Source organism: Bidens hawaiensis, unplaced genomic scaffold (genome assembly GCF_021521415.1).
Source record: "Bidens hawaiensis isolate Kalapana, Puna unplaced genomic scaffold, B.hawaiensis_p1.1 tig00029631_1, whole genome shotgun sequence".
In the NCBI taxonomy this organism is placed as follows: domain Eukaryota; kingdom Viridiplantae; phylum Streptophyta; class Magnoliopsida; order Asterales; family Asteraceae; genus Bidens; species Bidens hawaiensis.
Genome location: NW_027494911.1, coordinates 79,393 through 140,340, shown reverse-complemented (window position 1 = coordinate 140,340; position 60,948 = coordinate 79,393). Strand labels below are relative to the sequence as shown.

The window sequence follows — 60,948 nt, the reverse complement described above, 5'->3', positions numbered from 1 at the left end:
GTCGGTACTCGTCAATATGAAGTCCCCAAATCATACGTTGTTGAAAGACACATGCATGTTACGTGTTAAAACTGAACAGTTCAGAACTAGAATATACCACTTCCATGTCAAAATCTATCTTGAACATAAATGCATCTGATTTGACCTCTAAAAACATACAGTAGTACTTTAGGAAAGTTAAATCAACATCCACTTTAATTTCTATCTCATTCTCATCTTATAACATTAATATATTATCACAGAAGCCTCATTTGTCTGCATGCAACACCATTAATTAAGTTGTTGTAAGAATAAGAAAATGGCGGCCGGCGTACGTACGTTAATTAGATTAGTTTCTTCATTAAATCCCTCTGTTTGTCTTCTCCTTACACTCACCATCGTTCATTATAAATTATTAACCTTAATCTCCCTAGCTATACCTTCTCATTAACACCTCTCATATTCAAACTTTAGTTTGTGGGATATAATCTTTAATCTTTTGAATATAATCACCATGTCTGGTTTTGTATCTTCATTCGAACACGAACACGATGATCAAATACGAGGTTTTACTTCGTGTTTAACTCTCTTTGGTGTTCATAACTTCTCAACTCTTTTGAACTCAAATAATGACTCACCGCCATCTGTTTATTATCAGCTTCTTAATCTCTCAATTCAAAACCTTAGATTTTCGGGTCCATCGGTACCAAAACCGGGTGTTATCGTGTTCCCAGAAACAAAAGAACAGCTGGCGAATACGGTTATTAGTGCAAGACGGTGGGCCCTAGAAATCAGGGTCCGGTCTGGCGGTCACAGCTACGAAGGGACATCTTTTGTAGCCACTGACGGATGTCCCTTTGTAGTGATAGACTTGACCAGACTTGACCGTGTTTCAGTGGATGTGGACTCGGGTACCGCGTGGGTTGAAGGCGGTGCAACACTTGGTCAGACCTACCACGCGATAGCCGAGTCTAGTAGTGTCCATGGTTTCTCAGCCGGGTCATGCCCGAGTGTCGGGGTGGGCGGTCACATCTCGGGTGGGGGGTTCGGGTTATTATCACGGAAGCATGGCTTGGCAGCCGATAATGTAGTCGACGCGGTTTTAGTTACTGCTGACGGGGAGTTACTAAACCGAGCCGCAATGGGGGAGGATGTTTTTTGGGCTATACGAGGTGGTGGTGGTGGGGTATGGGGAATCGTGTACGCTTGGAATTTAAAATTATCAAGCATACCAGACACGGTCACTTGTTTTATCGTGTCTAGATCAGGCACGAAAGAACAGGTGGCTGATATAGTAAACAAATGGCAACACGTTGCGCCTACATTGCCTAGCGACTTTTATATATCGTCTTTCGTCGGTGCTGGTTTACCTGAACGGAAAAACAAGCCCGGTTTATCCGCGACATTCAAAGGGCTCTATTTGGGACCGAAAGCAAAGGCGTTCCCGATCATGAATCAAAACTTCCCCGAGCTTAAAATAACCGAAAACAACTGTAAAGAAATGAGTTGGATAGAGTCGGTTCTTTTTTTCTCGGGTCTCGGAGACCAAAGCTCGGTTTCCGACTTGAAAAACCGATTATTACAAGATAAACTCTACTATAAGGCCAAATCCGATTACGTTCAAAAACTGATGCCGACACTCGGTTTAAACACCATGCTTGACATACTTGAAAAGCAACCGAAAGGGTACGTTATTTTGGATCCATACGGTGGAATAATGGGATCTATAAATAGTGATTCGATTCCCTTTCCTCACAGGAAAGGGAATCTTTTCGGCATTCAGTATTTAATAGAATGGAAAGATACCGATAATGATAAAGTTGATGATTTTATAGCTTGGATACGCGACTTTCATGGGTCCATGGCACCTTACGTGTCACAGAACCCACGAGCCGCGTATGTTAATTACATAGATGTTGATCTGGGAGTGATGGATTGGGTCAAAACTAGGGTTGACTCAAATGATAATGTGGTCGAGATGGGTCGGGAATGGGGTGAGATGTACTTCGGTAACAACTACGATCGGTTGATGAAAGCAAAGACAAAGATTGATCCGTTTAACGTTTTCAGACATCAACAAAGTATTCCTCCAATGTCTCTGAAGTACGAGAATCAAAATGGAAGTAGGTTGAGCGAGTAATATACGAAGTTGTATGAATCAAATTGTTTATTCGTCTTTTAATGTGTAAAAATGTGTGAAAGTAATTAACAATATACGTTACAGTTTCAGTTTTCGGTACAGATTCAACATTATGTATTTACTATCTATCAATTTGACCCGAATCAAATGCTATTATGTGCTACATTGACATAATTTACATCACTTTATGAAGCGGTTTTTACAATGTAATCAAACAATACGCGTGTAATCTTTACATGCTCATGGCTTTTGATGAGACATCTTCTTCACCTTCCAACAGTTGACTTTCTGGTTCCTGCAAAACATGAACAATAAAGCAGGTCAAACCTTACACTTGTTGACTCGGGTCACAACAGTCTCCAGAGACAATTTTGGTATGAAAATTTTCTAAATGGTACACTGGTTATAGAAAACATTAATCAATGTTAAATATTTGTGTTAAAAGGTTAAAATTTAAATCAATTTGAAGATGAAACTGACTTGTTCGATCTCGAAAAGTCAAAGTTCTTACCTCTTGTTCCTCACACTTGGTCTTTGCAAGATAATCATCTAATGCACCATCACCACGGAGAATCTTTCCCCCGCATCCCGGTTTAGCAACTGACCCAACCGACTCCTCATCGATCACCACTGCTTCTACTCGATCATTTCCCGTCTTAATATCTGGAATCTGGACCCAAAATATCATGGAGGGCAAAAAGGTCATTTTGACTTGTTATTTTCCGTAAACTTGAAATGTTCTAGCTTTCATGAGATTGTACAAAAGGTTAAAAAATATAGTTTTTTACAATTTTCATGAAACTGAACGAGTGTTAAGCAATGTACCTCGTACATAGAGTCGGTTAGAAGCGTTTCGAGTATGGCTCTTAACCCTCGAGCACCCGTGTTCTTAACCATTGCTTTTTGAGCAATTAACCTTAAGGCCTTTTCTGTGAAATGTAGTTTCACCTGTGAAAAGAAAAAAATTACAACCCCCCTGACCTGATAGAATACTTACATTGTTCATCTGAAATAGCTTCTTATACTGCTTACCGAGAGCGTACTTTGGTTCCATGAGGATCTACACAGAAGTAAATGAAACAACTAATTAATTAATACTTCAAAAAACAAAATTTTAGTGACAAACTTACTTGAACAAGTTGATCCTCAGTAAGAGCCGATAAACTAAGTAAAATAGGAAACCGTCCTATAAACTCAGGAATAAGTCCATATGCAATAAGATCACTACTTTCAACCTGAAGTTGAACCGAAATAATCAGTTTGTATTGGATCTCTAACGGGTCACACGAGTAAGATGAGAAAAAACGAGATTAAAAGGGAATGGGCTGAAAGTCGCCAAAGTGTGTTATTATGCACAATATCTCCTAAATCACATTTATAAATAATGTACTTTTTTATAATCATATTCGACGTTAACTAGAAATAATTACACGAATGGTCCCTGCACTTTGTCCATATTATAGTTTTGGTCCCTGACTTGGAGAAATTACAGTTTTAGACCACATTCTAAAGATTATTCCACAGGGACTATCCATGTAAATAATTCCACCAACTATTTCTGAAAAGATTGTTGGGCCATCAAGAAGGTACAAGTGCGGAAGATGGAGGTAGCAGAAATGAGAATGCTACGTTGGATGTGTGGGCACACAAGGCTAGACCGAATAAGAAACGTTGTGTTTCGCGAGAGATTAGGGGTGGCGAACATAGCAGACAAGATAAGAGATGGGAGATTGAGATGGTTTGGACATGTAAAGAGAAGACAGACGACAAATCCTGTTAGATCCGTAGAAAACATTACTATAGAGGGGAGGAGGGGTAGAGGACGACCGAAATTGACTTGGGATGAGAGGATTAGGCATGATTTGATAGACCTAAACCTCTCCGAGGACATCGTTGATGATAGGAATTCGTGGAGAAGTAGAATTAAAGTTAAGGATTTTTAGAGAGAATTGAATACCTTAGGGCTTAAACTTAACTTATTTAGGTCACATACCATAATGGTATTTTCCTTACATATATTATTATTATTATTATTATTATTATTATTATTATAATTATTATTAGCTTTTATATAGCTGTTAAAATGTGATCTTATTATTAATATTATTATAATTAGTAGTAGTTTTTATATAACTGTTAAACTTTGATTTCCTTTATTTTGCTTCATACACATGTACTTAGAGCCGAGGGTCTCTCTGGAAGCCACCTCTTTATTCCTTTGGATAAAGGTACGGTGTGCCTACATCCCACCCTCCCCAGACCCTACTTATAGCTTTGCTGTCGGTGGGATTTTACTGGGCATGATTGATTGATTGATTTCTGAAAAGAAAGAACAAGGGCAAAGAGGGTGTTGGCCTTTCAGGTCAACCAAAAAAGGCCCGAACCATTTTAATCCGTACCAATAACAGAAATGTAAACACTTGATATTCAAATAATAATGATATTTATTTACGGATTCAAGTAAAGATGATGTCACTGCAGCATTAGTCACTCTATCACTTCTCATATTAGCACGAACGGGTGCTCCAAAACCGATTGAAGAATCTTGTCGTCTGATATAAACATAAATTTCACACAAAACAATTTATAAAATGGAATTCACTTTTGAGTTTTGAGCCCAATTAATTATAAAAATAATATACGAAATAAACCAGTAATCACCTCTCGGATATGGTTTTATCCAAATCGATAAATGCTCCACCACAAATGAAAAGAATGTCTTTTGTATCTATCTGCAAGTTCATTATGGTTAATAACTTCTACATCAAGCTGATAATTTTGATCCATTTACTTGTAATTTATAAATGGTCGATATGGGTTGTGTTTTATATCAAACAGGTCAAATAATGAAATAAAAAAGGGATAATTTCATACATCCCGCTTCAAAACTTGGTATAATATCAAGTTTAGTTAACAAAAAATCATTATACCAGATATACCTATTTTCATATTTATGATATATATACCCTTTCCTTAAAACTTGCATTAGGAAATCAGAGTTTGGAGTGTAAGGGGGAAAAGAAGGGCATAATCGTCATCATATAAATTTTATTTGATGAAGTGGGTAAATATGAAATGTTAAGTAATAAGTATTTTGAATGAGTATATTTGATATAAACTTTTTGGTTGGGTATTTGTGATATTATGCAAGTTTTCAGGGGTATATAAGAAAGTGACCCAATAAAAAGAATATTAAAACGGAATTACGGAGAACAGGTCATATAGGTTGAACATGAAGCCTGTAAACGAGCCAAACATTCAATAGCAAATCATGAACTGTTCGGCGGGAAGTTCTTCTGTTTAATAAACGAACGAACATGAACAAAAAATTTGTTCATTTAGTTAAATGAACAAACATGAACACATCTCTCCATCATTCATTTATGGTCGTGAACATTCTTTTACGTTCATTCATGTAAATTCGTCCGTTTACGTTCGTTTGTTAGCATTCGTTAATATATTCATTTAAAACTTTTTGGCCAATTACAAATTAGTCTAGTTTAATAACTTTTTATGCCCAACACAATGTTCTTCACATTTACTTTAAACTAGTTTTAGCTAAGCTATGTTCGTTCGTGAATAGTTCGTTAACTAACGAACATATAAGAACACAAACATGTTCATTTTCTTAATGAACGAACACTAACAATAAAAGCCCGTTTGTTTAGTTGTTCGAGTTTGCTCGTTTGTTTGGTTAAAGTTAAACAAACTAACACGAACATGCTCCGTTCATGTTCGTTCGGTTCGTTTACAACCCTTAAACAGATTGAAAGTCACCTAAAGTAAAAGTTCTAAACTTTATTGCATACATGATATAACTAACCTCCTGAATCATTTTATTCTAAGAACCATATTATTTTTGTAACATTGTCTTTGTAATCATAAGTAACCGACTAACTATTTATAAAAATAATCATTCATGGAATACCTGAATGTTTTCGCCTCTCGGATGCTTCCGGGGCCCCTTTTCAGGCACATTCACTATCTGCAAAGTATATAATATTGATTGAATGCCATTTTTTCAGGGGTATAAAGGTAAAACCACTTACTGTTCCTTCAAGCATTTTAAGTAGAGCTTGTTGAACACCCTCACCAGAAACATCCCTGCTAATGTTTTGGCTCTCAGCCTGTAAAAATATTAAAAAGAAGTTACAAAATATATAAAAGTAATTAAGGACATAGTTATAGAGAAAATTAAATAACCTTTTTGGTTATCTTATCAACTTCATCAATGTAAACAATCCCTTGTTGCGCTGCTTGAACATTGAAGTCAGCAACCTTTGTACAAATTTAAACTCAAAATGTTAACTTCACTATTAGATTATATTATGCTAATGACGAAATAGGAAAAACACCATAACATCCAAATGGGTAAACATAAAATCCATAGATGCAGAAACAGATAATAACTTGAAAAAAGAATATACACTTTGACTTCGAAAGTCAAACTCACACTTATGTTGTTATTACTTGTTACGAAGAGCTAGTGACCAAATTACATAAAGAGGAAAAACTTGAAAACATAAATAATGCATAATGAAAGATTTTGGAATAATTTGATTAGGGTGCACAAAAGAAGGAAATTATTATGATTTATTAGACGATAAAAGAATAACTATACCGTAAGTAGCTTATGTAATATAGATTCAACGTCTTCACCAACATAACCAGCCTGCAGAATAATAATAAAAAAGTTGGTAAATTCTGATAGATACAAACACAAACTATTAAACTAACTAAAGCATTCAGAAGAGTTTCAAATCATGCATTACGCAACATGATACCATTTAAGGGTGTATAATGTGACATGTATAAGGGTGTATGGATTTGGGTTTTGGAGTTATTATATAATAGTCGCAGTAATCAATTTTTATATTTGGATAAACATATTTTGCCTCTGATGATTTTACTATATTTGGATAAACATATTATCAATAATACTGAAAACAGAATTAAGCAGACCGGTAAGCGAGATAATATATCTGACTTACCTGTGTTAATGTCGTTGCATCTGCGATGACAAATGGAACATTAACAAAACGAGCAAGGGTCTTTGCAAGTAATGTCTTTCCTGTTTTCCAAAAGTCAAATCAAAATAATCAGCTATCCAAACAACCCAAGAAAACCTGATACGTAATAAAATTAAAAAGAGAGAGATGAAGCCTCATGATACCGGAGCCAGTTGGGCCCATTAATAGTACATTGCTTTTCTCTAACTCTACATTTTCGTCATCATCTTCCGTCCTATCACTTCCTGTTTCTACTCCTGACCTAAGTTGGCATACATAATTTCATATCAGCATATGTAATTCCAAAAATGCGCATGTAATAACAACTTTATACCGCCAGCTAAACCGTATGCATGATTATAAACAAACAAACAGATGCACCCAGTAAAATCCCACTCATAGAAGAGCTACTCGTAGGATCTGGGGAGAGTAGGACGAAGAAAAGCCTTTCCTCTATCACAAGGAATGGAGAGGCTGCTCCAAAAAACTCTTTTTTTTACAAGTGTGCAAATGAGCCGAGCCGAGCCGATAGCAAGCCCAAACCTCAAATAAAGCTCATTTAGTTATCGAGCTTTGTATAGGAAGATCGTTTAGGCTCGTCGAGCCTTAGTGAGCCTAGTATATTTTTAAATTTTAACTCTTTTGGACTTTTGGGCAATAATTTCACATTGCACAGCTGAGCTTTAGCTTGTTTAGCAAACGAGCTCGAGTCGAGCTTAGGCTCTCATTCAGGTTTTTCTCAAAATATACAAAAATAATCAAAAATCTATATAAATTAACTGACAAATAATAAACGAGCTGAGCTTGAGCTTGAAAAATCCACTCACGAGCCGAGCTCGAGCCTGGTCAAGCTTGGCTCGTCTCATTAACACCCCTACAAGTACAGTATAGCAAGTATATCTATACGCCAAGGGGATCGAAGACTAAGGCAAAGTTTAGACTAAACTGTATGTCTGACTAAAAAGATGTATGGTGGCTAACCCTTTCTGCAATGACGCATGATATATCCTTTTGTAATGGTTATATACAGCCACAGAAAGCACCTGAACATAAAATTCAAAACGTTGAATCAAGTCATATTGCCATAAAATCAATCTCACATCTAAACATTTTAACCCATTATTCCTTAGTGGCACAGAAGATATGAAAAAGAAGCCTCGTTTTTTTCAAATTTAAATAAATAAATAAATACATAAACCACCTCCAAGAACTAAAATGATAAAGTTTGGAATAAGCAACTTCAAACTATTTATTCCAAACAGCTTATCTAGCTTGCAAATAATCAGATAAGCAGTGGATATCTTTGTGAAAGTAAGTGGTTTAAGAACAAGACCGGTACTGCTAGGCAGTTTACCCCTGTAACTGAACTCAGAAAGTCCGCTTGCGTGTCAAGCAAACTCCGTAGAGTTTGTTGAAAAATTGCAAGCGACGAGCTAAGTTTGGTGAAAAACTCTATGAAATCCGCTTGCCGCATCAGCAAACTTTAAAAAACATTATCAGACTTATGAGTTCACTTACAGAGATAGCGAACAGCCTAGAAGTAGTTTGATAAGTAATTCCCAATACCCTCTAAGAACTACCAATTTGGTGCAATGCACATGACATGAAAATCAAATTCACATACACCAATTTACTAGTATGCTAGTATCATCATGAAAAGGGATAAAGTTGCAACCTTTTTTGCCCGGGTTTGACCAATAACAAACTTATCAAGCCCCTCGAAAATCTCCTTCGGCGTAGGCAAATTTTTCCCCAAATTCGACCCGCCCCAATCACCATTCTTCTCTCCACCACCACCACCAATACCATCACCGACACCGGCACGAGCAACATTAACCCCATGCGCAAAAGGTGGGCCAGGTGGAGCATTCACAGCAAGTACATCACTTGAAGGCGGCCGTGAGTCAGCACCACAATCATCTTCACCATTAATATGTTTATAATCCTTACTATCATCATTATTATTATTATACCTAAGCTTACCTATTTCAATAAAACTACCCTGAAGAGGAGCCATATTATTATACTTCCTGAAATAATAAGCAGACTTACAATTTGGGCATAATCTCACCGGCTGCTGATTACCCTCTTCGGTATCCTCATCGAAAGAACTCGGTGGACCAACGAGTCGGTTATCGGAGAAAACAAGATCGATGATGGGTTTGCAATTGCAACAACGAGGGCAATTAGCTTCCGCCTTAATCCTCCTTATTACCATCCCATTATTATTATTATCAAACCCACCAGCACCAGCATGGTCCCAGTTGTACCTAGCTTGCAACCCAATTAACAACTTCCGGTGAGTATACGGATACGGAGTATCATAAATTCCGGCGATTAATTTAAGAAATGAAGATAATCTTGTTGTAAGTAATCGCTTGCATCTCCATAACCCAGACATTATTCTAGTCAAATAAATAATTGAAGCAGAAAATGAGTATTTGTAACCACCTGGAAGAAGAAGAAGAAGAAGAAGAAGAAGAAGAATGGAATCACTCTTCCTGCTCTGTTTCTGTGTTTTAGTGAATGCACAAACTTACTCCTTTTTATATATATATATTTCTTTTTGTTTTTAATATAGTGAAGGTGTTTCTATATCTCAGGGTTTCAACTGTCCACCGTTAGTTTGACGCTCGAGGTTAACACCAACACGTACCAGGAGGAATCGACACCTTGTAAATCCCCTAACTTTTCTATGCCTAAGGAGAGAAATCATGCTCTCTTATGTTGTGGGTTGTCTAGGGTTATATGTAGTGGTCACACCCTGCTCAACAAACATATGGGCACTATGGTGAAGCGTCGAAGACTGTTTTGAACTCCATAGCGCCTCAGGGTCGATGTTTGGGGCGCTACAAGGGATTGTGACCTTTTATTACAAATGGCCTAACAAATTAGGGTTGCATTTCTTATAGATATCTACAAGTTTCAATTTGAATATATCTTTTTTTATTGAATTTTAAGTTATTCTTAGTTTTTAGGATTTATCATTTTTTGCTTTTTGGTTCTTATCTCTAAGGTAGGACTTTAAATGCCATGGGGAATTATTGTTTTGTTTAGTCTGCTTATTATTGATTTCTTATATATTATAGACATTGGAGGTTTTTTTTAAGCTTTTAAATATGAGTCGAGTTTGAATCATTTGAATGCTTCCGTTCTCGCATCATCGGATTTTAACAACTTATTTATGGATTTTATGCATTCTATAATGTGCACAATTCAATATAAACTAGGTACACTGGTCAAACTCGACTTACTCAACCGAGTTTGACATGATGAGATATATACCTTTAGCCCATGGTTTGATTTGAGAACATGTTGGAAAATAGAGGTTTTGGCTCCTAGTTCTATTTATTGTTTATGGTTAACCAAATAAAAGAAAATGATATCAATCATTCAATCCTCTGTCTTCTCCTATAAGCACTTGACATTAGGATTGCTTACAAAGAGGGCGAGGTTGGGAGAGAATAGAAGTCAAAACTATCAATCTACTTCAATCCTACTTATTTGATGAATATATAATATATTTGATTCCTTCCGCTGTCTTATTTTATTGTTTTAACTTTTTTAAGAAGATTTTACATATATATTATTCCTCTATATTTCTTTGTTTTAGTGTTTTGTAAAGATTAAGTTTTATATGTCAACATAAATAAGTGTCAACCTGTGTATGTAGGGGAAGCAGTTTCTGTGTTTGACAATGGTCTTCGGGGGGCGATTGAGGACATCGTGGTTTGTGGTGGTCCTTTCTTTGGAGATTTTCAATGGAGGTTGGCATCACTTCCGACTCGTTTTGAAGGTTTGGGTTTATGTTCAACTTCAGACGTTTCTACTTATGCGTTTGTGGCCTCGAGGGCGCAATCTTGGGAATTACAAGACCACATTCTTCGAGGTTGTGGTATTGATGGGTTTGACTCCGATTATGGGAGTGCGATAGATCGGTTGCACATTTCACTTCCCGATTTTGACATTAGCGGTTTCTCTAATAAAGACACCGCCCCCCTAAAGCCCAACATGCTTTGGCGAGTGCCCTTTATAGTGGAATCATCAAGAGTTTGGAAATGAAGTTTGATTTATCCCCTCGTCAGAAAGCGGTGTTTGAGTGTCTTCAGGATCCTCGGGCTCAAGATTTCTTAAGTGTTCTCCCTATTGAAGGATTGGGCCAACATATGTCGGCTTTGTAGTACCGGGCCATCCTGAAGTATCGGTTAATGATCCCTTTGTTTCCGGTAGATGAGCCGTGCCCGGTTTGCCATAAGGTTTGTTTGGATTCTTTTGGCGAGCATGCGGTTCACTGCAAAGAGTTTCCTGGGTTTAAGTACATGCATGATTTGGTGAGGGATGTTCTATGCGATGTTCTTAAACGAGCGGAAATTTCGGCTAAAAAGGAAGCCCCCGTAAACTTTCTTACGGATCCTCAAGAAGGAAGATCTACATTACGACCGGCCGATATACTTGTTTTTGGGTGGGTAGGGGGAAAACACGCTTGTGTCGACCTCACAGGAGTGTCCCCTCTTGTTGGGATTAGGGACACTGGATTTGTAGCAGGCCAAGCAGCATTGAAGGCGGCATCGGCCAAGGTTGCTAAACACGAGAGAGCTTGTTTGGAGAATCAACACGTGCTTATCCCCTTCGCCTTTGACACTTTTGGTTTCTTAGCTTCGGATGCCGTGGACCTTTTGAATAGGGTTCAGAAAGTTGTGTATAGTAACGTATCAGCCCATAAGAATCAAAACTTTGTTTTTAGTCGGATTGGGTTTGCTATCCAAAAGGCGTTTGCGACGCAGCTTGTTGCCCGCTTACCTGCCACTTCATTGTAGATCGTTTGGATGTTTTTATGAAATATAAAAGGAGCCAATAATTACAGAAAAAAAAAATTAAAAAAAATAATAATAAGTAAAGTCAACAATAAGTAGCTAGATGGGTATGTTTTTATATGAACATTTTTATTCCATTTTAAACTCAAATAATAATAAACCAGCTCATTCGATCAACTAAATATCTAGCGGTATGGTGTTTGTTTCACAATTATGGTATCGAGTCAAATCTTTACAAGTGCAACTTAAGATGAATTTGAAGTGTTAAAAAAACTATTTATCATTAAGTTGATAATCACATTATATACTAGAATGATTTTATCTTAAATATGAATAGGTGGATTCATGTTTTAGTTTATGTTCAAAAAAAATTTTTCCTAAAAAGTTAGTTATAAATCACACATGTTAAACGACTCCAAAATTTGTAAAGTGTACTTTTCCAATATGTACCTCGCGGATTACATGTTTTTATATTATATATTTACTTTTAACTTGTTTAGGTCTTTAAAAATGTTTATAGACTACTTAAGACTATGTTAGCTTTGGCTATACGTCTCTCTTTATTAGTGACGGATTTGAACTTTTCAATTGAGTTAGTAGGTCTCATTGGTTAACGCAAGACCTGTTGACCAATACTTCTTTCATGTTTTTCAACTTTTTATATACAATATTTTGTTGTTATTACTTGTATTGTTATTTAATAGTTTCAACGAACTCTTCATGTAGGGTTGTTCACGACTCAAACCCGAGTCGAGCCAAAGTGGTTTAGAGCTCGGGCTCGAAATTAAAAGAGGCAACTTAGCTAAGGCTCTAGCTCGATTTTGAAGTTAAACGTAATTGAAATTGAGCCAACAAGCCAAGCCATGATCGAGCTGTGCCTAGGTCAATTTTGGCTCGGTTACAAAAATGAGCCAACTCAGCTCAGAATGTTTCAAATCAAGTTTTTTAGCTAATTTTATTCGAGCTTTTATCGAGAGAGCCACGAGTCCGAGCTTCAAGCTTTCTGAACAGCCCTATCTTAATGTTTGCCTAAAGTTCACTTTCTAAAATATTTTATTAAAAAAAATCACCCTATAAAATAATAAACGTTATAAAATAATAAAGCAATAACAAAATAAATAAGAACAAACCCAATGTACTGCATTTGCAGATCTATTCACATATCTGTATGCCAGTCAACTCAGGCTGAGAGAATTTAAGAACTTGAAAAAATCTTAAAATCACCTCGAACGTAGGGTGAAACTGTAAGACAGTGATTATAAAAAATGTGAAAGACTAGTTGATACATAAAAAGTTGAGTTAAAAACTGATTTTTAAAACTCATTCAAAGTTTTTTTTAATGGCCATCCAAACCCATAAAGTCTTGACATAGCAATGCCACAAGACATGAAGCAACCATAGCTTAAAACGTCTCTAAAAGCATCGTATCATAAACTTACAAAAATCCGCATTTAAAACATCCGATTCAACAAAATCCTAACAAAGATCCGCACTAATACAACCAATGATGTAACATAAGAACCGCACCTCCTTCAATCAACGGTGGCCTGCATACATCTGATTATTATCATACTGACCATAACCTGGCTGCGGCTGTGGCTGTGGCTGTGGCTGCGGCTGTGGCTGAACCTGTGGAGCCGCATAACCACCTGTTTGTGGGGCTGATTGATCATACCCGGACTGAACCGGAGCCTGAACAGGAGCCGAAGCTAAAGCAGGAACCGGAGCTGGTTGAGAATAAGCAGGCTGAACAGGCGGTGGTGCACCATACCCTGCCATTCCCGGACCACCACTATAAGCCGGATCCGCTGCACCTTGATAACCATAACCGCCACTGTTTGGACCTGCTTGTTCATTATTGTAACCAGGTTGTGTAGAAGGGTACTGACCATAACCACCAGCAGGTGCTGGTTGACCATAACCAGGTGCCGCTTGTGGTCCACCATACCCAGAAACGGGTTGACCACCTTGTTGACCATAACCACCAGGTGCTGCCTGCTGTCCATACCCGTCATTTACCGGAGCGGGACCATACTGAGGATAGCCTTGCTGCGCTGGTCCACTAGATGCAGGGTACGGTTGTGGCCGAGGTGGTTGACCGTAAGGTGGACCATATGGTTGTTGAGGTGGCATGTTGTATGCTTGTGGTTGACCATACCCTGGATGAGTGGCAGGTCCACCTTGAGGGTAAGCTGGCGGTTGACTCCTTTGACCACTGTACGAATGTTGTCCGGGTCCGTGGTCAAACCTGGGTTCACCATAACCTTGACCATATGGTGCTGTTTGTGGATACGAACCTGGCTGTTGACCGTAATCCGGACCATGAGGCGGTCCGTAATTGTAAGGTGGTGGGCCACCCATGGCAGGACCAGGACCAGGAGCGTGAGAATTCATAGGTGGTGGTTGCGGAGATGGTGCCCCCATATGGCCGCCTTGATAGTAGTCATAACCGGTCTGATCTGGTGGGCCTGGTTTGTTAATTGGTGGTCTTTGATCCCAACCATAATTGTTTCTTGGTGGTGGTTGCTGAGGTGGATAATGCCCGTAGCCCTGATATGAATATGGTGGGTTTTGAGATGAATACACGCCTCGGGGTGGATAATTGTTATACCCGGTTGACTGTGATGGTTGGCCACCTCTCAGTCCCCAGTTAGAGGCACCAGATCCACGTGGACGGAAGTTTTGCTGATTATTACCGCCTGATGGTCCCGATCGTACAGGCTGAAATGAAAAGTTCACAAAAACAACAGAGAAAAATACAAATTAATTTCATACATGAAAAATAAAAACTATATTCACAAATAAAGATTGAATAACAAAATTGAACAATAAGCATTAAAATATAATGTGTGGCAACATAATAAATGAGTTTAACCAAATAATACAAATGATGGTAAATACGCGTATGTCATTCAGTCAACTAATAGCTGCTATAGAATATTTGTTCTTCACATTTCAGTCAAACTAAGTCAAACAACAATCACCAATTCTATAATCTATACACAATCATCCCTACAAGCAATTATAAGGAAAACAAGACCGATCTGCACAGTCAGTCGGTCATAAGTCCAATTAAACTTATCAGTGTTCAATAAATACCCAAACTTAAAGAGACAACTCTGAGCCACATAAATGCATGCCTTATTGCTTTAGCTACAACACAAAACTTGTAAGGCGGTTATATAACCACAAAATCCACTCTTTCTCTAGCCAATTATACCTCGTGAACATTGTCTACAAGTACTTATGAGGTTATCATGGTTCTCCACAAAATTTGGTTATGCGATAAACGTGAGCCTATATACACATTGTTTAGCACTTATTAAAAAACAAAAGCTAGCAGAGTATTTGGAGATAGACCGTACAGATTAAAATGATGCAGAGTGACTAAGAAATGCATAAAAAATTTAGATATATCAACTCCAAAGATAAGAAATAATCAAGAGTAAAATCGCAGCAGCGGATGTAAGAACAGTAAAACAACTACAAAGATTTATGTTTTTATGTTCTTCTTAAGTGAAAATTCATATAGAGTCGAACAAACCTTCAGACTGTAGATCATCAACAACAAAATAACAGGCATGCTGTTAAGAAAACAGTAAAAGTCAACTATGACTGAATAAGTTGGTCAGATGTCAGTTAGGCTTGGATCAAAACAAAAAAAATATAGGTCTGAAAACAAGAGACTGGTTTCTCTAAATTCTCCTATGTTGTAGATACAAGCAAGCTAACGTCATGTCGCAAGAAAAAATGATAAATATTATCAAGGCAAGATATTTTCTTCCAACCATATTATATCTGATCACGGAAGACTTGGTAGTTGGCATAAAAAAGTCCTTTACTAACACTATTATTATGGATGATCTTTGGAGGCTCGAAGCGATCTTACCAACTATTAACTTCCTTCAAAACCTGCGTGATAGATACCTTTGCTACACCAAGAAAGCAATGCTCACCCAGTGTGAAATCTGCATTTTTAACACCAACCAATTCGGAAAAAAAAATCGATACTTTAAAATTCACATCTCATTTATGTCACCATGGCATCATTCATGTATCATCTTGTTGTAAACACTCGGCTCCCACCTTATTATCATATGGCCATCTAAGATCCTTTCACATTTAGCAGAAAGTGCCACATATTCAGCAAAACATATCAACGGTTAACCATATAACTACAATTAGACAGACAACAATAACAGACTGCTTGATACTCAACAAAGAGTCACTACAGAGCCAACGGCAAAAACTACAAAAAAATCTGTTGCTAAGTTACCAACATCTAAAATTAAAAAAAAATTATAGAATTACCAACTTAATGTCAACATGCCCATAAATTCAGAAACCTGTAGTGCTATATAAATATATATATTTCAATATACGACGGCACCTCACCTAAAGAAGCCACATCATTATTTTCATGCTAATATAGATTATTAGTGTGTTAGCTAATACAAGAAATGAGAATATATATTCAATATACAGCGGTACCTCACCTAAACAAGCCACATCATTATTTTAATGCTAATATAGATTACTAGTGCGTTTATACAAGAGATGAGAACCATATCATGGTAAACCATGGTTTATGAAAATCCTAACCTAAAGATCCTGTAGTATTACATAGATAAAAATTGAGATTTGATTTAATTAGAACAGTTGATGTACAGCTTCAGAAAGTATCAAAAAGTAAATATTAACAAGAGCACATGAAGATTACATACATTAGAGAAAACTAGAACCTAGCAGTTATAGAAACTAGATTTGCAAACTTAACCGAATTCTACAAAACGAGTATGAAAATCTTGACTAAAATAATATATCCCTCCTTAACAAATATCAATAACCCTTGATATACTAAAAACGACTATAATGTAATCAGTAAAGCTAAAACAAGAATCAACATTTAGTAAAATTATGCAACCAGTAACGATACTAAAGTAAAAGATGAAGAATGTGAACAAACCTGATCCATAACTTCCATAATCAATTCCCTTGCCATCTCAATCTGTTTCCTATCGCCAGTGATTCTTACGGTTCTTTCTTTAGATTGGTCACCCTCAGGAAGATGTTGTGGAATCAACTACATATGTGCAAACATCAAAATACTAAATTCATTTGCATTTGTACTCGGCATATTGGCATGTTTAAATGTATACTCATCTCATTAACTACCTGAATGCGTGCTCCAGATCGGGATTGTAGACTTTTGATACTGTCTCCACCTTTGCCAATAATCACACCAACCTAACAAAAACAAACTCAAAGGGTTACAAATAAAACAAAGTGATTAAAAGAACATTAATAAACAAACAAACAAACAAAACCTTCTCATTTGGAACTTGCATATGAAATTGTTCACCAATCCCAGAAGAATGAGCAGAAAATCCCCTAGCAGCCATAGACGGGGACCCACCAACCTCAGCCTGCAAATGAAACCCTAACTTCAACAAAAACAGAAATACAACTTCAAGTCAAGAAAAAAAATTATTTTGCGGATTATTAAACCTCGGCAATAACTTCTTTTATAAGTCTCTCAGCCTTGTTTATACTATCTATAGTGCCTAACAGTTGCACAGGCCTAGTTGGTGCATTAGGGTCAGCCTCAGAATCCCGAGTGATTTGAATCCTTGCACCCGAGCTAAATTGCAATGTTCGAATAGTGTCTCCAGCCTTGCCAATTAGAACACCAACCTGCATTAAATAACAACCCGCGAAACACGTTTAGAGTGTGAAAAGGCTAGTTTGACAAGTTAATGACGATAATATTAATATTAGCTTACCTTATTACTTGGAATCTCCATTTTACGTGTAGTTTGGTCAGTGTATGTAGACTGCTCCTTAAAACCAAAACCAACATCCAGAGTTGGTTCAAATTGTTCTACTCCTGATCCCTTATGCTCCTCAGCTGAATCTTCAAGATTCTCAGAAGTTTCCTGTTCGATGGCCTTTTCGTAAGTTTCATCAGTTACAGATTCTTTAATCACCGGCTCATCAGCTACAGATTCATTGTTCATTGCATCCAAAGGCTCATCAGTTACAGATGCTTTCTTCACTTCGTCGACAGGCTCGTTGACTTTTTCTTGATTCTCCTCTGACTCGATGTTCTTAATCACATCTGTTGGTTCATCAATCTTCTCCTCCTGGTGCCCATTATCATTAGCATCTGCTAAAAAAGAAAGAAAATTAATATTAAGCACCTAATCAACAACATTAACTTTACTCACGTGGAAACAATTATGTCAAAGTTTACTTTCTGTTATGTAATACACGAGATATATACTATGATTTAGGATGTTATCTAATACCATGATATCAGTGTGATAAGCATGCAAACCATTGAACACGAATAACTAACTAATTAACACAAAGTACGCATCAAGACATGGTAAACTGAGTATTAAAATAGGTTGGTTAACTTTCCTTAAGAAATAAGATACCAAAAGAGTCGCAAACGGTGCTTAAAGTCCCAACCTTATTTATAAATTTTCTCTATGCTTCCATAGTTGTCATAGTGATTAGTGGATAACAGTCAATAGCGGCAACCTACCTATACGCCACGTAGCAATAGCAATGAAGTGGCAGGCACTATTTGATGTTAACGATAAGGTATTAGAAATATTTTTTTAAAAAAAATAGTGGTTTCATTCACAAAAAGACAAATTAAGTTTTACTTTTTATGGTGGAACTTATTGCTGTTTAATCCATTATAATGTCTAAAAATTCAAATTTTTATATTAAAAATTTTTAGAAAAAAAAAACTAATTATCACTAAATCACACTATTAATGCATCAAATAGCAGGAAAGTGCCACTTCTATATAATGCACGCTATTCTCGCTATTAACAAATACAATTTCTTAATTAACTTAATTAACAAATTAAGAATTTTAAACCCATGCGTCCATATCTTTCATGCAAATCATTCAACATGAATACCTACCTTATTAACCCAAACTAGTTAGTGCTTAAATTTCCACAATTTTTCCATATTTTAATTCAGCATTCACAAAATTTATATATTTCTTAATCGAATTAATTGCACGAAAACATCTAAACCTGGATCCCCCTTGTCATACAAACCAAACAACAATAAGCTGACACACAATGTGCAGTCAGTCACATTATCCATTCCTTAACAAGTTACCACAATTAACCTATCCAACTTGTATCAAGCCTCTCCAAAATGAAGTATTTCAATTCAAAACCTAAATAAAATACCACATTTTAATAATAAAAATGAAACATACCAAACGCATCGCTTTTGTCATCAATACGCGGCCGTTTGACGTCAGAATCTTCAACAGAAGCAGAAGCAGAAGCAGCAGCAGCATCACGGTCACCGTCAGCCACCGATTGCGGATTGCCATTGTAGTCAGCGGCAACCGGCTCGAACGATTCACTATCCAAATCGTCGAGCTTGCGCTTGTGATCGGATAGAGCAGAGCTTACGGAGCCCATGACCTCTTGGTCCGCCATCGTTGTTAAGAGTAGATCCGAGTTATTAGGGTTTCAATAAGGGTTTCAGAGAAACGGGATGGATATTCTTGTTGGTTTGGGATATTTGGTGGCGTTGGTTTATATATCACACGGGCTTGGGTAAAATGGTTTACGATATGGCCTGTCGGGTAGGGTTATGATTATAGGCCCAATTGGGATATTCGAATCTCAAAGGCTCAACCCAATAATAACATTTGGTGGTTAAACATTATGGAAAGGACATGATGGGTGTAGTCCGATGGGTTGGCCCGTCGGGTAAAGATGACTGCAGGGCAATCGTATGACGCGGTATGTTCTGTCGGCTAAGAAGACTCGTAATGAGGGCATTAATTGCATTAAAGACAACTGGTGAAGGATTGTAAGCTTTTTTGGACGGAGAGCTAAACATTCAATTCTGTTTTAATAACTCATTCTCTCTGGCATACAACATTCCCTCGAACAAACATGCATTCGTGTGTTAAGAGTCGTGTCACATGAAACCCTTTCAAGTCATCACTTATTTTGCATGATAAATATGGCTATCGGACTACTTGTTTTGCATGACGAACCCCGTTATCTTTAAGATGGTCTTGGTGATCTTCACGTTACACTGTTAGATCTAGAAGGTGTGTTGTCAAGAATGAAATTGATGACACGACTCAAACAGGCACGTTACATAAATAAACTCCATACCGATGTTGAATTAAACTTTCAGTAAGGAAGTAAAACAACGGTGGTTGCAAACTATCGTAGTTTTCAAATAAATAATATAAAACTTGTAACTTTGGAATAATTAGTTTATTCTTTAGAGCAATTTAATGTAAGGATTTAATCACTATGATAAACACCAAGACCAAACCAATAAAGGGTAACCACTAATCAGAATGGGATCATACACATATTGTAGAACACATAAAATTGAAATTGACCGAGATATGAAAATCTCAATCCACAAAAATTCAAACACTTATATATGAAATGACTGGTCTTCAACCCATCATGGTACTCCTCCACCGCGTTAACACCACAAAAACATATCGTCATTTTCTATTGGTTTTGAGGAATTATCAAAGTTTATTGATTTTTGTAAAAACCTTAAAGGTACACCTTCAATTTCGCAAAATCCAACAAAAAAAAACATTCGCTTTCCCTCGTAAAATTCAAGAAATGAGAAGTTTATAAGGAAATCAGAATACCCAGTTATGACAAGTATTATAGGGTGTAACATCTTAGAAAATTTGTGCCCAACAAGTTAACTTTAGAAATTGAAGGCCAAAATGTTATTCAGACAAAGTAAAGAATAAGATATAAAGTAAAAAAAATGAAAATCCAGGTGGTAGTGGACCACTACCACACCCTAAACAATTCACTACGTACATGTGACTGAATCAATTTGGTCCTTACATGTGGCATATGGCGTTGGTTTCTGATGCGTGTCAGGTGACTTAGCACGGTGAACATAACGATTTGACACTTTCTTTTTAGTTTACACGATTGGTTGATACGCTTTGGCTTTGGGATTATTTTATTTTACGTTTTTAAGTTAATACATGTGTTTACTACACGAGTTTGAACGAAATATCGGATTTTAAGTCTCTATATTTGACATTAATGAATACCGTGTTAAGTTAAATTATAAAGTATGCATTCCAACTTATACTTAGAAAGTCGAATTCCAATTAATCCAAAACGAGTAAAGCCGAAACCAAAATAACCCGAAACTAATTAACCCAATCTTATTTAACTCTTTTTATAGTTTCCCCCAATTCAATTGAGTTCTCCATCTAGGGTTTATACTGCCAATTCTACATTGCAAAATTCCTTCCAAATTTCTTAAATTGAACTCGAATAGCATCCAATCAAATCCAGATGGAGCAAGAAGTGATTGAATCAGAGATGATCTTACCTACCCACATGCGTTTCAAGAAGATTCAGATGCACGAAAAATACCCTAAAGGCCAAGCTAGAGGAAGACATTGGAAACACCTCAAGCAGATCATACAAGCTGAAAATTACCAAAATTACCCTCCTGACGAACCCAATTGTGAGTCCAATTTGTTTATTATTTCGTTTTCTGACCCTAATTTCGGATTTTTCTTTTAGGCATTTCATCGAACACGTTATAGGCATTGTTTATTATTATGAAATTTGTTATCTTTTTGTTTGAACTAGTGTTTAATTGGAGTTTGTATAATGCTGTAGATGTTAATATCGAGACGCCACCGTCGATGCACCCTCGGAAGCAGATTTGTGATATAACTGGATTTGAGGTGGGTTAAATATTGGATATTGGAAATACAACCCTAACTGAATTAGATTAGTTATCTGTTGTGAATAATAATTGTTATGATTTTGAATGCAGGCACCTTATAGTGACCCGAGGACCCATCTGCGGTACGCAAACACCGAAGTGTTTAAGCTTATAAGATCACTTCCCAATGAGTATGTGCAAAGATATCTTGCTCTTAGAAATGCAGCAGTTGTTCTCAAGTAATTACTTAAATATCTTGTATGTTCATTCAACTGATGTTTTGATTATTTGAATGACTTCTTGAATATTTTAAGAACAAATTCTTTCTGTTTCAATTCTTTATGTTTGCGTAAATAATCAAATCTCTTAACGGTTTGACTTTTAGTTAAGTCAAATGAAAGAAAAGCTTATTTTGCAGTATCTTCCTAAATATGCTGCAATACATATTGTGCATTAAGAACTCTTTTTTTTAACTGCGAAAAAAGAAATAATAAATGAATATATAAGCAAACTTGTTAAAAAGTAAGAACTTTGTTTAATGCATAGGTTATAATAAAAAAAGTATGAGCAAACCTTAAAAATTAGCAGGCCAACACTACATAACCTAACATGGAACTGTTTGACCTGTTTCTAAATGACTATTTAATTTAACACAAATCCATTTTGATTTGTTACGCCGCGTGACACAAATAAGCACCAATTGTAATGCCAACATAAATTACATAACACATATGTATCTGGCAAAACAGGGGGGCTGGGTCGGGCGGGAGTAACAGGCCTGAACGAGTTCTTGACAAGATGAGTTCGGGTCGGGCAACACCCTTTTAAAACTTGCTCGCCTTGGTTCGGGTTAGGATGATATATTATAAAAATTGTTACATTTTGTTCGGTCAGAACCAGTTTTAACAAATGTGGGTATGGGTCAAAACATTGTATCTAAACAGTCATAGGAAACCCCGAGTCTTCACTAATGACTACTTGTTTTGCGTGATGGGCCTTGCTATTGTTTAAACTAAACCCCCAACACTACTCTGCTCATCTCGGTTTCTAATCCATCGACATAGATTTTGGTAGCATCATCTATCGTCATTCTTTTATCCTAGCCTTTTCTCAATAGAAGATATCCTTTTGCTCACCTTTTTTTGAGTTATTGTTTAGACGGTGTGGTCACCTGGCTGGGCTGTTCAATATTCGGTTCATACCTGTTCAAATGAAAACTGAATTCAAACTGAAACCATTCGGTTCCAAGGTGCAGCACTATTTAAAACCAGATTTAGATTTATATATGACATTATATTTTAGCACATATGTTATATTTATTCCAACACACATGTTTAGCCCAACTGTATTACTCTTCAAAGGTGGAAATGGTGCATCTAATAAAGAGTGAGCACTATTGTGATTACTATGCAGAATTAACTCGTGGCTTTTGCTAGTAAAAGGTTCCGATGACCTTAATAATTGAGGCTTTTACTAGAAAAAGGTTCATAAAGGTCCGATTAAGGTTACAAAGATGTCTGTAATGAAAATGTTTAGTTTTCCAAATAATATGTGAGTATTCCAGCCAAAAGCGTTTTTCTGGCGTCCTGCAACTAACGAGCGTTTTGTTAGTCGCTACCGTTGGGAACAAATATGATAAAAAGTGGGATCTTTATCAACTAATTCGTTAGTTGAGACTGACATCGACCAAAAGATGATAGTTGTGATTAATAAAATTGATACACCATTTTAAAACCATACTTCCAAAAACTGTATTAAAAGAAACATGTGATGACGCAATACAATTAAGCATAGATGCACGTTAGCAAATGAATTAGAGCTTTGTAGAGAGGTGCCGGCAGACTAAACAGAACAAAGTTTCTATGTTTATAGTTCGAGATAACTAGAGTTATAATGTTACTTTCATAATTACCACATTGCAATCTCTATAAAGACATCATTATTAATTATTCGTAAGTACATAAAAAAATCATTTATTAATATTGTTTCAATGCTCTCTTGAGTCTTTAATCCATGCGCACAAGGCAACAACTAATAATTAGGTGAAGCTTTGTTTTCTGATAGTGTAAATTGTCTTCTCTTTAAATAAATTTGAAACATTCAAAATTCCATAAACCCAAAATTTTGAAGTAAACACATGAACCCAAAAAAAAAACGGATTTAACCTTTGTCTTAATATTTTTAATTTGGAATAATAAACATTTAATTTCCTATGTAGTTGTTGTCAAATGATGTGTCAACATCAAATATTATATAGAGTACACCTTTTCATTATCATAAGAAAGATTGAAATATTATTTTCTGCAAGATTTTATTGTTGACAGTTTGGAAAAAATGATTTGATCCATTTTTCCTTTGATAAAGATATATTTTGAGGACACGCCACGATGTGTTCGGGCTACCCCTCAACTTTGTCTGTGACGTGAAAATTTCCTTTTTCTTCTCCGTTTGATGAATCGAATACACCCGAGCAAATATTATGATACATCGAATACACCCGAGCAAATATTATGATACTACTATGTTCAAAAGTTAAAAAAAACTTTTGAAGATACCCCTGAATTGTTCTTCTAGATCCGCCAGTTCTTTGTTATCTGATACGAAAATTAAACTATATATTAAGTCCAATGGGAATATAATACTTATTAAGAAATCACTCTCAATCAACCTAACTACAAAAGACTCATCGTTGAATGATTCAATTTTCCACACTAACACCACACACAAACATATTTCAAAGCCTATGAGGCCATAATTTACACATGTTTATGCGCAATTGGTTCTTGGTATTTCCTACTCTGCAAGAACAAGCCAACGTTGACAATAATCCATATGTTCTTGTAATACTTTTTCCACTTGATTAACTTAAAATATTCATCAATCAATTTAACTTTTCTAATATAATGTATCATATGATCAAGTCAATGGTTGGCACACTTGCTGCCATTTGGATATAAAATCTGCGTTCATTGATTCGTGTGGATTGTTTGCTGGCTGCATTACTCTAAACAATGAGTAGAAGAATCCGAAGATTCCTTGTATTAATCATATTCATACAAGTTTCTGTAACATCATCTCAGAAGAATAGCGATCGTGAGTTCACTTCTTTAATTGTTATTTCCGGTTTTATTGGGTACATTTGTTTTGTTAATTATTTATGGTTTTCATACTTGTATGGTGTAGGTGTTGCTTTGCAGGCTCTAAAGGATGCTTGGGAGGGCACACCAGATAGCTGGGACGATGGCTCGGACCCGTGTGGTGGTACTTGGGTTGGCATCACATGCACCAACTCGCGTGTGACATCGATGTGAGCATTTTGTTTTCACATTTCTTAAGTGTTTTACCAACAAAACTGTTTCGGTTTATATTTAAATTCGATCTCAGAATTTTGTCAGGCACGGGACTGAGCGGGGGGCTACCTGGAGACATTGGGGAGTTTACCGAATTAGCCGTCCTGTAAGTCCTTCGATTTTAAATTTGGTTTTAGATAGGTGGCCGGCCTGTATTCATTAGCAGAATACTGGGCAATTGCGATTGTAAAATGATCGCAAAATTAGCAACAACCAAGACGCGGTCATATGGGAGATTTTGCACTAATAAAAACGAATCACAGTTCGATCGAAAAATTATAAAAGATAATCTATCAAAATTTAATTATGAATAACATTCATTTAAAGTAAAATAAACTTTATATTTCTGTCGCAAAACTGTCACAAATGTGACGACAGGCTATCTGTGGTCGAAAAACAGTAGCAAAATATGAAAATTAGAATTTGATTATTGGTAGTGTTGGTCACGTCTCCAGTAATTTTATAATTGTTTATGTGTGTAGGGATCTATCTTACAATAAAGGTTTGAGAGGATCAATTACTCCAGCACTTGGGAAATTGTTGAAATTAACAAACTTGTAAGCATATATTATTTACTATATAATTTATATGACAATGTTGACCAGTTCCTTATGAATTTGGTTATATTTCTTCACCAATACATAAAAAATGACATTTTAGCTACCAAGAATGATGAATGTGTCAAACTATTCAAACATTGTATAAGGTTTACTTTTAAAACGACAAATTAAACATCTTAAATTCTATTTAAGTTCATTTTCCATAGAAAAAAATTAAACTTGGATGAAAAAAGTGTTTCAAATCAACGTTAAATCTAAACAAAAAATGAATCGTTTTCACCCGTTGCAAGTAAACTCTTAATACATCTGAAAACAATAAAGAACAATACATCATATATGATGAAGACAAGAACATTAATTTTGGTCTAATAAACTAACGATCGATCTTGTTTTTCAGAATCCTCGTTGGTTGCAATTTCAACGGTCAAATTCCAGACACCATCGGAAATCTTGAAAGGCTTAGATATCTGTAAGAAATTTCCTATACGTGTTACCAAAAATAGGATATTAATGGAATGGACACCAGTAATTTAGTCTAACATTTGGTCATTGTAAAACTGTATTTCAAACACGGCCTAGTACCTATCATATGTATTTTTCGGGTAATTATCGTGGGGTATCAGATATGCCCATTAGTTTGTGAAATATTACTTGAGACTTCTAAGTAAATTTCTTACTATTAAGGGGAAAGTGAATACGGTGCTGTCATATACCTGAGCTTAGAAGCAAAACCCTCAAATTTTAGTCGTTTTGATTTAAAACCATAAAATATAAACAAAACACACTTGTTTATTCATTCATTTTTCCAAAATTTAGCTACTGCTCATCTTTCTCAAAATCAATCTAAAGAGTTACTCTTTCTTTGATGCATCGCACAATTTTTTCCTTACTTTGTGTCAATTTAATCACTTCATGAAAATTTAAGGGTTCCATTTACAATTACCCACCTGTAACATTATATTCAACATAGTAGATGCAAAACTGTAGTAGTTACATCGCGGAAGTGTTGAACAGATAAATCATTATAACAATTGGACCAAGAAGATGGAGCTTTGGCAAGAATATAAATATTACAACAATTATCATTCTATGGAGATAAGTTAGGAAATAGAGATAGTTGATTGATTTTTTCTTTAATCAAAACTACGTAGTTTTGAGTGTTTAAGCTTAGGTGTATGACAACACCGTATTCACTTTGCCCCTTAGGTTAATGAAGAATCATTAATGTGAGGATCACTATATTTTACCGGATATGTAATATGTCTGTTATTAACATCAAACTAATAAATTATATAAAAATTCTACTTAAACAAAAGATGGGCAGAATTAAAATTTATTCATACATGTCACGCACTTAATGATCTGTTGTTTAGGTCTTTGAATTCCAACGGCTTTACCGGATCCATTCCAGCTTCCCTTGGAAAGCTTAAGAATCTCTACTGGCTGGATCTCTCTGCCAACCAACTCACCGGACCTTTGCCAATTTCAGATGGGACGGAGCCTGGTCTAGATATGTTAACTCATGCAAAACACTTGTATGTTTATGTTCTTCATTTTATAGTATGTAAACCTTCTTATATAACATATGTTCACTTACACATATTTGTTTCATTATATATATCCAGTCACTTTGGAGACAATCAGCTTTCTGGTGAAATCCCACCTGGGCTCTTCAACTCAAACTTAACACTTTATCATTTGTATGTTTGATTTAGTGAATGATTGATCATAACTATATAAGTAAATATACACACTAATGATCAACATATATTAACTCTTAATTACCTGACCAGGTTATTTGAGAACAATGACTTTACGGGTAATATTCCGTCTACGCTTGGACTTGTGCAGTCGCTAGAGGTCATGTAAGTATCTTCTCAAATTCTAAGCAGTTCGCTACCCCGGCAACCGAAATTTTAGTTTTGTTTTTAATTTGGGTGATTTTTGAAATGAAACATGACAGCTTAATATATAAAAAATAATCTTATTATTTGATTCAAATTTTAACTAGGAATTGAATGTGTTGTTTCCAACCAGACGACTTGATCGGAACTCTTTGAGCGGTGACGTTCCTTCGAACATCAACAACCTTACCAATGTGACAGAGATGTAAATTAATACCACAACTTACTATTACTTTTATCATTCTAGTTTAAGAAAAATATATATGTATCTTTCCTAGGTACCTATCAAACAATCTATTGACTGGTGTTCTACCTAATCTTACCGGCATGACCCTCCTAAACTATCTGTAAGTATTGATGCGTAAATTAAGGTCTCGATGTGTCACATTATTGACACCTTAACCGAGATATAGTCTCAATTTCTTCAATGGGATTGCTTGCACATTTTCAGGGATTTAAGCAATAATAGTTTTTCCCAGACTGATATACCTTCATGGTTTTCAACTCTACAGTCTTTGACAACTATGTAAGTAAAGTGCTTCTAAATAGTCAAGATTTTATTTTATAATTGTAGGTGGTTTAGTAAATTAATAACAATATAGATTTTTAAACAAAGTAATTACAAAGAAATGTTAAGTTCTCTCTGTTAACAAGTTTGGTGAGTTCACTACCCACAACCTAGAAATTTAACATATTTCAGAAAAAAATGTTTTATAAAAAATTATTAATTTCATAGTTCATTTAACGTCTAAATTTGTTCATCTATCGCTGATATGTTTATAACGGGATGCTGTTATGGCAGTAAGATGCATTCCACAAACCTTGCTGGAGAGTTACCTGCAGCCTTGTTTAGCATTCCACAGTTACAATACGTGTATGTAAATCAGTTGGTTGATTATTAAAATCAATTATTTCCATTTGCTAAAACCTGTTAACTTGCTATGGTTGTTTCGACAGTGATTTAAGCAACAATCGGATTAATGGCTCCTTGGACATTAGCTTGAATCCTAGCAGACAACTTGAACTTGTTGATCTTCGAACCAACCGTATTTCTGATTTCCGCCAACGAAGACAATCATATACCATGGGCTTACTGTAAGTTTTAAGTTTTTCCTATAACGTTGCATGATTTTAGATTGAATATGGAGTTTTGAAAAACTGAAACGAATGCGTGTGAGTATAGATGTGAATGTCTAAACCTCCGAAAGTGATTTTTAGATAATTTGTATGGACAACAAAATACTTGATGAGTTTTCCATGAATATAACCAAGATCATGACTGAAATTTTCTGACTTGATATATATTTAGTCGTATATTTTTAATTTTTGTATATTCGACTAAAATGATATAAAATGACAACTGCAGACTACTTGATAATCCAGTATGTACGGAATCAGACGCAGCAGATCAGAAGTATTGTCAACTTCCAACAAAAACTACTACCGCATATTCGACCCAATTTAACAATTGCACACCCCCTTCATGTGGTTCAGACCTTGTTGCTAGTCCAAACTGTCAATGCGCATATCCATTCACCGGCTTGTTTTCATTCAAAGCTCCTTCCTTCTCCTCATTGACAAATGCAACCATTTATGACTCGCTTATTAAGTTATTAATGTCATTCTTTCATAATGCCACACTCCCTGTAGATTCAGTTTCGTTGTCGAATCCAAGCAGAAATTTGGAAGATTACCTTGTGATAAAACTTGCAGTTTTCCCATCTGGCCAACAAAGTTTCAACAAGACAGGAGTTATTGGCGTTGCATTTGCGCTTAGCAATCAAACATTCAAGCCTGCAAAGGCTGATTTCAATACCTACACCTTCAATGCGGACATCTATAAGTACTTTTCAGGTAAATGTGCGCTTTCTTTATTCTGGAAAATGATTTAAGGTATAGGTTGGTGATCATTGAATGATAGTGTGCTATTTTTACAGATGCAGGACCCGGAGGAGCAAAAAGCAAAACATCTAATACTGGAATTATCATAGGATCAGTTGTTGGTGGTTGTGTGCTTGTGGTGTTACTAGTACTTGCAGGAATGTATGCAGTTCGTCAAAAAGGACGTGCTGAAAGAGCCGCACAACAGAGCCACCCTTTCGGTAAGTATATTCCTAATCATTTCATTTCGAAAGGAAATATCGAATAATGTTTGCAACGGGTTATAATGCTTTATCTTGAATGGTTAAATGTGTACAATAGAAATTAGTTTAAAAACAAACACATCTAATATAGGTTAACTGGGTAGAAACATACATAAAACAGGTTAAACGGGTAATAATGTTGGAATAATTTGATTTGGGATAAAAGAAAATAGGAAGATCGATTTTGTGAAGATAAATATTAGAAATGAAAATAAAGATGAAGAGTTTCAATAAATAGATTAGTTTGATTTTGAATTAGTTTGTTTAGTGTTTATTGTTTTAATTTGTTTTATTGGTTAAACAGTCTCAGGGTTACACTAGGATTAATTTAAGGCTTAGAATAGATACAGGGTATGCAATCAGTTTGTGTTCAACGGGGTGGTAATTAAGATATTTTTGTTCTGGCTTAAATCGAAAATGAAATTACAAACCCAAAAAATTTTAGAAATATAGAAATGGGCTCCAAAAATGATTGTGTTTGTCTAACCTTGGTGAAAATTGCAGCACTCTGGGATCCGACCAGTGAAAGTGGTGCTGTTCCTCAGTTAAAAGGGGCAAAATCCTTCACCTTCGACGAACTTAAGAAATACACGGGCAATTTTTCTGACAATAGTCAGATAGGAGCAGGTGGATACGGAAATGTAAGTTTTTTTTATATAATAAGAGTGTTGTGTGCATATGTAATTTTCAACTTGATTTTCATGTTAATGATTGGAGAATATTGTATAGGTATATAAAGGAAGTCTTCCAAATGGTCAGCTAATTGCCATCAAAAGAGCTCGACAGGGATCAACACAGGGTGGGCTTGAGTTCAAAACTGAACTCGAGCTTCTTTCACGAGTTCATCACAAGAATGTTGTGGGACTCATTGGTTTCTGTTTTGATCAGGGTGAACAAATGTTGGTTTATGAGTATATCGTGAACGGGACACTCAAGGATAGTCTTTCAGGTACTCAAATATGACATAGTGACAACCAAGTTGTGTTACTAAAATTTCCTAGGAAGTGATAATTCATATTTTATTGTGACACAAACCTTGTGCAGTATAAATGTTTGGGCTTTGTTACAACTGTATATGTCACACTAGGCTTAGAAACTATTTGGAACATTCGCTATATATATGTTTCAAGATGTTTTATATGTTCAGGGAGATCGGGCATTAGGTTGGATTGGATGCGAAGGCTGAAAATAGCACTCGGAGCAGCTAGAGGGTTGCAATATTTACATGATCTTGCTGATCCGCCTATCATACATAGGGATATTAAAACCAATAATATCTTACTAGACCAAAGATTAGTTGCAAAAGTTTCTGATTTTGGCCTATCAAAGCCATTATATGATGCTAATAGGACTCATGTAACCACTCAAGTCAAAGGGACCATGGTTAGTAACTCTTTTTAGCTTGTTTTCTTTCTAATCGTTTCCTTTTTGTTTATACGTTTGACTCGTGAAAGCTAATAATAAAGCAATAAGCCCGTTCTCAAGTAAGCGTGTACTGATTTGTAACCATATTATGAATATAGGGATACATGGATCCCGAGTATTACATGACTCAACAACTCACAGAAAAGAGTGACGTTTATAGCTTTGGAGTCGTAATGTTGGAGCTAATAACGGCAAGAAACCCAATCGAGAAAGGAAAATACATCGTGAGGGAAGTGAAACAAGTGATGGACAAGAATAAAGAACTATACAATCTATACGATGTCCTTGACCCGACCATTGGTTTGAGCAACCAACTTAAAGGTTTAGAGAAGTTTGTGGATTTATCGCTGAGGTGTGTCGAAGAGAGGGGAACTCAAAGACCATCAATGGGTGAAATCGTGAAAGAGCTGGAGAGCATTATGACATTCGTAGGTCTTAACCCCGGCAGTGAACCATCAACTTCTGCAAGTTATGAAGCCACCGACAAGGACTTCAACCATCCTTATAGTAACGACAGCCTGTTTGCTTATAGTGGAGGTTTTCTGTCCCCAAAGTTCCATCCAAAGTAAGGGCCATAAAGTACATGAAAATGTTTGTATTAGTACATGTAGCCGAGTATATTTTGTTTGTTGTATGTAAGTTTGGAGTTGTAGTAAAGTAAAAAAATATGAGATGTTTAAAATACAAAATTTGTGTAAATACAATAAAACAATTGTTGTTAAATACAAAATTTGTGTACTATATGGCTCGTGTTCAAGACTGTTGGACCTATATAATGACTGATTTAATAAGAGACTACATTTATAAAAAATGAGGAGAGGGTACATTTGGCACAACCCAAATTTTATAATCTTATAAAACGCGACACTGGTTTAAAAGTTAAAACAACATGGGGAAGAACCATTCGCAAATTTCGTAACTTTTTACTTAATTCACTATACATAATTTCCAACTGAATTGGAAGCATAAACTCCAACGGCCACCAGCGCTACAGCCACAACAGCCGCCACCACCATTCTCATCTTCGTCACCACCTTTTTGTCCTCACTCATCCCTCTCAAAGCTCGATTTAATTACATGTGGCCATATGTTCTTTCATTGCTAGTGGCAACTAAAGTTGAAGAACTGAGCTTTGTTGAATCTGCATCTTGTTTTTTCTGTTTTCATGGGCTCTTGGGTGGTGGTGGTGGTGGGTGGATTAATGATCTTGTGAGGCATGGTAATGGTGAGGATACCGCCCTCGTATTTGGCACGAACTTTGCTCATTTCACAAGTTTCAGGAACTTTAAAATCTTCATGAAACCAATGCCATTTATTTCCAGGAACAAGACGTTCCCCGCGAACTCGAAGAATGTTTGGATTTTCTGTTGTAACCTTCATAAATTTCTTGGGGAATCCTAGAAAAACAAATGGAGTCGGATCACTGAAAACATTGGTTGTAAGTATCAAATGATGGTCCTTGATAAAATTGAAGTTTAATGACTAAATTGAAAAAAAAAATTCTAACAATTTTAATTTAAGTAAAACAAGAATATTTACCAGGTAGATAAACAAGAAGAATGTCATGATGATCTTCTGGTCTCCATTCATAAATAGGCTTGAACTTTTCATAAACACGGCCCGCAATTGCTAGACGTGGCTGGACGGGATTAGCTCCATTAACTCTCGGTCTCGTTGTCATTTCGGGCAATCAACGTTTGGATCCTAGATATTTACTGGAACATAAGTTTATATGTATGAACAGTGCTATTGGCAGTAGTGATTTTAACATATGTTTATATGCATGGATTTGTTGAGAGATTAATTAAAATTGAGGTTACCTTTCTAACAGGTTTGCTTGGATTATCTTCGAGGTGATGATAAACTTCAAAAAAAAAATAAAAATAAAAAATACATGGACTCATCCTTTTCTTTCGCATCAAGGAAGCTAATTCCATAACTATTTCTTGGTTTGTCTTTAATTTGTTAGTTAATGATCTTTTTCAGTATTTTAAAGCAGATATTATGTTAAAACTCGTTTAATTAAATGGTTAAGGACTGTTTTCCAGTAACATACTTGCAAGCTAGGATTTTGTAGCTTTTTAACTTGTTGTTTTGAAGTTTTATGATCGTTAACATATATGCATGCTATTCGCTACAATGAATGTATCAGTTTTGTATATCCTTGGGAATATTATTCATATATCAATGGACTAACTAAGGAACTGGTATAGAACCATGTATATTAGAACCGTCAAAGTGTGTTATCTTACAAACGATTTCCAGTTCTCAGTTTTTGCATTAAACGATTCCCAGTTCTGGGTAAAACCGACGATTCAAGATGTTGAACCGAATAACCGGAATATTCTTTAATTCTTTAAATAATTAAATAACTAAATCTTGGTTTTATCTATGACGATTGAAGATTGGTTATTTTAACAGTTCATTTGACCTTATTTGAATGCTTTTATTAAAATTTCTTTTTATGGATTAAAATCTTTAATTGTTGCCGCTTTTAATTTGGATGCTTTGAACTTAATTTGAATATTGCAACTTTTTTTTTAATTAATTTAATTTAATATTTTTAATGTTGCAATTTGTAAAGTTTGTACAACCCATTTGTTAATATCGACGGAGCTGGTTTTAGCCCATAACCTATTAGGCTTTGTATGGTGGGCGTGGGTTAGGGGCGAAATGGGGCGAGGAAGGGCGCAACCCCCCCCCCCCCATATGTGGGTGATTTGGGGCGGGGGCGGGGTTTAATTGTCGCCGGCGATGTGTGATAAATAATAATATTATATAAATATTACCGTTTGTCAACGGTCAAATATAAAAAAAATATATTTAATTTAAACAATATATATATAAACATACACCATTCTTCTCCATTTTATACACAAATCATACCCAAATTCTTACAAAAAATTAACAAAATGAATCCTAGAAACAACCCGAACCAACCGAACTACCAATTCCCTGGTTTCGGTCAAACGTATGGTTCGCAATCGAGCCAACCGAACTACCAATTCCCTGGTTTCGGTCAAACGTATGGTTCGCAATCGAGCCAACCGAACTTACAATGGAACCCGATGAACCCGAACCAACCGAGCTATCCGTTTCAATTTTCTGACCCGGACTTAAACATGTACGCCAACTATCTCAGCCCCCAAAGCACAATGCCGACGTTCGGGTCTACACCACCGGAGTCGGAGCCGGTGACGGTGCCGGAGACGCAAACGACTCGGGCCTCCGGTTCAAGCAAAAAGGCGACCCGTAAACACAAAAAGAAACAACCAGGGGAGCCGATGGCGTAACGTGATCCATACAAGTATTGGAGCGAGGAGGAGGAGGTGGCTCTCACAAGGGCTTGGATAGTCATTTCGGAGGATCCCAACGTCGGTAGGTTTTTTAATATTAAGTATTTATTGAAAATGTATTTAGTGTTTATTAAAATGTATACTAATTTTGACAAATAATTTTAATTTGTAACTAACTTTCAAGCCACCGGGGTGTTTTGGAAGAAAGTATTTGAAGCTTGGCTCGCGATAACCGGTAAACCCGAAGACTACTGGGGAAAAGAAGCGGTTCAAGCCCATTGGAAGGGGCTTAACGCCGATTGTCAAAAATCTGCCGGGATAATTAACCGGTTTCAGGGGTCCGGCTGGGCGTAGCGGGCATAACGACGTCGACATTATAAGTCAAGCCTTGAGCGACTTTCGAGCTCAGGGTCACACTGTTGAGCGGCTCGGGAAACCGTTCAAGTATTTGAGTTGTTGGGAAAAGCTACGTGGTTGCTCGAAATGGAAAGGGGCACCAAACGTTCCGGCCGCCCGACGAGCCGGCTCATCCCGGCCTTCAAAAAGGTCGAAGACATCGTCGTCGACAAATCCAAGCACACCAAACACACCCTCCGATGCTCGTAGCTTCTTCCTGGACGACACGGTCAATTTAGCCGACGATGTTGATATAGCCGACGACGAAAAGGTAGAGGAGTTGCCTCGACGACGAAAAGATTGAGAAAAAATAAGGGGGAAGGTTCGTCGTCAACACGATTCAATACGGAGCCCGTTGAAATAAACGAGTTGGTGGATCGTTTGGAAACAAATGCCACCGTAATAGGAAACGACCTTCGAGCATCCAACAAACAACAAGAAAAGCTGAACCAGACGTTGGAATTACGTCAAATGAAAGACGACTATGAATCCCTCAAAGCGGAGGGATTTCACGAGGAAGCCACATTATTGTTTCAACGACGACGTAAAAAAATGCGCGAATATTACGGATATTAGTTTCATTTTTTTATTTATCTTTTTTTTAATTTTTTTTATTATGTTTTTTTATATTTTTAGTTACATATTTTTTTTAGTTATGTATTTTTTTTGTATTTCTTTTTAATTTTAATGCATTTTTATTTAATTATTTAAATAAATTGGTTTTTATTTAATTAGTTTAATTATAAAATGAAAATAATAAAAAAAAACTGTGGGCCTAACTTGTAGTCCCTACACTGTTACACCCCAAAACAAATTTCCACTCATTGCTGACTGGACGCCACGTGTCACAATTCGTCCCTATTTGTAGCTCCTCCACTACACATAGCCTTAATGATAACTAATTTTGTGGTTTTGAAACGGAACCGACTTACTATAAATAGGGCCAGGTTATGATTTTATTTTTCAATCATTTCGGTTTCGGTCCGGTTTTAACATTTGCAAAAGCATAAGTCTATCATTCTCTAGCCCACCATAACAAATTACAATATTCATAATTACACATTTCCATATTTCCATTCAGGTTGTCAATTTAGAAAAAAAATAAAGAAAATCAACATAACTAATTAGAGAAAATCAAGGGGCAGGTAACGTTGTACAAATCTTCAAAACCGATAGAAAAAGAAAAATATAAATCCTGTCCACACTTTCCTCACAAATAACAAGCCACGATTCCAATTATATTCTTCAAATCAATCATTCCTAGTTCCTACTCCTCAAAATCGGTTTATATGAAAACAGATATTTGCAATCAGATTAATCTGAAGCCAGGATATTGTAATTATACTCCTTACAAGACTGGATTGAGTTAACTTTCTCTTTAAAGAGAGATTCCAAATATGTCATTTCAAAACTTAGAAGTACATTTTCACGGTCTCTTAAATATCTAAAAGTCCTGAGTTCGAGTCCTTGGAAGTAAAGACATTTGCCTCTTAAATATCTAAAAGTCTTGAGTTCGAGTCTTTGGAAGTAAAGAAATTTGCAGTTAAAGAAATAATAATCGAAAACTTTTTGATTAGGTTATATTAATGTAATTTAAATTTGAAATTGATGAATTAAATGTGGGATTAAATGTCAATTAATGTTAAGTTGATGCCAAAAATGAAGTTGTATTACTTCGGTGTACCATATAATGAAGTTTGGAAGCCATAGTCCATGAAGGGTCAATATTATATGCATTGCTAACTGCTAAGTAGCAGTTTTTTACCGGTTAAGGTCGGGTAAAAATGCAAAAAAAGGTAAAGACATTTTTTTTTTCAGCCACCACATTCGTATTTCTTAAATTTATTTATTTAGACTAGAGCTCATTTAAAGCCCCACCCAATTCAAGCTTTAGCAAGCCAGTCTTGACCATTCACGAATGATTTGACTTGCTTGCACTATTAAGACAATGAAACCAACATTTAAATATACTTCAACGTATTCATTCTTGCACTTATTGGAATCGACCACTTTCAAACTTTTATATATTGCAGCTACACTATAGTTTTTCAATATATATGTAAGTTATTCAACTTCGAAAAAAGAACACGTTTTTGGTCACCTGTTTAAAAAAGATTCCTAAAGCTTAAAAGTGATTGGAAATCGGCTGTAATAAATAAAATAACAAGAAATAGTTATAAATACAAATTAATAATAACGAAATTGACATGTTAATAAATTAATATACTCCGTAGATGCTTTCAATGTTAATAAATAAAATAATAATACTAATATTTATATATATTTAATAAGAAATAATTATGAAATGGATATGTTAATATAGTATATCAACTATGACTGAGTACCGACTATCTGAGTTATTTTTAAATTGTACTTCAGATTGTCTCTCATTAACATTTTCATAAACTCCCATATAAGTATGTTGTAATTTATAATTAAAAAAATATCTAAAAACCATTACATGTGGGTATCTTACTAATCTATTAAATCAATATAATTCCTCCACATGTCATTCTACCAGGTTGTCCACATAGGCCTTCAACTCATCATGTTTCCATTCTCATAGTGTCTATTATGCTGTCACATGTCATTCACCGCACACAAAAAAAACTTATTTAAACCTTAAGATTTTTCCACCATAATCATTTAATCTCTCTCTCTCTTCTCTATCTCTCTCTCTGCTTACTAACTCCACCATTTTCTATATTCTGGTAATGTAGATCGAGATTAATCATTTTCCGGTAAGGTTATATATTATACTCTACTGGCCAACAATGTTATATGATTTTCCGGCAATGTTATATCTTTTTCCGGCAACATTATATTTTCTTCCAGATATTATAGATCTAATATTTTTATCTTTATTTTCATTGTTAACTGGTTTTTTTAAATCAATTTAGGTTCTAAATAAAAAACGACGATGAAGCTAATATTTCTTATTTACGTTTTTCCGGTAAGCACTGCCGGTAAGTTTTTCCAGTTATGCGTTATACCTATAACAATAATTGTTTTATATTTGTTTGAAGTTTTATATTTTCGTGTTTTTTTTTTGTTTTACATGTTATTCTAGATTCTAGATGATAATTCGGTTCATCCATCGACGGTATCATTATTTCGTTTTTTTGGTAAGCTACATTTAAATTATGCGGTTATAAATTATAATTATAATCTTCCATAATATCAATGTTCTAACAAAACTTTCTTATTTCAGGTTATTTACCCGATTGATTTACTGAAGATTTCATTTTACTTTGTTAATCAAAATCGGAGATACCATGGTTATTATCATTATTTGTTATTTTTCGGTAATACATTCAAATTTTCTGGTTAGAAATTAAATATCAAATGCTCAATAATATCAACATTAATATTCTACTTTATAATTTCAGGTCAACGCTCAGATTGATACAAGATCATTTCTCTTTAAATTCAACAAAAAATTCCAAGATACCATGGTCATTCTCACAATTTTGTTTTTCCGGTAACACCTTTAAAATTTTCCGGTTATCAATTATAATTCAAAAATCCATAATATCAATATTAATTTTCGATTTTATTATTTCAGGTTATTGTCCGACTCATATAATATAATTTCACGGATCGAGCATGACTTTATAAGATGTATTTTTTTATATATTGATGTATATTTACTTTTTTTGAATATTCATGTATATTCAATTTTATAAATTTTAGTTAATTATAAATATTCATGTATATCAGAGATACCTTGATGTATATTTTTTCTCCGGCGCGTTAATAAATGACTCAATTAAGTATCTCATTAATACAATTTAATTAGTTTGACTTTCCTAATTTGTTAAAATAACCTAATTAACATGAATATTGTAACTTATTTGATTGATTGATTTGTTAGATGAGATTGAGATTTATAGATGATCAGATTCAAATTCAAATTCAAATAAGTTATGATGGTCAAACTCATATTTATAGTACTTTGTTAGTACCATTTATAATATAATTATTGTATTTCAAGTCAAATTCCACCCAAGTCAAATTTAATCAATCTTAACGAATTATAAATTAATTTAAATCATTTCACCCAAGTCAAATTTAATATGAGTTTGCCGTAATTATATATAGTTTTTTATATCATAACAACTTAATTTGAAAATAATTAGACATAATTTACATAATAATAAGTTCTCTAAAATTAATGGTTCATAATCGATACATAATAATAAGTTGACTAATTTATATTTTACATAAGTAAGTAAATGAAAATCTCGAATTTGTCTATGGTATTTCTCTACATTTTTGGTATATGATTTAAATTTGAATTTCTTATTAATGTCTATAATAATTGTTTGACTAACATTTACATGGAATATATATTAACAGGTTTCCTATTTAAATCGTATTTTTATTTGGAATATATATGTTTGACTAACATATTAATGTCCTGTTTATACTTTCCGACATTTTTGTATATCTAACTGTTTTTCCAATATTATATTTATGTGAACAAAAAATTATAATTCAGATTATGTTAAATTTACAAATTATTAAAATTATAGTTTACAAGTAAGCTATTATTTATATTTTTGTTACAAAATTACAACTTAGCGTTCATACTATTACAAATTCAAATTTTGTTCTAAATATTTTAAAAGTACTACTTCCTAAAATAAATTCACGAAACAGAATAAGATTTCAACATCTATTATGCAATGTAAATCAAATTTTGCATATAATTTAACCTTTAATTTATAAGTAATGATCCATAATAATGATTTGACTAACATTTAAATGGAATATATATTCTCTTTACAATAATAACTTATATACATTTAAATTTTGATTATAGTGTTATGGATGGTATTTGACTAAGTTTATTAATATTCAAATGTTACTCATTATTAAATATGTTATTATGGTATATTTAATTTGTATATTATTGTTTTATTATATTTTCAGGTGGTGAAGTAAAATGATTTTCTTTTGATAGAATGTTTGAATAAGTTGATAGTGGTTTAATATGAAAGAACATGTTTACGTCTTTTGTTGATGTTTTTTGGTTGTTCGATATACATTAACTTATTGTAACTTTTAACTTTTAATATCTAGACAATGTAAATGGTTAACGTTTTGGTCCAAAAGTTTGAAGAATTTTTGTGTTGCTTGAATTTGTTGTTTAAATTTATTATGTTTATTGATATGTTTTTTCACCCATGTATAACATGGGCTATACTCTAGTTTTTATTAAAATTTTAAAAACCCGTTACACATGTATCATTTTTTATAGTATTTGGTGAGCTTTATAACTCTTCAGCTCACATGTTGTTTTCTAGTTTATGAATAAATTAAAACATTGAAAACATCTATTTAACGCGTTCAAAGTAAATCTCTATTTGAACTTTTATATCTTATTATTATATCTCTTTTCATTTATAATATTTTTATACTTACAAAACATATATTTAGAAAATAATTTAACATTTCTTATATAACTTACAATCAAGGGAGAAGCTTTATGGTGGCCATGCCGCATCTATCTTTTTGTTCAGTAATATAAATTTATTTATTTTTGTTCAAAAACTTTTACACATAGTGTTAGTTTACCCATTTCACCTAAAAATTTGAGCACGACCCCTGTTAATGAACTTTTAATACGTATTAATTAAGTCTAGTTTCTCTATGTTTTGGTCCAAGATTCGCAACATCTTACAATTCATCATATACTGTTTCAAAATTCATTTTTTTAATACTCCAATGTTATACTAACGTACATTTAATAATTTAAAAGTCTTTTGACCGAAAAGGTTTACAAAGTGGTATGAAACCAACTATTTATTAACAAAACACAAACATCACACCTTTGCTCCTTCTCCATCTCTCTTCACCAACAATGCCTTCCAAATCACATAAAACCTTCAGGCCATTATTATGCCGATTATCCAAAACCGACACCGTCCAACCGATCAAACTCCCCGGTCCTTCAACCGATCCTTCCTCACCGAAACTCACTTGCATCGGCCAAATGAAAAAGAAGTCAACCTCCACCACCAACCACCACTTCCTCACCGGAAACTTAACAGATCCCATCAACTCCAGACCCTCCGTGCACTCCAAACGCTACCTACTGTTCTCGGGTAAAAACCTAATCTCTCCAGCCATTGAAACTGCTACTACTATCAAGCAATCAAACAGTAAATGTGTTACTGCTACAAACAGAAGCAAGAGCTGTAAAGGTAGAGGAAGAACACCGATTATTAGATCAAATAGATATTATACGAATAGTAGTGATGATCATGATATTATGAGAGTCGTGGTGGATGAAATCCTGGATCCGCCATTGCCCGTGGTGAAATGTGGCAGGAGAGGTCAAGAAGTGAGCGTGAATTTATGTAAGAGACGTGGAATTGAAATGAAAATGCTACAGATTCAGCAGGTTAATCAAAATATTAACGTTAACAATGGATGATTAAAAACTTGTATCAAATTATTATTTGTTTTGTATTTTCACGTGTTCATGTATGTAAAGTTTAGAACATGGGGTGTGGTTGTTACTACTAAAATTGTTTCCTTGTGTTACTTTTTTTCTTTCTACACTTGATGGGTGTTTGAACATGTGGAAACAAAGCTATCAAATAATTATATAGTTATTATGACTAATATGATTCTTACAAGAGAAAGTCATACTTTTTTGTATATATGCTTATTAACTTTTAGCTATGTGTCCCTAAGGATGTTGTTTGGAGTGTATAGGCAAATGCAATTTTTGATACTGTTATGATCAGTAAATTAATAATGTTCGAGATGGAATTTTGTGAAACGCGATTAGTAGGATCAGGAAGAGGGTGCTGAGGTGGACGGGAACACGGTCCCCTCATCGGTACCGATCCAAATTGGACATCTCGAATTGTTTTCGTAAACTCACTCCGTCCTCCCTAAAATAGATCAAGTTATTTGTGTCCAACTTATGAACACACACTATTTTGTGGTCATGTGCAATTTAGTAGCATTTAAAAAGTTTCTCACACTTTTTCTCAAACAATCCACATCGATCTAGAAGTTACATTTAATATTCATACTGTCATTTACTTTTACATGAAGGGAACTCGGTAACATGCCAAATTTTTAAATGTGGACACACACACAACATAAGGACGATCACTTAGACACAACAACAACAAAAAGTTGATCTAAATAGCAATAGAATTTGGTCAGAATCGGTTCGGCTTATTACAATATCTGCGTGGTATATACCTTACTCAAGATCGTAATGGTTGTCATTTCGACACAACAAAAAAAAAACAATTTGATTTGTTATGGTACCAGCACTGTACCGACATCAACGAAAATTGGGACAAAAGTGAAACAACGTGAAACGAAGAACGAACCAAAATCTAGACACAAATAAAAGAACATGGACCAAACCTACACATCAAGTAAGTTTACTGTAGACTTTAGATTTCCAATTTTATATAGGTAGAGGTTACCCTTGCGCGTTGCATCGAACGAAGGTTCAAACAAACATACTTTATAATCGAACAAACAAAAAGAGGAAAGTATCACAACTCATGAGTTAAATTATATATACATACATAGATCGCAATCATTTATTCAAATACACTCCATAGCAACTTGCTTTGATTTGAAGCTACTGGTCGACAATAGATGATGGTGATGTTGTGTAATATGATCATTAATGGATAAAGGGAGAGAATATATCATTGACTACATTCGTTGTACGTATGAGAATGTTTGTCATAATAGTGTTTTACTATTTACTATTTTTAACATCTTTTAAAAAGGTATTGGATCATTTCAGAAGTTTTTTTACATTGAGAAGTGCGAGAAGTGAAGGTGTAACTCCATTAATCCCTAATTTCACTCTCTTTCTTATGTGTAGGTGCGTTATGTAGGTGCATATGCATGTGTGTAGGTACGTATGTTTGTATATGTGTACGTATGTTTGTATATGTGTATGTATGTTTGTATGTGTGTAGGTACATAGGTTTGAATGTAGCTCGGTACATTTATATGTTTGAAGGTAGGTTTAAATGTGTAATTAAGACATAAATACAACCAACATACATATATGTATGTAACATCATATGAAAGAGAGTGAAATTAAGGATTAATGGAGTTATTCCTTCACTTCTCGCTGTAATATCACTTCTCGCAAGATCCACCCCCTTTTAAAAATCTTTACATTTGTATATTTATTAAATAGGGTAATAAAATGTTATATGTTGTTATATTATACAAAATAACGAAGCAAGTGAGGCCTAGCTATATAATGACAATAGTTACATTACTAAACAAATGAGTATCATCGATGATAAAAATCTGCCAGGAATCATCAAATCAACGACAAATCACTAATGGATTTTCCAAAAATTATTTAAAACATTTATTAAACGTCTTTATCTCAAAAAGTCGCCAGCTTAATACGAAGGTATCTTCGATGACCAAACTACCGGACTTTATATCTTGTGACTTCTATTTAGATTACTGATATTCTCACAACGGCCAGGACTCTCAACTAACCAGTTTGTTGCTTTCTTTTTCAAGCTACACATATGTGTGTGTTAAATTTGCATGAAAATACTAACAAGAAAATGGTGGAGCCGTCAAGAACGCGAGTCCCAAACAATGCCAAGATCAACCGACAACACGTCTCATTATCGTTTTCCAAACCCCTCTGCACCCCCCCCCCCCCCCCCCAACAAAAAAAAAAAAAAAAACTCCTTATTTTTTCTGTCTCTTGTGTTTGGAGTCCACTTGTTTAGTGAACCACTACCATATTTGGTCTATTAACAAAGTGGGCTCTTGGTGTGTATGCCCACAATTACACCCCAACACTTGCAAATGCACTTGTGATTAGATAACACACAACGAGGTTCGTCACTCGCCAAACCTCCTTAATTATTCTATATCCCCGGTGTAGATCATGTAGGTGCTGAAATTGGTGCTAGATTTAAGACATAAGAAACTTGACATTGAAGTCCAACTGCTTGTTTAAGGTTAGAATCTTTACCATGACAAAGAAAAAGATTTAGTGCAACCATTAGATATTCTGATGACCCGTATAACAAGGCTAGAGACCAAATCCGAAAGGCCCCAAAACAATCAATGGCGAAGGATAGTGAGGGCTAGAGGTGTACAAACTGGTTTCAAAACTGAAAATAAGTTTTTCACCCAACAAAAGTCATAATCAGTTTATGTTCGGGTTAAAACGGTTTCTTGACCAGGTCACGATCAGTTTTAATTTGGTTTTTGGCCGGTTATGGTCGGTTAACTTGTTAAAAACTTGTTTTGGTCGAGAGAATTACAAACCGCTTTGAACCTACGATTTCTACATAATCGGTTCCAAACCCGTTTTTCTGCCCAGGGCCAATGGTGTCCCCCTCCCTCTCTTGTTTTTTTTTTTTGCACAATATCGTAAATTTATCTGGTTTTAACCGATAATTTGATCCCGACACCATCATTTTATATTTATTCAATATATTTTGAGTTCGTCGTCCCTAGAATAACGTCCTCGTCCAACCTACAAAACCACAACAACTCCCAACAATTATTAAGGTTACAATTTACCCAAAATAGCATTATAGTAATATTATCCATTTTATGTGGTCATCAACTCTATACGTACACACCATCACAATCTATCTTGTCTTTTGGATAACATGCTCAAACACACTCATCATCCATTCAACACCACCCATCTCCTTAACCAACTCAACCATGGGCGCCACGGCCGCCACCACCGGCCTCCTTACCGCCCCGTACATCACCCACCACCGCCGGAATGTACCACCAACACCACCAACCCATTACTCCATTTCCCATCCAAAGCCCATAACTTTATCAGTAGGTAGAAATCTTGATATTATCTGCAAAGCCACTGAGGTGTCGTCGTCCGGTGTTACTGAAGACCAACGAAACTGGGTTCCGGTGGTGCCGTTGTCGGCGCTGCCGAAAGGTGAACGGAGAGTGATCATACAGGATGGTGAGACGATTCTGCTGTTGTGGTATAAAGATGAGGTGTTTGCGATTGAGAATAGGTCTCCGGCTGAGGGTGCGTATAGTGAAGGATTGATCAATGCTAAACTCACGCAGGTTTGATTAATTGTTGTTCTAATTCTGGAGATTATATTATTAAGTTCAATGTGATTATCAATTTGACTATTTCGATTGATTTTTTTAGGCTTTAAACGAACTGAACGATTGGTGAACCGTTTGGCAGGAAGTTCGTTTATGATCGAATAAACTAATGAAAATGAACAAGTTTTGTTTTCATTTGGTTGAAGGAATGACATGAACATAGGTCTTGTTTATGTTCTTGAGCGTTCGTTCATATAAATTTGTTTATGTTCGTTAAACGAACGTTCATTCAAGTTTGTTAGTAATTTATATTATTTAGGTCTATTACAATTTTATTGTTAATTTATTGACTTTTGAAGCTCAACACATCGTTGTTCACATTTACTTTTAAATGCTTTAGCTGAGATAAGTTCATAATAGGTTCAATTATGTTCGCTCATTTGTTTATCTTTGTGAACTTTTCATTTGTATTGTTAACAAACGAACATGTTCATTTCATAATAAACGACCATGAACAACGAAACCTGTGCGTTTAAGTGCTCGTGTGCTCGTATTCCATTGTTTGTTCTGTTTAGGTTAAACGAACGCACACAAACATGCTCTGTTTGTGTTCGTTTGCAAACCTAGAATTTCTCCTTAAAAATTAAAATGTGGAGTAGGAGATTTTAATCAAGGGTCTAATCTATCTGTGATCGGTGGCACGTGTCCTCTGTGATTGGTGGAAATTATTTATTAAATAAATAGAAAAGTCAAACGTCTATTTTTGTAATTTGAAAAATGAAGTTTCTTTTCTTAATGTTCTTGGTCAGACTAGATACTTTAGTGACTTCGCTTTTAATTTGTATAAGGTTTTACGAGCCGTATAGCTTCTTAAACAACACAAGTGTCACATCACTCAGTTTGAGTAATATAGGGAAACCATGAACACATGTGTAATTATGACTGACTTTAGGAATATTATGCAGGACGGGTGTATCGTGTGTCCATCAACCGATAGCACATTTGAATTGCGAAACGGGTCGATCAAAGACTGGTTTCCAAAGAATCCTGTTTTAAGAGTGTTGACACCCGCTTTGAGGAGTTTATTTGTTTATCCGGTGAAAATTGATGGTGAAAACATCTACATAAGTATGGGACGATCTGCACCGTCTGATGCATCTGCAGAGATCGTGTTTAGTGGAATGTCTAAACCTGGTATAACCGCCACTGATGTCAACGTTGATGAGGTAATAAGTTCATTAATATCAGAAATTGTTAGGCTAACGTAACGTTAATTTGAACAGTGGCACATGCACTAAAAACCAGGTTTAAGTAGAAACCTAGTGGGAGTTATAAAGTGAGGGGGTTATGCAGTTATAACATTATGTATTACATTCAAATTAATCAGTACAAGTGCTTATGTAGTTTTTTTTATATTTAAATTTGGTATGAGTTTTCTTGTAATAACTTCTTATATGCATACTGTCAACGAGCCGAGTTTGACTATGCTCGAGCTCGGCTCGTTTAACGTATTGGAGCTCGAGCTTGAGCTCGGCGCGTTTAACATACTGGAGCTTAAGCTCCGACTCGTGTCGAGCTCTAGTTTTAAAGCTTGAGCTTGGTTTGGAAGTGGTTTTTTAAGCTTGAATTCAGCTCGGGCTTGGCTCGTTTATTTTTATTAATCAATTTTATAATTACTTTTTATATATATTTAATTATAAGTTTCATGTATAAAATTATATATACTATTTAGTTATTTTTATCATAATTTTTATTGATAATTATAAATTATAATTATTATATTAATATATATTTAATATATTAAATAAAAATTATATAAGTAATAGGCTTGTTTAGGCTCACAGGCTTTCGAGCTTGATAAGTAAAGCTCCTGCTTTTGCTTGCTTATTAAATAAGTTTATTTTTAGGCTCAAGCTTAGGTTTCGGCTCCTATAAACTGGGCTCGATTCGAGCTTTTAGCGAGCCCGTTTTGTGTAGATGGGTTTGGCTAACTTTGATCCTAAATAATTGGAAAATTAAAATCATAATTGAAAACAGTCTGATTGTTGCGAGTTCACAAAAACATGCACAGATTTGGCGGGTTGGGTAATGAATCAAAACAGCTAGTATTTTAGCGGGTCAAACCTTGTCGGGTCAACTGTCAACAAACAAAACATTTTTTCGTTTTTGATTTTTCTAAATTTAATAATTTATAGACTATTAATCTTTTAACGACTATATTGTTACGAGAATAACCTAATTTTTGAAATGAAACGGTAACTTGATTTTCTAGGGATTTTGAATAAATTCAGCTAAATGTTTTGTAATTTTGTTCTTTGGTTTTCTATGTGTTAGGTGAGAATGGTGGTTGATGAGGTGGGGTCGGGAGGATTCGGGTTCACGAGAAGCAACGAATTGATTAACGGGAAGGCGGCTATAATCGGGTTCCTGTTGCTGTTAGATTTTGAACTGTTGACTGGTAAAGGGATCTTGAAGGGAACAGGCTTCTTGGATTTTCTTTATTCTGCTACCAATGCCTTCAACTAGATGTTCTTCAACTTACATCTTCATTGTTGTCCTTTCTTTTTTTCTTTTTCGGGTTTCTGACAGTTTTACCGAGCTTCTGAAATTGTATATGTAACCAATGTATATGTTATTACAAATTTGTGTATTTAAGATGATGTTTATTGGAAGAAGTTACACCAAAGTAGTCTGCAAACTCCCAACTGTTATTTTCTTCGAATAATTAGTTGTTAAGCGCGTGACAATCTATTGAGTTTTACGCTATAAAACGAGTATTAATATGTTGGCGGGTTGACCCCAATCGAGACATAAACCTAAACAGCGAACGCAATTAGAATAGAGCAAACAATAAATTTTATTATAAGAAACAACTCAAACCATCATTCATTATTAAAAAAGCATTCTTAAAAACATCATTAACAACATAAACAAATTGAAAATGCAGATGTGCCTGCCCTTATCATTCAACAAGCTGGATTCGAGGCGCAGTGGAGTGTGGGACTGCTGTATGCACAACTGCATGTCGATGTGGTGGCGTAGGGGCTTCTAAAAGAGGTCTTCCTGTACCAACAAAAGAAGTCGCCCTTGTACCTTGAGGTGATAGAAGCAAGCGGAATGTCCACGTCAGCACGTCGGGTGCAAACACCTTGTACAATAGAAACACGTTGTACCAGTTCGGGAATTTCACGTGTGCACTGCCTCGTACTGCCGATGATACAATTATCTTTGCAAACTATACAACCGGGCCATCCGAAGCTTGTAACTTGGTGTCATAATTCATAAAGAAGAAACAGTGTAAGTATGGTTTCAAAAAGGTCAATATTGAAATCTTAGCGAAACGCAAATAGAACAACATAAGAGGTTGTATACATTATAACAACACTTTTAAGACCTTTATAACCTATTAATTTTTTATATGTTTTTTCCTTAATTGACTCGTTTGACATAATAAAAACTTAAATCAAGTCGGGAATTTAATATTAGTCTAAAATAGACGTAAAAGAGATGGTAAAATGGACAGGTTAAATTGCATGTCAAAACGAGTAGCTTTTATGTAGGTGTTAGGATGATTCGGTACGCCAAAATGTGACTATTTTTATAAACAATTAGTGTATCGATTACAATTACACACAAAGCATATTATTTAATAATAATATAGGTGGATTTGAGTTAAAATAAGGCGACACTCTACTCATTCGGCACCATTATTTTTTGATGATCTTTTTTATGTAACTGGACCGAAATTGTCACCTCCACTTTCAAGACTCCTAAATGGATTGTTAACCGTAACACGCATGTCACATTTGCTAGCATTGTGAAGAGAAAAATGGAATTGTTAAAACTTACTTCTCTTTCTTCCTTCCACTGCATCTCTGCGCCTTCTTCTAGCATGAATTTCCCACGGGTCATCTCGGTTCCAATCCAACCATGTGTAGCAATTGTGATACCGACTTCACCGTTCAATTCCAACCTCAACGTCTCATAGAAGTTAACTAAAGCAGCTTTGGCTGCCTGGCAAACAAAACATTGGTAAAAACATTATTGAAGAAAATACTAGAATATTAATATAGATCTACTGAGCAAGAAAATAAAGTTGATGTCATGGAATTTCGCAAACAAATTCTTTGTAGAAGTAGTTATTTTGTGTCTATGACTCTATGTTTTAAGGTCAAATGCATAACCTATTGTAAACTTGTGAAACTGGTTTAAAGTTACCTAAAGTATATTCCTAAATTCGATTAATAACCTTTTGTAATCATAGTTCAGAAACTACTTATTTACGATAATAAATCTTGGTCAAAAATTATTTCAGGTCAACCAGTTTTGACCTGTATAACTTTTTAAATTATTTCGGGTCCACCCGTTTTGACATGTATAAAAAATTCTAAAAACTAATTAACCGCTTTGACGGGTACCCAACCCTAACCCTCCAATCTACCTCCCATTGTAGATCTAAATGCACTCACTGAATATAAGCTCATCCTAGGAAGAGGTAGCCAATTCTCGACAGCAGCATTAACTACAATCCGACCACGACTTTGTTTTAGGTAAGGTAGAGCCACATAAGTAGGATATACGTTCCCCCAAAAATTGATATCCTGAAATTCAGCAAAAGGAAATGGTACAAAAATCATACATTACGATTTACAAGTCCTAAAGCCCTTTTTGAGTATGAGTTATACCATCAACATAGGGAAAACCGATGCATCGTTTGCTTCCTCAAAGTAGAAGGTATGCCCTAAGCTCGTCGTGTTTACTAGATGATCGACTGCAAAAAGAAATGGAACACACAATGATTAGAAATGATAATATGCTAAATGTGACAACATTATATTTTCACACAAATGCAATTTAGTAATTGATGTTTTCGGTGAGAATACGAGGTTCATATCGCATTCAAAGCTCAAAAGTAAATTATTCGTATACATAAGGAATTTATTCCAATTCTATTTCACTACGATATTCTTATTCTTGAATTGCATCTTCAAGAATTTAATGAACCAAACGGGTTATTGATTAAACAGGTTATTATCGGGTTGACTTGTGTTATCGATTAAACGGGTTGGTGGGTTGACTGTTTAACTAAAACGGGTTAACTAAATTAACCCGAACATGATCTGTCCCGTTTAATTAAATACTACAAGCCGATCATTTTCGTTTAACCAAATTACCTCTCCCAAACACACTGATGGTCTCGTTGATGAACCTCCTGCAGTCTTCTTCTTTAACAACATCCGCAGCCATTATCAACACATTCGGTGCACCAAACCGTCTAGCATTCTCACTGATCCAACGCAACCTTTGATCTCTCCGAGCCACTAGCACGAGATTCGCTCTTTTCTTCGCATATTCATACGCAATTTGCTAACAACATTCAAAACCAAAAACATTAATAAATATTGAAATTACCAACATGACCAGTTGATTGATAATATCCGAAAGAGTAGACCAACCTCGCCGATACCAGAAGAAGCACCGGTGATAACAACAACTTTGTTGTCGATATCTTCATCGAAGAACATATGGTAAACGCTCTCACACGTGTTGATGAAAGTGAGTGTCGGCCATGAGAAGGCTAAAAGTACCAGAGTTGCTGGCGGTACAATCCAGTTAAGGACGGAGTTGATTGTATCCATCATTGTTGTAATATGTCCAGAAAGCAGAGGGAGAAGATGAGATTAATTAATGAAGCGGCGAGTAAGGACGAAGAGTAAAGGGTTTCTGCTACTACTGTTACTCGTGGTCGTGGTGGTGGTGGTGAGTTGTCGTCATGCAGGTGAGGAACACGTGTTTCTTTCGTAGGTTGTTGTTTATGATGGATGGTATGATGCATGGTGCCACATGGATCGCCACCAAGACATTATGGTTCGACTAGATGAGACAAATCGTGATGGTTGATTTTAGTGTATACATTTTTAATTTTTTTAAGTATGTGATCTTTAGCTATTCATAAGCCAAGTCAAGTCCAGCCAAGTCAAGTAACTCAGTTTAGAAAAATTGACTCGGTTCGGTTTAACTTGGTCAGATTGTTACAACTTAGAATAAAAGTAAAAGTAATTGAATAACATCGAATAATAATTAAGAGTCGTTTTAAAAAGTTGAACGTATTTTGCTTTGTGTTCAAAGGTGAAGTTAATTTAAATGAGTCAAATGAGCGTGCCAACTGTGGCTCAAGCTTGACTTGTTTATAAAATCGAGTTAATTTCAAGTGAGTCTTTTTCAAACTTACTACAAACAAACTTCGAATCATGAGTTGTTTAAACCTTAAACAGACATAATGTATGGCTTAAAGTTTGTAACATATGTACCGTATTTATTAATATCAAAATATTAAAAGTTAATGAAAATAATTGTTTATATATAAAAAGTATACATTAACGAAATCTATAGGTTTGTGAATAGTCGGGTTAGGGTTATATACGGATCGATAAATTAGAATTTGGTTTGAGAAACCTAAACCAAACTATTTTCAACTGAATATTGTTTTTTACATTATAATGAAATATTTAAATATTCACTATCATTTTCTTTCACCTTCCAATATGTGAAAAGTTTTCTCTTTTCATGCTAGTTAGGCATCTCTGTTGTTTTGTTTGTGGACTGTTTGAAATTAATCTGATTTAGCAACTGACGCGACGTAGCATATATATTTGTGGGCGTACGTTTAAAGTAACTGTCGTTGAAGATACTCTTATATATAAGTTGACTGCTTATTTTCTTGAAATGTTTGTAATGCATGTGAGTATATATATTTTTAAAGGATTTGATAAAAGAGAAAGGAATCAATTTTTAATGAAATATAACACCTTTTTAATAACAATGATATTTAGAGTATTCATAATAAGAAGACACAAAAACACTAAAAAAACATGTATATTCAGCTTACGTACATATCATAAAACACAATTATTTAAAAACACCAAAAAACTCATTCAATAGAAAATCCTAAAAACATTTAAAAACATTGTTACATTATCATCACCTTTTACAATTTTTTTATATTTTTCAACACCCAACCCCCCCTCCCCCCCCCCCACTTAATTGGCCCACCACCTACAAAATAGTCTTGTTTTTCTAGTAATTTTTGTGGAAGAACTTGTGAGAAAAATGGTTCTTAAAATTGCATTCCATCGTTGATAGAAATTGATGACATGAATACTCTAAAAACCCATCTATAAAAACATCTTATTGTGAATGTTCTTACCTTTATTTTAACGTTAAAGCATCACAACAGGTGTGTTTAAGAGTGTTTTCATGAGGAGAGAGAGTGTGACGTGAAGGAGAGATGATGGAGATAAGTTCTTCTTCAAAAACGTTCAAAAATAAGTATGTGAGTGTGACTAGGAGAGATGAAAAGGATAAGAGAAATACTGTTTTTAATTGGTTGTAAGCAGAGGCGGACCCACGGTTGTGGCAGAGGTGTTGGCCGTCCCCTGTGAAAATTTTATTTTTAATAGAATATATGTGTTAAAATCCAGACCGACCCCTGTAAAATTTTGACACTGACCCCTATGAAGCGAAATTATTATTGATAGAAAGAAAGTATTTGAGATGAAAAGGAGAATAATGAAACTATGAGACCGATTTTTTTCCGACCAGCAGTCGTACTCTGATAAAGAACAGTAGCAGTTTAGGAAATAAAGAAGAAGACCTAACCTAGGTGTAATAGGCTATTATTTGTTTAGAATCTGTTGGCCTTTCTTTAAAATAAGTCTGGCCCAGTATTCTAAATTTTGTATTCGTTCTAACTTCAAAATAAAAATACAATTAAATGGAAGTCCATGTGAATAAAAATAATTTAATCTAAGTATACTATTAAAGCAATAGACTTTAAGTTCATTTCCTCTCTTCCTATTGGTTGTTGATTAAACCTTTTATGTATATCAATCACTTCTCTAATTTTCATCTAAATAAAATAAATCAAAAATATATTTAAATAAGATACAATAAATTCTCTTTAATTATTCTCTTTCATATTTAATTTAATTTTAATCTTGAATCTTTTATAATTATCTTTCAAGTTAATAATTAAAATTCATAATTTTGACTCCGGCTAATTAAATTCATTTTGGGAAATTTCTAGGCAATTAATGATATTTACGAAATTATCACTACTAAATTATATGATATTAAAAATTTATTTCATCACATGTCAAATACTCATTTATTTGGGCGAGGTACTTACTATTTAACATTTCTCTTTAAATAATTATAAATATCATTAAGCAAACCTTTAGAAAGAAAATAATAAGAGTCATCCACAAATGTGAATTTCGTCATATATATCGTTCTGAAAATTTAAATTTAAAACCTTTTAATAACCTAACAAAAGGAAATATTTAATTATGGAATTTCTATATTCTAACTAATCATTAATTATTATTTGATTAACTATTTGACTAAGCATCCATAAGGCTTACTATAAATACTAATGTTGACCGAGAATAATTATTCATAATTTAGAAATTAATGATTTAAATATATGAGGTTGATTTTAAATTACGGAATTATTTAATTAAGAATTTGTATATTTTAATTAAAGGTTGTATACATTTGATTAAGGATTTGATTAAGCATCTATACATGTTTACTATAAATACCGATGTTGACCCATTGAATGATTTTAAATTCAACAAATATTGATTTAAATATATGATGTTAATTTTACTTTTCAATTATATTAAAACCAAATTAGTAACTTATTTTTCCACACCTTATATGAATTGCTTAATTATTTAAATGCTATTAATTATATTGTGTTGAGTATTTTTATTAATAATTCATGTGAATAAATTAAAACACTAGACAATAAATGATTATTAATAATTCATGTGAATAAAAAATTCTAAAATAAATTAAAATGCCAGACAATCAATGATTATTAATAATTATTGAATATTTTTAAAATCTGGTCAAACATCATAACTAACCTATTAATGTAATTATGATATTAATTATTTTAATTTAATTATTTTAATTATTATAAGAATTCAAAAAACTTAATAAATCATCTCATTTACATTATATAAATATCAAGAATGAAATCCCTAACCATTTTAATATCTCTCTCTCTCTCTCCATCTCTCTCTCTCAGCTTATTCCTCAACCGTCTCATATATTTCGGTAATGGCCGATTTTGTTATACGTTTTTCCAGTAAGGTAATATTGTTTCCGGTAAGGTTTTCCGGCAATGTTTTATATTTATTTTAATTGTTATATGATTTTTTTATAATCTCTTTAGGTTGTAAATCAAAATCCAAGATTGAATTGATATGTTGAAGTTATTACGGTTTTCCGGTAATGTTTTCCTGTAAAGTTTTATATTTATTTTAATTTTTATATTACTTTGTTATAATATCTTTAGATTCTATATCAAAATCAAAGATTAAACTGATAATTTTCCGTTTTTGTTTGTATTTATATTAATAATTATATGATTTTTTCTCATAATCTTTTTAGGTTATATATCAAAATCGAAGATTCGGTGGAGATCTTCACTATTTAGTTTTTCCGGTAACGCGATTCAAATTCTCCGGTTGTAAGTTATAACATCAATTTTACATTTTTTCACATGATTCAAATCTTCCATAATTTGTAATATATTTATTATTGTGATATTAATATTAATATTTAATTTTATCATTTCAGGTTATTGTCCCCAACTTGGTATAACTAATTTCATGGATTGAGAATTGTTTGATAAGATGTCTTTTATTTTTGTTTAATATTGATTTATACTTATGTTAGTATTCATGTATTTATTTATTTTTCACAATTTATGTAATTCAATTGATTATTGTATAATCCCGAAATGAAATTTAGTTGATTATTCTATAATACATTAAATTATCTATAGTAAGATAATCAATCTTATATTGTTGTCGGTCAAAGTTCAATTATATTGAATAGGTTTAAATAACATTTACATACTTGATTATATTGAATATGTTTAAATAACAACAATTTGAATAAATTAAAGATTTGACTCAATTTGACTATTTATATTGAATAGGTTTAAATAAAATTTACATATTTAAAAATAATTCTCATTCCTAATTTGACTAATTTTTTTCAACCCTTTTTTATTTTTTTGAATACCATCCATAAATATAAACTTATTTCATAATTATTCAATATTCATGCATTAAATAAAAAAATTATTATTTTCTTCTAAATATTAAAATTGATATGTTTAAATATACACAAGTTATTGTGAATTTAATGTCAATTTCAACTAAATTCCTTAAGTGAATAATAAAAATTATTTATTTGAAAATTTTTGAAATTCGAATTCCTGACCACTTATATGAAGTTTACACAAATATGTTATACATCTAATAATTCGGTGCTCACGTACATTATAGAATCTTTAATATATTTTACCAATTTAATATGTATTTATTATAATTTTTTAATTACCATGTTTTAATTAAGGTAACCAATAAATTATTATTGTTGATTAATTCATATATTTACGTTTTTATAACGATTCTTAGAATACGTGTTTTAGTTAGGTTAGGTGATATAATGTTTTAAACATGATTAATTACAATATAATTAAAATTAATATGTTTAAATATACACCATATTTCAAGATAGAGCATAAAATTAGTAATGTATAAGAATAAGTTAGTAATTGATATTTATTACCATTAATATAATTGATCATATAAATTAAATGAATTTTGGTAACTTATATGAATTATCAATTCCCATGCATCTAAAATTAGACCCAGTTAACGATAACATAAATAATTAAGCCTAGAAATAACTTTGTTTAGCTTTATAAAAAAATAATGTATGCTAGTTAAGCCTATATATTAGAATAATTTTTACTAGAGACGGGATATGAAATTGAAAATTTTAATTGAGTCAACTAATTAAAAATAAATATATAAACTAATTTCAAATGATGTTTATTATACGGGATATGATACAATTAATTAAGCCTATGTATATACTATATTTCTTTATTAAAATGATGTTTACTAAAGAAGGGATAATATAATATTCTTGTATAATATAAGATAATAATAGACAAACAGAAATATAAGATTTTTAGTTTAAGATATACAATATATTTTATTATGTTGTACCATATTTTGAATATCCGAATATTTGATTTAATAGATAATTCTGATAATTAAGCCTATATATTAAAATAATGTTTAATGTCAATTAAACTAAAATACTTACGTAACAACAAATGCAAAATAATATAAATTAATTAATAGAAATTATTAATCATTTAATAGAATTGATTGTATAGTATTTTAATTAATTTTAGAATTATTTTGTTATTCTAAAGATCCATTATTATTATTAATGAATTTTACATGTTTTAGTTAGCTAGGGGTTCAATTTTTTTTATCTGACCATTTTATAATTATTTTTAAATTTTAAGATGCATGCTTAAAATAAACCACACATATTTTCGATAACCATTTTATAATCATAGCTCATTGTCTCTTGAAACTAACAAAATTTACGAGCCAGTCATGAACAATATTTAACGAAAAACTAACTCAAAAGAAAGTATATGGAGTTTATATAATTTACCGAAACAAATATGTCCTTTTAAAGTTAATAGTTAGACATTTTAATTAAAAAAATTAATATTTTTCCTTGATGGTAAGTTACTAACTATATATATATTTTTTTCCAGTTTGACATTTGTTAGAAATAATTCAAATTTATAGCAGCCAAGTCCAAGAGATTCGCAATACAAAGTTTATCATTTACTTCAAAGTTTATACTGTTTGGATAAACGAGACGAATGTTGTGGGTTATTAGTTTACTTGAATCGTCTTGGTATTCACACATATAATTTTAGATATTCACGATAATTGATTATTTATGCTAAATAATTATCATCCCATACGTGTTTCTGCGGGCCTTACTGTAACTGGTTTATCTGGAAATATACGGACCCATATTTTTCCACCGCGACGTGCATTTCGTGTCATTGCTCGTCGACCTGCTTCTATTTGTCTAGATGTGATCCAAGCGGGTTCAAGTGTCTGAAGGGCGTATTTACCAAAACAAATAGTATTACCTCGATAAGACATTCCCTTCATTCTTCCTCTATGTTGTTTACGGAATCTGGTTCTTTTGGGGTTATAGTTGATGGTTTTTTTTGAATTCCATCTCTACTACAGAACTGGACGTGATCTTTAATTTTAATGATGCATTCCAATCATTTATACATTTATTTATTTCTGTTTTTAAGAAATCAAATTTGACAACTCTTTTGTAGTTTTTAATAGTCTACAATCTCAACAAAGTTTCCATCTTTTATATTTGAACAATTTTTAATTACGCATAAATGTCAAGATTATTGTATACAATTGAAAAAAGAATTATATAATGAAATTAATTTTAAACAAAGTAATGATGTTAAATAGTTTGAAACATAATTTACTGCATATTACAATCACTTTAATAAAATTTTAATTTAGGAATGACTTCTATGTAATAAAATTAAAATTAACTGGTTTAATTTTTATTATCTCTATATTATTTTAGTTATACTTAATTAGTGAAATTTGTAGAATAAAAATTTATTGGTTCGATTTAACTTAATACATTTAACTAAAATGTCTTTGAATCGAAAAAAAACAAAAGTTGAATTACAAAATAATTTATAATAAAATATAACTTTATTTAGTTATTAATGTTGAAATGAAATTCATAATACCTTAAGACTTTAGTTGTATATTTACTCTGGTGGCTATGATTTATTTTGTTTTTTATATTGTGAAGCAAAATGACTTCTTTTTTTAATAAAATATCGAAGAAGTTGATGGTGGGCTAATATGATGATAACATATTAATGTCTTCGTTTGGTTTTTTAATTTAGGTGTATAGTAAGTTTGTGTAAGTATTAACTTTTTATGTATACAATCTAAATGTTTAATATTTTGGTTACAAAGTTATGCTAAAATATTTGTGTTGGTTTAATATGCTATTTATGAAATTTTATGGTTATCTATATGTATATGGTTGTTTCTATGTTTTAACACATGTGTAACATGGGCGACTATTATAGAAATATATTGGTGGGTTATATACTTTTACATAAATAAATTTCTGATCATCTATGTCGATTCAAGTTAACCGATAGTCTTCATATCCAGTTGAGTAAGTTGTATTATTGTTGTTTCTTGTGTAATCTTTCAAATTTTCATTGAACACCAACTATAAATAACCTACAATGGTCACTAAAGTTAATAGTGCTTGGTTTCCCGGTATTCTAATTTTTCTGTTTTGTGGATTAAAATCCTTCATTAAGTCAACAAAATTGAAACATTATGCTATATAAAATTCTGTTTTTATATTTATGATGTTCATCCTTTTCATATACTAACTATATTATATTCTATTATAGATGTCTTCAAATTAAAGAAAACGTATTTTTTTGTCATTCAACGTCTTTTAATAAGAGGGGTAATTCAAATGGTAAGTCATTTTAATATTTTTTTTAGTTACCCTATAAATGTTTTTTAAGAATGCATTTTTTTTGTAAACGTGCAGCTTCAACGACAAGAGAAATATTTACCAGCATGTTGAGCGGTAACATTTTATTTTAAACGCGTTAATACAATATATTGTATTAAAATATAATTTTTATTAACTAAAATATTGTAAATAAAAATTATTATTTTATTAACTAAAAATTAGGCACTTGTAACGGAAAATTATAAACGATTTTTATTATATTTATTATTAACTACACATTTCTTTTTTCTATTTTCTTTTTTAGAAATGATACGAAACATAATTTTCAGTTATCCAATCCTATTTTATTTTCTTAAAACCAATTAAAATATATGTTTTAATTAAGATGTGTATACGAATCAATTTATGTTAATTAGAGCCGCAAAGATATTTCTCCATTATTTTTTTACTTATATTTGGTTAACTCAACTTATATTGTTTCCATACTTTGCAACAAAATTCACAAATTTAGTCGTGGTCCATATAAAAAATCAGTTTTTTGGTTTTTAAGTAAGATCATACAAATTATTTTTTTATATTTTAATTTGAACTAAAATTTTCATAACACATTATGCTAAATAAAATCAAAAAGACCAAAATTATTTTGACTCATAGATTGGTTCTAAAAGTCGATGTGCCAATAATGTTACTAAGGAATATGGATTAGAAGAACGGTTTGTGTGATGGAACTAGATTGCGAGTAATTAATTTAGGTAGGCGTTTTGTTGTAGTAAAAGTTATTTCAGGTATTAATACTGGTTGTCGCACTTATATAATTCGTTGTGGTCTAACACCTTCAGATAAGAAACTTTCATTTAAATTGAAATATGATAGTTTTTTTCCAGTTGTAGTCTATTTTGCAATGACCATTAACAAAAGTAAAGGTCAATCTCTAGCAAGAGTTGACATATATCTCAAAGACCCGGTGTTTACACATAGACAACTCTATATAACTTTATCAAGAGTGAAGAGTGATGTTAAAATTCTTATATTAAACAAGGAAGACAAAGTTACAAATAAAGAATAAATCTGGTTTATAAGGAAGTCTTTTTGGTAACTTATGAATTTTAGATTTTTAACTTTTGAATATGTTTTCAAATATTGTAATTTGAATGTTGTTTGGGTTTATCTTTATATTTCACAATCATTGGTTTTCGTACCAATATTAGTTACAACTTAAAGTATGTTGTCGTCCCGAATAATATATAACAATTTATGTTGTCTTTTCAAATGACATGTGTTTGTTCGAAAATTTCAATATTTCCACCCGTGTCGTACACGGGTTCTAACCTAGTATATAATATTTTAATAATAAATTTTAAGAAAGTAGTTTTAACCCTTCACTAATCTCTTTGTTAATTTATCTAAAACCTAGGGGGTGTTTGGGATTCTTAAAATTGCTTATGACTTTTTGGAGATGGAGCTTTTAGGTGCTTTTGTGGGGCATTTTGGATATTTTGCCTTTTCAAAAAGCCATAAGCAATTTCAAGAAGCAATCCCAAACATGCTCCTAATACATGTACAAAAGTTTACGACATATTTTTATTTTTAATTATTTGTCTACTCATATTTTATTATTTACTAGTTTTTTGTTGGCTGAACTTTTCTTATTGGGATACACTTCCTTCACAAAAAAGAAAACTTTAATAGTGTATTATTTATCAACTTCTGATTACTACTTAAAGAAAGAAGTCGACATTATTTATTTTGATTTGACCTAGTCAAGAGAATTGAAGCGGGCTAGAAAAAAAATTATACACCAACATGATCTGACCCGAACAGTCGAACCGAACCGATTTTTTTTTATACCGGTAGTTAACCGACCAAAAAATTTCCCAACCCCTGTAAGAAAATTTTCTGAATCCGTAACTGGTTATAAGTAGGACAAAGGGAGAGAAAGATACTGATTGGTTTGGTAGGCAGTACCTGTTACACAAAAAACACCCATAAAAATGGTCTTACTAGGATGGTCTTAAATATGATTGTCATATAAGTATACACATGCATGGACTTGTTCATGAGTCGAATCAAGTTAGAGTCATATTAAACTCGAACTCGACTTATTGACAAATGGCAAACCGATCCGTTTCTTTTTCCACTGACTCTATTCGGATCAAGTTTCGAGTTGTGTGAGTAGCTCTTTATCCAGTATAAATATTTATATTTCCAATAGAAGCTGTAAAAGAGAAGAAATACTTACAAGGACTAAAATAAGAAAGTACCTATAGTTAAAACGTATTCAAGGGAACGTTGTGAACGTTATATTTCCCGCCATTAAAAAGCTAGCTTCTCGTCAATACGATCAGCATATGCATATGGGTGTATATGGTCAAGCGTATTTCCAGGGCTTCGTTTGAACTGTTCTTTGATTTAGAAGCAGCCTAAGTTTCCATATTCTTCTGTAATTATTTTATCTACTTTTTTAATTAACCATTTTAGCCGTTAATTTCCATGCATCATATTTTCATATAAATATATAATCATACGTAATGGACCCATATATATATCACACACTATGTTTGTTGCACTTATTAATAATCTTTCCATTTTTGGACTTAATTAGACAAAATCGTACGTATAAAATTCAGATGAGAACCATAATCCAAGGGGAAATCATTTGAAAACCCCGAA

The 60,948-nt window shown here is 33.6% G+C and overlaps 7 protein-coding genes and 2 pseudogenes across 13 annotated transcripts; 5 read left to right on the top strand and 4 right to left on the bottom strand.

The window, feature by feature from the left end:
• Positions 1-332: 332 nt before the first annotated feature.
• On the top strand, positions 333-2,205 carry LOC143579172 (berberine bridge enzyme-like D-2 pseudogene; annotated as a pseudogene).
• Positions 2,102-9,397, bottom strand: LOC143579170 (CLP protease regulatory subunit CLPX3, mitochondrial-like). Of its 2 annotated transcripts, XM_077062556.1 has the most exons (15): positions 8,804-9,397; positions 8,110-8,171; positions 7,293-7,390; positions 7,111-7,190; positions 6,741-6,791; positions 6,323-6,397; positions 6,169-6,246; positions 6,048-6,104; positions 4,781-4,851; positions 4,572-4,671; positions 3,250-3,354; positions 3,117-3,179; positions 2,945-3,067; positions 2,631-2,789; positions 2,102-2,414 (listed from the first exon to the last, which is right to left on the bottom strand). In XM_077062556.1, exons 1-15 carry the CDS (start codon positions 9,344-9,346, stop codon positions 2,352-2,354), a joined length of 1,728 nt encoding a protein of 575 aa, XP_076918671.1. In that variant the 5' UTR covers positions 9,347-9,397; the 3' UTR covers positions 2,102-2,351. The 2 variants fall into 2 exon arrangements, with proteins under 2 accessions (XP_076918671.1, XP_076918670.1); XM_077062555.1 differs by having other exon boundaries at positions 2,102-2,789.
• Positions 9,398-13,330: 3,933 nt separating this feature from the next.
• On the bottom strand, positions 13,331-19,491 carry LOC143579169 (uncharacterized). Of its 2 annotated transcripts, none has more exons than XM_077062553.1 (7): positions 19,192-19,491; positions 17,726-18,111; positions 17,451-17,636; positions 17,270-17,368; positions 17,118-17,189; positions 16,909-17,025; positions 13,331-14,663 (listed from the first exon to the last, which is right to left on the bottom strand). In XM_077062553.1, the coding sequence occupies exons 1-7, from the start codon at positions 19,418-19,420 to the stop codon at positions 13,479-13,481; spliced, it is 2,274 nt and encodes a 757-aa protein (XP_076918668.1). In that variant the 5' UTR covers positions 19,421-19,491; the 3' UTR covers positions 13,331-13,478. The 2 variants fall into 2 exon arrangements, with proteins under 2 accessions (XP_076918668.1, XP_076918669.1); XM_077062554.1 differs by having other exon boundaries at positions 13,332-14,663; positions 17,726-18,108.
• A 1,626-nt stretch (positions 19,492-21,117) lies between these two features.
• LOC143579197 (protein EIN6 ENHANCER-like) lies at positions 21,118-21,923 on the top strand. The gene is made up of 3 exons (XM_077062577.1): positions 21,118-21,464; positions 21,623-21,690; positions 21,783-21,923. The coding sequence occupies exons 1-3, from the start codon at positions 21,290-21,292 to the stop codon at positions 21,912-21,914; spliced, it is 375 nt and encodes a 124-aa protein (XP_076918692.1). The 5' UTR covers positions 21,118-21,289; the 3' UTR covers positions 21,915-21,923.
• A 2,299-nt stretch (positions 21,924-24,222) lies between these two features.
• LOC143579168 (leucine-rich repeat receptor protein kinase HPCA1-like) lies at positions 24,223-31,802 on the top strand. 4 transcript variants are annotated; one of them, XM_077062552.1, is made up of 19 exons: positions 24,225-24,764; positions 24,855-24,978; positions 25,056-25,127; positions 25,504-25,578; positions 25,979-26,050; positions 26,955-27,116; positions 27,207-27,281; positions 27,375-27,446; positions 27,619-27,690; positions 27,764-27,832; positions 27,937-28,011; positions 28,288-28,359; positions 28,443-28,580; positions 28,852-29,339; positions 29,423-29,587; positions 30,134-30,270; positions 30,359-30,578; positions 30,777-31,012; positions 31,153-31,802. In XM_077062552.1, exons 1-19 carry the CDS (start codon positions 24,683-24,685, stop codon positions 31,621-31,623), a joined length of 2,877 nt encoding a protein of 958 aa, XP_076918667.1. In that variant the 5' UTR covers positions 24,225-24,682; the 3' UTR covers positions 31,624-31,802. The 4 variants fall into 4 exon arrangements, with proteins under 4 accessions (XP_076918664.1, XP_076918665.1, XP_076918667.1 ...); XM_077062550.1 differs by having other exon boundaries at positions 24,224-24,978; XM_077062551.1 differs by having other exon boundaries at positions 26,955-27,281.
• A 353-nt stretch (positions 31,803-32,155) lies between these two features.
• Positions 32,156-32,735, bottom strand: LOC143579186 (inactive protein RESTRICTED TEV MOVEMENT 2-like). Its single transcript, XM_077062569.1, has 2 exons — positions 32,594-32,735; positions 32,156-32,451 (listed from the first exon to the last, which is right to left on the bottom strand). Exons 1-2 carry the CDS (start codon positions 32,733-32,735, stop codon positions 32,156-32,158), a joined length of 438 nt encoding a protein of 145 aa, XP_076918684.1.
• Positions 32,736-40,612: 7,877 nt separating this feature from the next.
• LOC143579185 (uncharacterized) lies at positions 40,613-41,188 on the top strand. The gene has a single exon (XM_077062568.1). It carries the CDS (start codon positions 40,613-40,615, stop codon positions 41,186-41,188), a length of 576 nt encoding a protein of 191 aa, XP_076918683.1.
• Positions 41,189-44,308: 3,120 nt separating this feature from the next.
• Positions 44,309-47,542, top strand: LOC143579167 (uncharacterized). Its single transcript, XM_077062548.1, has 3 exons — positions 44,309-44,832; positions 45,783-46,043; positions 47,152-47,542. The coding sequence occupies exons 1-3, from the start codon at positions 44,341-44,343 to the stop codon at positions 47,341-47,343; spliced, it is 945 nt and encodes a 314-aa protein (XP_076918663.1). The 5' UTR covers positions 44,309-44,340; the 3' UTR covers positions 47,344-47,542.
• A 110-nt stretch (positions 47,543-47,652) lies between these two features.
• On the bottom strand, positions 47,653-50,924 carry LOC143579166 (11-beta-hydroxysteroid dehydrogenase B-like; annotated as a pseudogene). The gene is made up of 6 exons (XR_013143409.1): positions 50,274-50,924; positions 49,992-50,184; positions 49,503-49,588; positions 49,287-49,418; positions 48,667-48,831; positions 47,653-48,082 (listed from the first exon to the last, which is right to left on the bottom strand). The product of XR_013143409.1 is annotated as an 11-beta-hydroxysteroid dehydrogenase B-like (transcript).
• Between the last annotated feature and the right edge of the window lie 10,024 nt (positions 50,925-60,948).

Excerpts from the sequence above, each read along its gene's own strand:
- LOC143579170 (XM_077062555.1), bottom strand. The coding sequence starts at position 9,346 with ATGGTAATAAGGAGGATTAAGGCGGAAGCTAATTGCCCTCGTTGTTGC. Across the intron at positions 7,391-8,109 it reads CATGCGTCATTGCAGAAAGG|GTCAGGAGTAGAAACAGGAA; the intron begins GTTAGCCACCAT and ends ATGCCAACTTAG. Across the intron at positions 3,355-4,571 it reads CATCATCTTTACTTGAATCC|GTTGAAAGTAGTGATCTTAT; the intron begins GTAAATAAATAT and ends GTTCAACTTCAG.
- LOC143579169 (XM_077062553.1), bottom strand. The coding sequence starts at position 19,420 with ATGGCGGACCAAGAGGTCATGGGCTCCGTAAGCTCTGCTCTATCCGAT. Across the intron at positions 17,190-17,269 it reads TGCAAGTTCCAAATGAGAAG|GTTGGTGTGATTATTGGCAA; the intron begins GTTTTGTTTGTT and ends TGTTTTTGTTAG. Across the intron at positions 17,026-17,117 it reads GATCTGGAGCACGCATTCAG|TTGATTCCACAACATCTTCC; the intron begins GTAGTTAATGAG and ends GCACATATGTAG.
- LOC143579197 (XM_077062577.1), top strand. The coding sequence starts at position 21,290 with ATGGAGCAAGAAGTGATTGAATCAGAGATGATCTTACCTACCCACATG. Across the intron at positions 21,465-21,622 it reads CCCTCCTGACGAACCCAATT|ATGTTAATATCGAGACGCCA; the intron begins GTGAGTCCAATT and ends ATAATGCTGTAG. Across the intron at positions 21,691-21,782 it reads GTGATATAACTGGATTTGAG|GCACCTTATAGTGACCCGAG; the intron begins GTGGGTTAAATA and ends TTTTGAATGCAG.
- LOC143579168 (XM_077062549.1), top strand. The coding sequence starts at position 24,683 with ATGAGTAGAAGAATCCGAAGATTCCTTGTATTAATCATATTCATACAA. Across the intron at positions 24,979-25,055 it reads AACTCGCGTGTGACATCGAT|AATTTTGTCAGGCACGGGAC; the intron begins GTGAGCATTTTG and ends ATTCGATCTCAG. Across the intron at positions 28,581-28,851 it reads TCATATACCATGGGCTTACT|ACTACTTGATAATCCAGTAT; the intron begins GTAAGTTTTAAG and ends TGACAACTGCAG.
- LOC143579186 (XM_077062569.1), bottom strand. The coding sequence starts at position 32,735 with ATGACAACGAGACCGAGAGTTAATGGAGCTAATCCCGTCCAGCCACGT. Across the intron at positions 32,452-32,593 it reads TCTTCTTGTTTATCTACCTG|GATTCCCCAAGAAATTTATG; the intron begins GTAAATATTCTT and ends TTGTTTTTCTAG.
- LOC143579185 (XM_077062568.1), top strand. The coding sequence starts at position 40,613 with ATGCCTTCCAAATCACATAAAACCTTCAGGCCATTATTATGCCGATTA.
- LOC143579167 (XM_077062548.1), top strand. The coding sequence starts at position 44,341 with ATGTGGTCATCAACTCTATACGTACACACCATCACAATCTATCTTGTC. Across the intron at positions 44,833-45,782 it reads TCAATGCTAAACTCACGCAG|GACGGGTGTATCGTGTGTCC; the intron begins GTTTGATTAATT and ends AATATTATGCAG. Across the intron at positions 46,044-47,151 it reads CTGATGTCAACGTTGATGAG|GTGAGAATGGTGGTTGATGA; the intron begins GTAATAAGTTCA and ends TCTATGTGTTAG.